The 57577-nt window shown below is 56.8% G+C and overlaps 1 protein-coding gene across 6 annotated transcripts; it reads left to right on the forward strand.

The window, feature by feature from the left end:
* The first annotated feature begins 1260 nt into the window (after positions 1-1260).
* NEDD4L (NEDD4 like E3 ubiquitin protein ligase) lies at positions 1261-41862 on the forward strand. Of its 6 annotated transcripts, none has more exons than XM_057405310.1 (32): positions 1261-1374; positions 8039-8112; positions 12476-12557; positions 13644-13682; positions 14135-14188; positions 19568-19618; positions 20064-20125; positions 20232-20334; positions 20515-20681; positions 21406-21538; positions 22143-22319; positions 23832-23906; positions 24913-24972; positions 26160-26291; positions 26423-26542; positions 27321-27518; positions 28052-28129; positions 29090-29144; positions 29234-29290; positions 31709-31767; positions 33612-33677; positions 34268-34497; positions 34924-35045; positions 35163-35233; positions 35706-35801; positions 36169-36242; positions 39150-39210; positions 39327-39386; positions 39794-39901; positions 39993-40089; positions 40340-40412; positions 41520-41862. In XM_057405310.1, the coding sequence occupies exons 1-32, from the start codon at positions 1327-1329 to the stop codon at positions 41620-41622; spliced, it is 2985 nt and encodes a 994-aa protein (XP_057261293.1). In that variant the 5' UTR covers positions 1261-1326; the 3' UTR covers positions 41623-41862. The 6 variants fall into 6 exon arrangements, with proteins under 6 accessions (XP_057261293.1, XP_057261294.1, XP_057261295.1 ...); XM_057405315.1 differs by having other exon boundaries at positions 1284-1379; XM_057405311.1 differs by lacking the exon at positions 29234-29290.
* The last annotated feature ends 15715 nt before the right edge of the window (positions 41863-57577 follow it).

A 57577-nucleotide genomic window follows, 5' to 3' on the forward strand; every position in this document is an offset into this window, starting at 1 on the left:
TTTGCCTCTGTGGGGCAGGCGCCAGGCCCAAAGATACCCGCACGGAGCTTGGAACCGGAGGAGCTTTAAGGTCCCCTCCAACCCACAGCACCGCATGGGTCCGTGTGTGACTGGCGGAGCTTGCTGAGCAGGAGGTGTGGGGGCCAGGGGAGGCCACAGCTCAGCCCCCCCATAGCAGGGCCGCTCTCTGGGCGCGCCAAGGGCTTTGTGTCGGGGGGCGCTGGCACCGGCTCCGTCCCGTGCCGCTGCCTCCACGTGGCTTCGCCGACGCAAGCGCCGCAGGGATCAATGGGGGCCCTGGAGAGGCGTAAACGGGGCTGAGAGCAGCGGCAGCGCGGGCTGGCGGCGGGGGGAGCACCGTGCGCTGCGACCGGGGCACGGGCACCGGGACCCCTCGGCCGCGGCCGCACCACGGCTGCCGGGCCGAGCCGGGTAGAACCGAGCCCAGCCGATCGGAGGCGATCGGATCCGAACCGAGCCCAGCCGATCGGAGCCGAGCCGAACCGAGCCGGGCTGGGCCAATCGGATCCGAGCCGGGCCGAACCGAGCCGGGCTGGGCCAATCGGATTCGAACCGAGCCCAGCCGATCGGAGCCGGGCCGATCGGAGCCGAACCGAGCAGGGCTGGGCTGGGCCAATCGGATCCGAACCGATCGGAGCCGAGCCGGGCTGGGCCAATCGGATCCGAACCGAGCCCAGCCGATCGGAGCCGGGCCGATCGGAGCCGAACAGAGCAGGGCTGGGCTGGGCCAATCGGATCCGAACCGATCGGAGCCGAGCCGGGCTGGGCCAATCGGATCCGAACCGAGCCCAGCCGATCGGAGCCGAGCCGAGCTGGGCCAATCGGATCCGAGCCGAGCCCAGCCGATCGCGGCCGATAAGAGCCGATCTCCCCCCGCCTCCCCTCCCCTCCCCACAGCGCCCCCAGGCCCGGCGGTGCCCGCGCGGGGCGGGGCGGGCCCTGAGGCGGCGCCGCCCCCCCGCTTTGTGCCGTGCTCGCGCTGCCGGTGCCTCCCGCGCCCCAGCCCGCTCCGGCCGCCGCCGCCGCCGCCTCAGGGCCCGCCGGGAGCGCGCGTTCCCGTGGCCGCGCTGCGCCTCGGCCGCTGCCGGCGGGAGCGCGGGCGGGCCCCAGCGCCGCCCCTGAGCGGCGGCCCCGGGCAGCGCCGCCCCCGGCCGCAGCCTTCTTCCCCCCCCCCCCCCCCCCCCCCCCCGCGGGCCAGCAGGCAGCGGCGGCGGCAGGAGGAGGAGGAGAAGAAGGAGGAGGCGGTGGCGGGCGGCGCACCTGGGCCGGGCCGGCCCCGCGGAGCCCCCGGTGGGGAGCGGCTCCATGGCGACCGCGGCGGTGGAACCGGTCTACGGGCTCTCGGAGGACGAGGTGAGGCGCGGCGGGGGCGCGCTCGTGTCCCTTCGTGTTTGTTTGTGTGCGGTTTTGTGCGTTCGTGTGCGCTCGTGTGCGCTCGTGTGCGCTCGTGTGTGTTCGTGTGTGTTCGTGTGCGCTCGTGTGTGTTCGTGTGCGCTCGTGTGCGTTCGTGTGCGCTCGTGTGCGTTCGTGTGCCCTCGTGTGTGTTCGTGTGCGTTCGTGTGCCCTCGTGTGTGTTCGTGTGTGTTCGTGCACGCACGTGACGCGCCCGGGAGCAGCGCCGGGCCGGGCCCGCCCGCGCTCGCCGCCGCCGCCATGGCGGGGTTGGGGTCCGCGGTTCTCCCCCCCCCCCCCCCCCTTCCCTCCCGGTGCGGGCGAAGGTCGAGGGTCGGTCCGGGCCCTGCTCGCCCCGCCCCGGCCCGTGCCCGGCCGCAGCCGCGGGCGGGGGGAGCCGCTGGCCCCGCAGGTGCGGGGCGCGGTGCCCGGGGCCTGCGCCGGTCTCCGTTCAGGTCCGTTGGATGCCGTTGCCCGGCGGGGGCATGGCCGTGCGGGGCAGAGCCCCGCGGGAGGCCCGGGCTTTGTTTCGGGCTGCGCTTTGCGTGTGTTCGCTGTTAGCATCAGGTTGTGGTCACGAATCCCAGTGGGAGATGGCGGGGGTAAGGACGCAGGCTTCCTGTGGGATCCGCGGTCAGGATGGGGAGCAGCAGATCCTAGCCCAGAGGACGGTGGAAGCTGCCAGACGATCTGATTGCCTGTTGTGTTTGAGCAGCGCCGAATGTGGCTGTGCCATCGAATTCCTATTGGGAAGGAGGTTCTCTGCTTGGAGTGGGTGTTTTCCTGCGGGGGGGGGGGGGGGGGCGGTGTTCGTTCTGCTTCTGTTGGTTTCTGAGAGCTGCTTTAAGGGAGGGGAGAGGAGAGGAGAATCCGTGAAGCCTTCCCTCCCTGCTTGTTCCCTGCCTGGCGGCTCGCTCTGGCCAGCTTCCATGGGCAGGAATGCTGCAGGTAGCCTGGGAATGCTGCCCGGGGCTGAAGGAGCAGCAGGTCCTGTGCTATGGCCCAGCGCTGGGGCACCCACCCTGGGAGCTGTGGCTGTCCCTCGGGGGGGGGGGGGGGGGGGGGGGGGGGGGTGCTGCTGGCTCTGAGTGTGCTCCCGGGTATCTTTTGTCCCTGCCTCCTTCCTCAGCATCTGCTGCTGCCCGCACGGAATGTTAAGGAGCCGGCAGGGCTGCAGAGCAGGGAGCTGGTGTCTCCACCGTGGTTCCATGGCGTGAATGCAGCCATGAGCACCCTTCCCCTGAGGAGCAATGGGGGGGGGGTGTCCTTGTTCTCCCTGTAGCTCCCCGGGGGTGCTGGAAGCATCCCGGAGCGGAGCAGAGCCAGCTACAGACGCAGCAGGAAGAGGGTGGAAGGGAGGGGAAAGAGGAGGGCAGGGTGTGGGGAAGCGCAGGGGTGGCACCGGCGCTGTTGTTTCAGTACAGCAACACCCTGAAACCGCTGTTGAAAGGTGCAGCGAAGGAGGGGAGTCCCTGGGGAAGGTGTTCAAGGGGGACACGAAGAGCAAGGCAGGTCCACTGCACCCCAGTGGAGCTCGGTATTCCCAAGGGACACCTTCAGTGGGGACGTGTGCCCTGCTGTGGGGTGATGGGCGCCGTGGGCCTTCCTGACCCAGCCGTGCGTTGACTGCTGCCAGTTACAGCAGGCAGGTCCTCCAGAGCCTTCACGTGGTGCCGGGGTCCCCATCCTTGAGGATGGGTAGCGTTGGACGCGTGGGATGTGGTGGGAGCAGATCCTGAGGTCATTTTTAGCCTGGGATGCAGCTCTCCTTGACATCAGTGGGGGATTCTTGGGAATGCAAGGTGGAAGATTCCCTTCCTGTGCCTTTGGAAGATGCTTTCCAGCCTGGAAGCTGGAGCACAGCTCTGGCTGCGGAAGAGCTCTCTCCAGTTCCAGTTCTCTTTCTGAGCTCCATTCACCTGCCAGGCCTTGCACTTGGATCCCCTGGAATTCCCAGCTTCCTCCCGAGTCGTGCTTCCATTCAGTCGAGCTATCCCGAAGGAGCAGGAGGGAGGGTTGCACCTGCCTTCAAAGAGGGAGCTCTGCAGGCCCTCCCTGCAGCTTAACCTCCATTGGCAGCCTCGCTCCTGCGTGCGTTGGAGATGGGAGGTGAATCCTGGAGGATCCCATCCCTCAGCCTCCGGCTTTGGGGCACCAGCAGGGCAAGGGGGAGCGGCTTTCACGTGCCACAGGGGATACAAGGACCTGGGGCTTCCCATCCCGGGCAGGGCTTGGAGCAGCGGGCTCCAGTGGAAGCAGTTCCCCAGGGATTCCTCGCTCCTGGACGTTGTCTCCTCCTCAGGACCCGGCGCTCACGTTCCCGAGCTCTCCCGCGTGCCTTTGGGTGCGTCCAGGCCCAGTTATCCCTGTGCTTCCTGGTTAACTGGGACTGGGGCTCCGGGAGCTCCTCCTGCCCGGCCGGCGCAGCCATAGCGCCGGCTCTGCGTGCTTGGGAAGCAGGGAGAGGGGAAGTGATGGGTGGCATCGCCTCGCGGGGCAGAGCCAGGCGCTTCTGCTGCGGTGCTGCGATGGCAAGCCATGGGAGTTCCGCGTTTGGAGTGCGCTGGCTTCCAGGGGTAGCACGGGAGCCTGGGAATGGGGCTCAGAAGGTGGAACCGGGGGAGCTTTAAGGTTCCTTCAACCCAGGGCCGTGATCCGACAGCGTTTCGGCCGCTCAGCGTTCCCAGGATCCGTATTACGGGCTGGCCGTTGGAGGGCACTGTGTGCTGGTGAATGCAAGCTCCGGGTTAGCCTGCTTCTGCGGGGATGCCGTTTTCCTGGGAAGGAGGCGTGGAACGAGCCCCGCATCCGCTGAGCAGAGCCCTTGTGCGGCTGCAGTCGCCTCCGTGCCGGCTTCCCCGGGGAATTGCGTGCCCGGGCTTTGTTTTGCAAACAGGAGCGGGCGGGAGGGGAACGCCGAATGAGCTCAGCTGGGAAGGCCGGAGGAGGGCTGCTCGCAAGGGACGCGGCGCCGGGCCGGGGGGGATGGCTTTAAGCTGCTAGAGTGGAGGCTGAGGTGCAGAGCCCCGATCCCAGAGGAGTAGCTGGGGTTGGGACCGCTTGTTTGATTCAGCCCCGAGCTGGAATCCTCTGGGCTGTGAACAGCAGGAGGCATGGAGCAGCCGTCCCCTTCAGAGGCGTTGGCCTGCTCACGCCTGCGGAGTTCCGACCTCCTGGGATCCCCTCGGTTGAAGGATCCCATAGGGCCCCCATGCACGAGCCCAGGTCGCTCCAGGCCACATCCCAGCTGGTGGCTGCGCGTCCAGGGCTATTTGTGCTTACCCACAGCTTCCGCCGTGCCATCCCTGGCCCTTCAGCCCTGCGTGCGGGCAGGACGCTGCGGGTTTGTCTCCCCTTTCTAGGACCTGGGCACCTTGCGTTACCGGGGGAAGTCTCCGGAGCTCCCAGCAGGACGGGAGGAGCTGCTCCGGGCCTCGGTGTGGGGCAGGGCTTGGTGTTCGAAGGCAGGCGGCTCTAGGGGAGGTGTTCCCACTGGAACTGGCTGAGTCCCTGCGGGAAGGTCCAGGGCCTTCCCACCCATCAGTGAGCAGCTCGGAGGCTGGAGGGTTGTCCTGGGCTTGCTGAGCCTGGAGCGGGGCTGGAGCTGCTGCTTGTGACTGATCCTAAAGGGGTTCTTCTTCCTGAGCAGTCTTCCAGTCGTCTGGAATGATGTGGATTCAGTGAAGGGAAGCAGGGAAGAGTTTTCTGCCCGCACTGAATGGGTTTTAGGAGGGAAGGCCAGGATGGCCGCATCCCACCTTGATGCTGGGAGGAGATTGCATCCATCAGCACTGAGGTATCGAAGCCTTCCCGTCGGTGGGAATGCCGCAGGAGGCCCGCGTGCCAGGGAAGCTGGGATGGAGGCACCATTAAGTACAATTGCCTCTTGGCATTCGAGGAATGACTCGGGAATACTGCTCGGGAGAGGTTTCCTTGTGCTTCAGCTCAGCCTTTAGCGCCGCTGGGCAGTAGAGCGGCTTCCTTGGGGGTGAGCAGAGTGGAAGAAGGCAAAGTCATTCCCAAAGGTGGGAAGCTTCAGTGGTTAACGTTCATTGGGCCCCCTTTACTCCACCTTTGAGCCTACCCGTCGCACTGGGAGGGGATCCCTCCCCATCGCTTGGCTGGGAATGGTTCATCCCCGAGGCTGGAATCCTTTGGGATGGGAGCTTAGGGTCAGGGCTGCCTCCGGAGGTGCTGCTGAGGAGCTCATCCGGAGCCGCACCTGCTGGAGACAGGAGGCTGCGGCAGTGCCCGAGCAGTGTGGTGGCCCTGGAGGGCTGGAACTGCGGCAGGACCATGGATTCTTAACGGTCCCTGGGAGGTCTGGCGTCGCTTCTGGCTGGGTAACGGGGTGATTCACGCACCAGAGCGCGGGGAACGTGGAGCCGCGCATCCAGCTTCACGGTGGCCTGGTTTTGCTGGTGCGTCTGCACAGGGACGGTCCGTGGACAGCAGGGGAAAGCCCCGACGGTACGTCAGGTCAGGAATGCTGCTCCCGCCGCAAGGCTCCGGGGGTGCTCGTGGTCCACAGGCACTGCAGCTCCGACGAGGGATGGATTGCGGTTACATAAAGATGCTCCCGGCAGCAGCTGACACGCCGTTGGCAGCCGGGGGAAGAGGAGGCTCCGTAAAGGGAGCCCTTTAGAGCAGCTCCGGTGCCGAAAGGGGCTGCGGGAGACCTGGAGAGGGGCTTTGGCCAAGGGCCCGTGGGGTTTGGGCTTTGGCTTTGGCCACGTAAGAGTCCCTTTATGGTCCCAGCCCTGGGCACGTGCGCCAGGATCTCCTCGACAAAGCTTTGTTCCTGTGCTCAGCAGCCACACAGAAGATGCTTTCCCTGCTGCCAGGCAGGATTAAACCCTTCCCTCGGCTTCTCCGGAGGGAGGCAGGTGGAGTTTGCCTTCAGGAAGAGCATCTCCTATAGGATCCCAGCCTGCTGGGCCTTGGAGGAGGCGGCTTCCCGTGGTGCTGGGGCTGCGGTGAGAGCTCCGGATGAAGGCGGTTGGGCCCCGCTGTCCTTCCCTCGTGCTTTGCCTGCCTGTGGGCAGTGTCCCAGAGGGAGATGTGGGCTGGTCCCTCGGAGCAGGTTAAAGCCATTGCCCTTGGCCTGGCCCTGCATCCCTTGCCCACGTTTCCCATCGCTCCTTCGGGCGCTGGAGCTGCTCTAAGCTCTCCCCTTGAGCTTCTCCTCACCCAGCACCCCAGGTCCTGCTCCTCGGGCTGCTCCATCCCATCCCATGTCCGGCGCACCGGGAGCTCTGTGTGCCTGCAGTCCATGGGTATCCGTGACCCGGGGCAGAGCCCTGTTGTCCCTCCCCTTCCAGGCTCTTTGCACCCAAAGCACTGCCTCCGAGCTCCCTGCTCCCTGCGGCATTCCCACCACCCTGGCAGTGGAAAGTTACCTGTGGGGCCTATCTGGGGCTGCCATCGGAGCGGCAGGGCAAGGCCATGGGGCTGCCCTCCCACCCCAGCCTTGGGCTTCCGCGTCCCGGGCTCCGTGTGCGGTGCTGTGCCCCCCGCAGCGTGGGTGCTGAACCCCTTCGTGCGGCTCTAAACCGGCCGGGGGGGTCCTGTCCTGGCGCCTGCGGAATTCCCGGTGGGAATGTGGAGTTAGAAGGCGGAGGTGTGAGTTGCAGGCCTGGGGTTGGAGCACAGCTCTTGTGGGTTGGGGGGTGTGGAGTGAGTGAGCTGCTGCTGCCGGGTTTAGGGGGGCCTTTGGGCGAGGCATGGAGCAAGGGGGAATGGCTTTAATCTCCAGAGGGGAGGTTGAGGTGGGATACCGGGAAGCTGGTCCCTGGGAGGGTGCTGGGGCACTGCAATGGGAGATGCCCCATCCCCGACAGTGTTCAAGGGGCTCGGAGCAAGCTGCTCGAGTGGAAGGTGTCCCTGTTGGAACCGGATGAGCTTCCAGGTCCCTTCATCCCAGAGCATCCCCTGGCTCTACGGTGCTCGTGCTTTGTCACCTCTCAGCCCCACTGCTGGCTCTCTGGGGAAGGAATCCCACGTTCCCCCATGAGAAACCCCTTTGGACCACGTGAAGGAATAGCAGCTCTTCCAGGGCGGATTTCTGTGTCGTTTCTGACCCTCCCCATCTCAACCCCCTCGGATGCAGGCACCAAACCCGTGGCCCCATTCCTGCTACCTGGAGCGCAGGGCTGCAGGAGAAAGCTGGGGGGGAAAGGGAGTTGTTCCCTGACACGGCTCCAAGGAGCAGGCTCAGGTTACTGGAACTCAACCTCACCTCTTGCACTTATCGGGGTGGAACCGGCGCCGGTGACTGCAGAACCTGTTCCTGGGCTTGGGGGCTGCTTTGTGGAGCAGAAAGAAACGGGCTGGAGGGGGGGAAAAAGGGGGTGAAAGCAGCGTTTATGGTGTTAGAACGTGGGGGTCCGGTTGGTGTCCCTTACCGGGGTGTTGGTACCCTTAGCTCTGGTGTCCTTCACCCTGAGGGGAGCTGGATGCTCTTCACGGTCGGGTTCAGGCTGTACTTCAGCAGGTGAAGTGAGCGTCTCCTTCCAGGAGGTTTTCCTTCCAGCAGGAATGCTGTCTGAAGGCTGCGACTCGTCCTTCTGGTGCCCGCAATGAAGGAGAGAATGGATCTCAACCCCCTTTTCCTTCTCGTTGGCAGGAGGAGTCTCGTATCCTGAGGGTGAAGGTGGTGTCCGGCATTGACCTGGCCAAAAAGGACATCTTTGGGGCCAGGTAGGTGTTACCCATGGGCTCCTTCATGTACACAACCAGAGCAAGGATGCTCTGGAATGGCTCGGTCACAAAGGTGATGAGAGGCCCTGGACTTGCTTACGGGGACATTGTCTATGGGCAGCGGGTGGGCTCCAGGCCTGCCCTGTCCCTGCACCGCGAGCCCTTCTCCATCTGCCTTGGCTCCACAGGGCACTGAGGAGCAGCTCAAGCTTTGGCAGTGCCCAAAACGCCCCCCCCACCTCCCCCATGCAGGACCAGGCTGGGAGCCCTCTTGCTCCCGGGCGCATCCCAGGGCTGCATCCATAGTGAAAGCCCTCATTCCGCGTGCTGGAGCGGGCTCCCTGTGGGTCTTCCCTTGGTGCTGCTTCCCAACCCGTCATTAGCTCAATTAAAACCTTAATTGGGGGGGGGGGGGAATTGGCACCAGAGCAGTGAATTTGGCAGCAAACCCACGTGCAGAGCATGGGAACACAAAGGCTTTGGGTTTCGCTCCCCACGTTTGCTGCTGACCCTAAGCAGGGGAGGAAGCAGCTTGGATGGAGGTGGCAGCGTCCCAGGGCAGGCTGGAGGGGGGCTCGGAGCAAGCTGCCCTGGTGGGAGGTGTCCCTGTTGGACCTGGATGGGTTTTAAGGTCCCTCCAAGCCAGCTGGTTCCGTGATTCCATGACTTGGGTTGCTTTGTTCCCACTTGGGACCCAGGAAAGCTGCTGCTCTGCTGCCCTCGCCTTCCAGCCCAGGGAGTGAGTGCTCGTTGTGGCTGGAGGGTGAACAAAGCTGGAGTCGCGTTAGCAGGAAGCTGCACTTGTCATGACATCAAAGCATATTATGGGTTGCCTCCGGGGTTGTGGCTTTCACCTGCTCTTTCCCTGGAGCCTGCAAGGCGCAAATCCTCTCTGCTCCCATTGCCTGGCTCCCGCGGGCACCAGGGGCTGTTCTCAGTCCCAGCTGCGCTGCCTGGGGAGCAGGGCTGCTGGAAACGGGGCTCCCTGCTGGAATCCACGTGGATTCTGAGCCTGGCCATTGGCAGGGGCAGGAGGAGCGCAGGGGCCGGCGTCCCCGGCAGCAGTGTCCGTGTGTCCCCGGAGGTGGAGACCCCTCCAAGTGCCTGCATCCCGCGGAGCCTCGGGACGGGATGGCCGTGGCTCAAGTAGGAGAGAGGTCGGGTCCCTGCTGGGCTGCTTTGTGGCGTTGGGAACGGGAAGGTCGGGGCAGCGCCGCGCCTGCTCCGGCCCTCCTCCGTGTAGCTGCTCCCTTCACCCGGATCCCGTGTGCTTGGGATGCTTTGGGTGAGCGTCCCTGCAAACCCGGGATGTGTGAGGGGAAACCGGGCTTTTATTGCTGTGAGCCTGGCCGGGCGATCCCATAGGCTTTGGGGTGACCCCCCCCACCCCGTGGGTTCCTGTGGCCCCAGGTAGCTGGTGATGGATGGGGAATGTCAGCCCCGTTTGCGGGGAAGAGGGGAGGGGGTTGTGGCAGCAGAGCTGGGGGAAGGGAAGGAGCCCCCCTGGGAGCTGCCTCAGCTCCAGGCCGAGCTGTTCCCTGCTGCCCCGAAGGAGGGCTCTCTTTGGGGTGGCATCCGCAGCACTTTGCGCTTCAATGCGAGCTCCAGGGCAGTGGGAGCAGCCTCGGGCAGGTGTTGGGATGAGCAGGTATCCAGCCTGCGGGTAACAGCTTGGCTGGGGTGGATACGAGCCTGGGGAGCAGCGGTCGGGGCGGGCAGCAGAGGGCCCCAGAGGAGGGATGGCCGCACCTCCCACCCCGGCCTCCTTCGGCAGGGAAGCGCTGGGCTCCGGGCCGGGGCTCCCCCGGTCCCGAGGGATTCGTTGGGCTTTGCAATGGAGTCGCCACGGGGGGAGCTGGGGACGGGGCTGCGCCCGCAGGTACCCGGGTGCAGGGGCTCCCTAAGGGGGGGTGAGGAAGGAGGAAAAGCCGCGGCTTCCTGCCTGCTTTGCCCTGCCCTGGCTCCCGTGAAGCTGACCCAGGTGGGACGGGGGTGATGTGGGGGATGTGGGTGGTGCTGTGGGTGAAGATGTGGGGGATGCTGTGGGGCGTGATGTGGGTGATGCTGTGGGTGGTGTGGGTGACGCTGTGGGTGACGCTGTGGGTGATGTGGGTGACGCTGTGGGTGATGTGGGTGATGCTGTGGGTGGTGTGGGTGATGTGGGTGACGCTGTGGGTGGTTATGTGGGTGATGCTGTGGGTGATGTGGGTGATGCTGTGGGTGACTTGGGTGATGTGGGTGACGCTGTGGGTGATGTGGGTGACGCTGTGGGTGATGCTGTGGGTGACGCTGTGGGTGACGCTGTGGGTGACGCTGTGGGTGATGTGGGTGACGCTGTGGGTGATGTGGGTGATGCTGTGGGTGACTTGGGTGATGTGGGTGACGCTGTGGGTGATGTGGGTGACGCTGTGGGTGATGTGGGTGACGCTGTGGGTGATGTGGGTGATGCTGTGGGTGGTGTGGGTGATGCTGTGGGTGACTTGGGTGATGTGGGTGACGCTGTGGGTGATGCTGTGGGTGATGTGGGTGATGCTGTGGGTGACTTGGGTGATGTGGGTGACGCTGTGGGTGATGTGGGTGACGCTGTGGGTGATGCTGTGGGTGACTTGGGTGATGTGGGTGACGCTGTGGGTGATGTGGGTGATGCTGTGGGTGCCATCGCAGTGCAGCTCCCTGGGGTGCTGTGTCCCAGGCCCTAGACCGCCAGGGTGCTGCTGCTGTTGATGGGAAGAGGAGCAGCAAGGAGCAGGAGCCCTTCCGTGGGTGAACCCGGTTTATGTGGGGCAGGACAAAGGGCCCGGCTCCGAGGCGGTGCAGTACCGGGGCTGGGGTGGGTGTCTGGGTAAGCAAAGGGCAGGAATGGGGCGGAAAGGGACAACATGGGGTGTGTTCAAAGGAGCAGGCAAGGAGGAAGGGGCTGAGCCGCAGTGACCCCCGTGGCGTCCGGCCTGGGGCAGCCAGGCCTGTTCGGTGCCGGGAGCAGCGCAGGCCCCGGGGTGCTGAGGGCAGGGTGCGAGCCCTCCATGGGGGTTCTTTCCCCCCTCCAGCCCTGCGGGAGCCCAGCACCTCAGGCTTGAGGGCAGAGTGCAGGATTGCAGCCCTGGGATGCTCCCGTTGGCACCCTGACACCAGGTTTCCTTTGCTGCCTGCCCTATTGTCTGATCCTGTGGTGGGAGCCGTGGGGAATTCCTGCTCCGTTCCCAAACTGGGGCTGTGGACCAGCTGCGTTGGGTTGGCTTCGGGCTGGCTTTTAGGGCTTCGGGCACTGGGGGGAGTGGGAAACAGCGGGATGGAGGGAGCGATGCCCAGAGAGCCTCTGTCAGGGCGTTCCCTACACAGCAGCCTCCGGGAAGAGCGTTTGGAAGGAGCGAGCGGGACAATGGACTGCAAGGGAAGGGGTTTGGGGCTCCTGGGGTACAGCCGGAGCGAGGAGCTGCAGCGTTCCCTGCGGCTGATTCCTGCCTCTTTTCCCTCTTGCAGCAGCAGGAATCGGGAATTCCGCCAGGGAAAGCGGCTGTAGGGCTTGTTACTTGCAGCAGCGTGTTACTGCTCTTCACGCAGCTGTTTTCAAGCGTCCCATCCTAACCTTATTCAGTGGGACTGGGGGCTTTGTTTCCATCGTCGCTTTGGATCCGTACATCACTGGGATTCCTTAGTGCCGGGGGCTGGAGCTGGAGGAGCTCGAAGTCCCTTCCCACCCAAACCAGGCTGGGATTCCATGAGTCAGCTCCCTATAGCTCGGGAATAGAGGGAGGCACGTGCCTTAGGGGAGGGGGGCTGGCTTCAGCTTGGAGCAGCACTGGAATGAAGTGGGTTGAAGGGTGTTTTCTGTTTCAGTCCCCGTTCTGTTTCATTCCCAGGGGTTAAGGCAGGGCTTTTCTGGTGTCCTCCACCAGATCCCAGAGGGAAAGGGGGTTTCACGGCCGCCCCTCGTTGCGTTCACTGGTGGTTTATGACGTTGGTGCCTTGTAGGAGGCCAGTTCAAGGGGGTCACTCCTAGCAGTGGGCGTTGTACAATGACTCCTCGTGCCACTACAGGGAGGCTGAGTCCGTGCATCCCTTTCAGTGGACGCCCTCTTGGCCCCGGTGACCTTGCTCACACTGGGTGCCTTCTCCGTCCCCCATGCAGGAAGCCTTTGGAGCTTGCTTCCTCCTGGCTGTAAGCCCTTGGGCTCCTCGTGGCGTAACCGGGCTGTCCCGGGAGGTGGCTGGGGGTTAAGGGCCAGGCATAGCAGAGGCCGCCCAGCTTGGTCCTCTTGAGTCCCATTGGAAGTGCTTCCCCGGGACAGTAGCCTTGGGAACGCCGCAGGGCTGGCTCCTGTTCCCTGGCGTTGCACCTTAACCGCCGCCGTGTCTCTTGCAGCGACCCGTACGTGAAGCTCTCCCTGTACGTAGCAGATGAGAACAGGGAGCTCGCTCTCGTGCAGACTAAAACCATCAAGAAGGTAGGTGTGGAACTCCTTTTTATGTCCCCTCCCTTTGGGAACGGGAGGGGTCAGCAGCATCCTATAACCTAACACCGCCCTCGCTGTCAGTATCGGGGCTCCAAGGGGTTTATAGAGGGGTTACCTTGTTCTGCTTCAGTTGAATGTACTGGCAGGGAGGAAGGGGTTGAGGCCTCACGGAAGTGCCTTCCAGAAGGCCGAAGGAGCTGCACTTTCCCCTTTTCCTCTCCTTTTGCATCGCTGGCACAGCTCTCCGATGGCTGTCCTGCTGTCCATCCGCATGGAGTGCTTCCTTGCAGCCAAAGGCATTGAACGGCAGTATCGGGGAACTGAGTCGCTTTAAAGCAGCATCCTGGGCACGAGGAGGAGTCCCCTGTGGCCACGTCGGGGTGCTCAGCTGACAGCCAAGGCTCTCCCTTGCTGCTCGAGCACCCCGGAGCCAGCGTGTGCTGTCAGCTCTGCCAGAGGATGAGGGAAGGATCTGGCACGCAGCCAGGGAGGACGTAGCAGAGTTGGGTTTAAACTGGCCCACGGCTGAATTGCCCCATTGCTCATCGGGGCTGTAATCTCTGTGCTTTATCAAGGTACCATTTCATGCCTCAGCTCCCTGCAGATTGCAGTCTGGCTGCAGGTTTAGGGCCGGTTGTTAATACCTTCCGCAGGAGAGAAGGAACAGGAAATCACCTTTCCTTTCCTTCTCTTTCCCGGTCCATTTACACTATAGGTACGTCCTCCTCGTCCTCCCCTTGCCCGGGGGTTTTCCCCCTTCACGTGGCTCCAGATGAGCCTTGAGAATGCAAAGTCTTCAGGTTTGCTTTGTGTCACTTCTCAGGGATGTGCCTTTTGCTCACAGAATCCTATTTATACTGAGCAGCTATTTTGGGCTCCGCTGACTCAAGTGGCCTCCTACATTTGGTTTACTCAGTAGAGAGTTTCTCCCTAACTTAATGGCAGTTCCCCCCCCCCCCCCCCCCCCCCCCAGGTCTTCATGCCACGCTCCTCTCTCCCTTTTCTCCCTAAGGAGTCAGCACTTGGAGCAGATCTAACGGCATCAGGGTATATAAACGTGTTGATTTCCCTTTGCAGACCCTGAATCCAAAATGGAATGAAGAATTTTACTTCCGAGTGAGTTGCCTTTTCCTTTACCATCATTAACCCGAGTCCTCGCTACTTAACCTGAAAGGTGCTCGTCCTGATGCCATTGCTCTGCTGGAAGCAGAAATCAGCATCAGGCTGAGCAGGAACGGGCCGTTCCTCTTACTTAGGGTTAACTCATCTGCCAAATGCCACATTCCCTTCACTGGGCAATGTGGTTTTAGCAGAGCATGGTTTGCTGGGCCTTGGAAATGTTAATGCCACGGCAAATAACGAGGGGTCGTTCCAGAGCTCTGTGGAATTAGCATGGCAGGAACTAATAAAACCCAAATGGAGAGAGGGGGGGGACGGGAAAAGCCGTTCCTCTTGGCCTTTTACGTGCTCAAAAGGTCAAAATGGGCCCTTTTGGAGCTTCTCTCTACTCTTGCTTCAAGTGAAACCCCTGTTTAGAACATCCTGACCCTGTTTCTGTGTCCCCCCAGGTGAACCCAACCAACCATCGGCTCCTGTTCGAGGTGTTTGATGAGAACAGGCTGGTGAGTGCTTGTCCTGCATGGATCTGGTGAGAGCAGCACATCGAAAAGTGGCTTTGGGGCAGTGAGGGAAGAAGTGCAGGTGGAGGCATGAAAAGGCTCTGCTTGGGGCCTGGCAGGCATGAACCAACGTTAACCCATCCGTTCTGAGGTGGAAACCTCATCATGTTGGTCCTGGGGCTTCACTCCAAGCAAGTCCCAACCTTTGGTCCCTTAGGAAGCAGCTCCCTCAGTGTCTCCTGGTCCCTTCTGCATCCCTTTTTCGGGGTGTGCTGGCCAGAGCTGCTCCTTGGACTCACGGGGGGAGGTTTAAGGTGATGACAGCGCTCTCTGTTAGCGGTTTCGGCTCTCTGCCATGCACACCGGTGGTGGTTTCAGCCTGGAACTTCATTGGGTGGTGCAGGAGCTCTTGTAGGGAGCTCTACCAACATCTTCCTGCTTCTTGCTTGTGCTGTGCTTCACTACGTAAGGTTTGCACACAGGCACACGCGGAGTGAGTAGCGCTGGCAGGTTATGTATGCCCCGTGCTGGTGGCTGGCTCTGCAGTACTTGGTGTGGGTTTCAGCACAAGAGCTTTGGTTCTTCTTCCCGTTCCCAAAGAAGCAAGGCACTCGCAGCCTTTGCCATCCGTCTGCATGGTCAGATAGGGAATACGTGATGCCAGAGGGTCTGTGTCCTTGGATTTGTCTGGGAAATAAGGAGAAACTAACTCGCAGCGCCTGTGCTTCTGGAAGGGAGCGCCCCAGCGCTGGTGCTGTGGGGCAGCCAGTCGTGCTTCTCCTCTTGCTGGCCCATAATCCACCTCACACAATAGGGAATTGTGCTGGCTCTTGGCAGCTCCGCGGAGCTTTGGGCTCCCAGTCCTCTGCTGGCGTTGGAAAAGCACCTGCTTCCAAAGGGAGCCTGCAACGAGCCTCCACCTTAAAGCCTCGGAGCCGCTGGGGAGCGTGACTGCCGTGAAGCCCCCTCGGAGCACCGAGTCTGCTCATGCCGGCCGTCGCAGCCCTGCTTCCAGCCCTCAATTCCCCCCTGGAGCCAGGCCAGGAGCGGGCAGGGCTTCCTGCGCGGTGTTAAAGAGCAACGAGGGCAGCAGCCGTCCCTGCCTTGCCTGGAGGAACCTGGAGCAGCCCCTTCTTCCCCCGGCCTCTTCCGCCCTGCTGCTGGGGTGAGGAAGCTTTGCCGGGCATCCCAGCGCGCTCCGTGCTGGAATTCTGCAGGATTCGAGGCTGCTGGAGCCCGCGGGGGAGCTGTGGCTGAGTCGCGTCGGGAGCGCAGCGCACGCTGGAAGCGGAGCCCTGCTCTCCTCATCCCAAAGCACGGAGCTCGGAGGGACTTCTCCTCGTCCGCATGGAAAGGCTCAAGTTCAGCATGGAACCCAAGGGCTTTGGGTGTCGCTGAGCCCCAGGGAAGGAGGGGCGGGGGCTTGGGTTTGCCAGCAGCTGCTTCCCTGATGGAAAAGCAGCAGCTGGGAAGGGGCCGGCCTCATCCCGAGCGAAGCAGGGAAAACAAACCCCCCCCAGCAGCTTAGCTGGGCGCGGGGCACGCAGCCCCACGTGACAGCCCCCGTCCTACCCCGTGGGCCGCGCCGCACGGGCGCTCTGCCCCCCGGTCGTGCCTGGAATGCCGCCGGGGCTATGCGTGCTATCCGGCGCTCGCGGGGCCGCAGTGCTCCGGGGGCAAGCGGCCGGGCAGATGGGCCCCTCGCTTCTCGCCTTGCCGTGTAGCCGGGGCCCCCGCCCGCGAGGGCACCGAGCATGGCCCAGCGCCTCCGCTTGCACTTCGCCTCGGCCCGCAGCAGCACGGCCCCCGAGGCGGAGGCGCTGGCCCCGGAGACGGGAGCGGATCCCTTCATGGCATCGCGGAGGAGCATCCCGCGGCTCCCGGGCACCGCCACGCCGCCCACCCGCAGCTCCTCCGTGCGCATCTCCCTGCAGCGCGCGGCTGCCAGCGGCCCCGGGGAGTCTGCTCCGGGGTGTCCCGAGGAGGCGCTTCCCTGCAAAGCCCCTGCGAGAAGCCGCCCTTCTTCTCCGGAGGATTCCCCTCCCCGGCTGCTGGAGGCCGTGGGGCGAGGGATTAACGGAAGCCTTTGCTGTCCTCGCCGGGGGTTCCAGCCTCTTCCTCGCGAGCAGCAGGGCGAGGATGCTTCGGCTCTAGCCGTCGGCGGTGTGAGGATCCGGCATCGGGCTTCCGGCGCGGATGTGCCTCGGGTCACCCTGCTCCCCTTCGCTCCTGAGCCTGGAAGCGCCGTTCCCGAACGCCGGCGCTGGTCCCTGCAGCATGTGCCCGACGCGGGAGCGACGGCAGGGAAGCAGCTCTTTGTGCTCCAGCTGCAGCAGCCCCCCACGAGCGGGCCGGGAGGGGAGCACAGCTTTGGCTTTACCGGCACGAAAGGGGACAGGCTGGTGCGGTACCCGCGGATCCGGCTGGAGGGGAGCCCTGCCCACCCCATCCTGCCCGCGGAAGGGAAGCCTGGCGATGACGGCTCCGCTTCGGAAGCGCACGGGGACGGCCCTGCCGCCTCTCCCGGCCCGAAGGAGCGGCTTCCTCGGGGATGCCTCTTCAGGATCCGGCCGGAGCAGAAGCACTTCCGCATCCTTGTCAGCCGGGCTCCTGAGGAGCAGGAGCCTCCCGCCCCGGCCACCACCGCAGTAAGTACAAGGCGGAGTAGCGCGTGAGTAGAGAGGGGCGGCGGGCGCTCCGTGCTCAGTGCTGGAATGTTCTCCATTGCCCGGGAGCAAGGCAGGAATCCTCTCCGCTTCCAGCGTCCCGTAACGTCGCTCCCGTTCCTGCTTACGTCCAGTGGAGTATTTCGAGATCCTCATGTCACCCCCCCGGGGCTGGATTCAGGCTTACATCAGCTGGAAAGACTCTGGCAACTCGGATGGCAACTGGAGCGGTGGGCATGGAGCTGGTGGGAACGGGCATGGAATTGCCTGCGGGATGTGTGCGTGTGCTCCTCGTGGCGCTGCAGCACGGAGGCCCTGCCGTGACTCTGCAGCTTTCCCAGGGAAAAGCTGCTTGGCGCCCTGTTACCCCGGCGTATCCGCGTGCTTAGCGCGCAGTGGATGCATGCCGGGAGGAGGGAGGCACAACGGATCCCTAAGGATTCGGGTTTCGGGGGTCAAAGGAGCAGTCAGTCCCTCCCCAGGCCTCCCGTTAGGCTCTGTGGCGGAAGGAGTGGGTAGCGCCATTCCTGCCAGCAGGAAAAGCTGGAATGTGGGAATTCCGTGGCTGCAGCCTCCCGCCGCTCCCAGGTGTTCGTGAGCTTTCCCATGGCTCCTCTCTGCCACTGGAGCAGGATGTATTCCATTACAGAGCCGGAGAAAATCCGCCGGGAAGCCCGAGCTCCCCCCCAAGAGGGAAGGATTTTACGTGGGAGCCCTCGTTGCAAGCGCTTTTGGCTGCGATCGGCCGCGGAGCGTGTGCGTGCTGTGGCCCCGAACAAGCGCTCCCGTTGTTTGGAAGCTGGGAGCTGGAGCCTTGGGAGCCACTTCCAAACTCTCGTGTGTCACCCCAGCGCGGGAGGGAGCCGACAACGGCCTCTTTGTGCTCAGGGGATTACAAAGGGCCCTAAGAAAGTGGTGGGGCCGCGTTCAGGGAGCGGGCAGCTCTCAGCCTGGGGCTCGCCCTGCTCAGTCCCTCCCTTAGGAATGCTGTGCTGGAAGAGATCGGCTCCAAGCGATCCGCTGGGAGGGAAAGCACTGGGATAAGTGGGGTTCGGGTGGAACTCGCCGTGTCCCAGAGTAGTTTGAGTTGGAAAGGACCCTAAAGCTCATGCAGATCCGTAGGGATACCTTCCACTAGAGCAGGTTGCTCTAACGTGGCCTTGAAGCAGGGATGGGGCAGCCCCAGCGTCTCCATTCGCCCCATCCCGGTGTCCCAGGAATGGCTTCATCCGCTTCCGTGTTGCTTGGCGTCGATGCTCGTGCCTTTCTGAAGCCAGGGCAGGGCAGGGTTGGAGCTTCCAGAAACGCGGGGAGCGCAGGCTGGGATTCTTTGGGATACAGGGTGCTGCTGTTCCGTGTCTGACCCGGGGAAGGCAGTGCGGGTTGCTGCGGTTCAGAAGGGAAGGAGCAGGAGCATCTGTGGTGGCTCGCTGATACTTGAGGTTAGGCAGGAGCAGGTCGAGGTGGATGGGATGCAGGTAGCTGTGGAGTCCCTGAGGTGCTGGGAGCGCTGAAGGCATTCCTGCTCGGCTGCGAGCTTCCTGGCTGCATAGGGTACTCACAGCATCTCTCCTCGCGGGATACATCGGGTCCCTCAGGCTCGGGGCTCCTCGGTGCAGCTGCACTCTGTTTGTCCGTGGGGATACACGTGGCTGTGCCCTGGGCATCCCTTGATGGTTTTTTGCACGGGAAGCAGGGTTGTTGGGGTGCTGTAATCCCAGGAAGGCTGGGGTTTGATGTTACACTTCGTGCCGTGCCGTGAGGAACGCGTAGGCTTGGCCTGGGAGCCGCAGGATGCACGTCCTGGCATTCCCGGCGTGGCAGGGCTGCAAACAGGCAGCAGGTTCTTTGGGAATCGCTGGAGTCATCCCTGACCTCTTCTCCCTGGCGCGCACTCGGCTTTGGGCTGCTTTAGGACATGGCTCGTCAGGTACACGCTGAGCAAAGCCATCGCTGCTGTTGAGTCCTTCCTACCTCATCTGCTGCCAAAATGGCATTCCCTTGGCTTTCCAATGCATTCCCAGTCCAGGTGAGTCACAGACTCCATCGTGTTTGGGTGAGATGAGCGCAGGATAGGTACTATGGCATCATGTGGGGTGAGTAACCATCCCATACATCTTGATCCCGTGGATTAGCAAGCAGGGTGGTGGTTCCTCCCCTGGTGTGGGGCTGGTGCCATGGATGAGGACAGGGACCGTGGCCTGCGTCCGTGTGTGCTACGGGGCTAACTCCGTAGTGGCAGTGAGCAGATGGATGGGACCTGTTTCTTTGGAGGCTTTGTTGAGCTCCTGTTCCTGGCAGGCTTCGTCTCTGCTCATCTCTCCTGTTCCTTCTGTTCCGTGGTGGCCAGGAGGTATCACGTGTAGGTCCCTGTGCTCCTCAAGGTGGCAGGCACGCATGGGTGACGAGGCCACCGCACCCACCTTCAAGCTCCCATAGATCTTCGAGACCTGAAGGGCTCTCTTTATGCTGCCACCTCCGTGGCTGTGCAGTGGGCATGGGCTGTAGTTAGGGGTGGAGCTCGTCCCTTGCTTGCCCCCGTGGGAGGCGGATCCCTCCCTCCAAGGGAAGGGGATGGGGAAGAACCCGCAGGCGAGTGGCGGACGTGGGCTCGGGTGGTGCTGAGCCAGCGGGGCCCTCCCAGCCCCTGCTGCCCGGGGGCTGGGGCAGCGTTCAGCTCTGCTGGCTCACGGCTCCTTTCTGCCTTCTTTGACAGACCAGAGACGACTTCCTGGGTCAGGTGGATGTGCCCCTCAGTCACCTCCCGGTAAGGCGCTGCCCTGGCCTCATCTCCCTCCTCCTCTTAGGTCCCGTTTTCCCATAGGAAGTCCACTTGCGTATTCCTGAAGCATTCCCGGCGTTGCCTTAGAGCTGAAGGCGAAACACCGGGGGTTGGGAGGGGTGGGATTCCTTTAGCAGGAGGGCTGGTCGGTTGGTTTGAGGAGGGGGAGATGTTTCCTCTCTTTGCTTTTGTGTCCGGAGCAATGGAGGGATTCCAGGCGTGAAGCTTGTCCTGGAGCTCCGCTTGTCCGGTTTTCCTGGCAGCTGGAAGCACGGTGGCAGCCTGGATTCATGGGGATGGGGCTCCCTGCTTCCATAGCTGCGTGGTGGCACTGGTGGGCACGGCTCCCAGCGTTGCCACCCCATCTGTGGTGTGAACGTTCCTCAGGTGTCTCCATCCTTTAATGTCCCGTTCCCTTCTGTGCTTCCAGACGGAAGACCCCACCATGGAAAGGCCCTACACCTTCAAGGACTTCCTGCTCAGGCCGAGAAGGTGAGGAAGGGGAGAACTGTGTGGTGTAAACTGGGTCTTACTTAAGGTTTGCTCTCTGCTGCTGCGGAAGGGCCGCTGCCCGAGCTGGGTCCCCTTTGTCTCCTAGCCACAAGTCCCGCGTAAAGGGCTTCTTGAGGCTGAAGATGGCCTACATGCCCAAAAACGGTGGCCAGGAGGATGACAGCAGCGAGCCAAGGGATGACTCTGAGGTAAGGCTTAATCCTGGGGTAGCGTCCCCCTTACGAGAGGTTGAAGGAGGGTTGTAGCAGAGGAGCTTGTCCTGTTTGGGGGGGGGTTATGCTGCAGTACCTGTGAGCTTCAGAACCAGCAGCTCCCCGCTGAGGGAAGCAGCAGAGACCTCCTTTAACTGCTTTTCCTCGTCTCCCAAGCACGGATGGGATGTGGTGGATTCCAGTGAGTCGGCCTCTCAGCGCCAGGAGGAGTTACCGCCGCCGCCGCTGCCTCCGGGCTGGGAGGAGAAGGTGGACAACCTGGGCAGGACTTACTACGTCAACCACAACAACAGGACTACTCAGTGGCATCGCCCGAGCTTGATGTAAGTGGGAAAAGCCTGCCTTGGAGTTCCGTGGAGCGCTGTTAAAGGCACGCCGCTCACTCGGGAAGGCGTGGAGCCCGGGTTTGGTGCCGTGCCATGGATCCGAAGGTAGACTTCCGTCATGGAAGAGCTTCCTCAGACGTGCCCAAGTCCGGATAGCTTCAGGGAAGAGCGACCGGGGCTCCCCCGGCCCCGTGTACGCGTGGATGCTCTGGGAAATTCCGGGAAGTCTGAGGGGGTGGGAGGGAGTTCAGTGCAAGAGAGGACTTCTTCCCCAGGAGAGCAGCCGGCCATTGGAGTCATCTCCCCAGGGAAGTGGTGGCTGCCCAGTAGTGGGGCATCTAGTCTAAGTAATGCCTTGCCTTAGAAAGGCTGGAGCAGGTGATCCTTGAGGTCTTCCCAACCTGGGATTCCGTGACATTTGCGAGGGGTTTCCAGTTCTGTTGGCTTTGGATCGAGGGATTAAGCTACGTCCTGTAGGAAGCCGGGCAGGGGTGGATGGGAAGGCCGGGTTAGATGGGGCTTGGAGCAACCGGCTCTAGTGGAAGGTGGCCCGGGTTGGAACTTAGATGACCTTAAGGTCCCTTCCAACCCAAACCGTTCCATGATTCCCTGGTTTTTATCATCACCGGGGTTTGGAAAGCAGCAAAGTAGATGGTTGGGTTGAACCTTCATGGTCTCCTTCTCCTTTCCTCCTTCCCATGCTTCCGTGGCCCCCATGCAGTGATGTGGGCTCCGAGTCAGACAACAACATCCGGCAGATCAACCAGGAAGCCGCCCATCGGCGGTTCCGCTCTCGGAGGCACATCAGTGAGGACCTGGAACCGGAGCCCATGGAGAGCGGAGACATTCCTGAGGTACGGAATGGTCTTGGGTTGAAGAGCTAAACTCCGAGCTGCCGTTTCATACTGGAAGTGAATGACTGTAGTAGTAACGCGTGTAAGAGTTACACACAGTAATGCGTGTAGGAGTTACCTGTAGTAACGCTTCCCGTGTTCCGCTTGGGGCAAGAGCGGAGTCAGTCATACAAAGAAGGGGACCACGCTGCCTGGAGCCCGTTCCCTTCAGTGCCTTGGTCTAGAGGAGGGAGAAGCAGAAGCTGTTGGGTTTATCCCAGCTGAAGAGGAGCACTTGTGTCCCCCAAGCTTTTAGTCAGACTCGGAGAGCCGTTGAGCAGCATCCCCCTGGGACCGGCGTAGGGAGAGCCCCGTTCCCTGCCTCCCTCCGTCCCCCTCGTTCTCTGTTTGGAATCGTACCGCGTTGTGTCCTCCCCGTGAAGGCTCTTTGCAGTCAGCCCGACCCGCGGTGCTCCCTGTGGCCGCTCCTCGGCGGGCAGTGTGTGTTTGTGTGTTGTACAGGGCCCGGCTTTAGCGCCTCGCTGCCGAGCCTCCCCGCCAGGAGGGGAGGGAAGGAGCCTGGTGTCGTGCTGAAGCCTTAACGGAGTTTCTTCTCTTTTGGTAGCCTTGGGAAACCATTTCAGAGGAGGCAAGTGCAAGTGGAGATTCCCTAAGCTTGTCATTGCCACCTCCTCCTGCATCTCCAGTGGCTCGGCCCAGTCCTCAGGAGCTATCTGAGGAACTGAGCAGAAGACTGCAGGTCACTCCTGATTCCAATGGGGAACAGCTCAGTTCTTTGCTTGTACGTGCCACGCTGCTCTTTCTACCTCACCCTCTCGTCTGCTGCTAGTGGGAAGCACGGGAAGCGCACCCACGGGGCTGGGAATTCCTGCGAGCAGGAAAACCGGAGCGTGCGCTTACGATGCTCTGGCACCACGGCCCAACAGAAGGGGCTGGGGTTAACGTGTTCTGGGGGAGTTTAAGCTCAGGCGCTGCTGCCGTTCCACCTCTAGTAAAAGAGAGCGTTCACGCGAGGCTTGATGCTCTCTGTTCCCAAAGGAAAGAGGAAAATCCGCTGCTGCCCTTTCCCGTCTCACCCCTGGCCAGTGTTTAACTGTACGTGGCTGTATGGAAGCATGTACTTAGAGCAGGATCTTCACCTCCTCGTATATAGCAAGGGGTTAGAGCTGGGAGCGAGCCCTAGCTGGGAGAAGCCATTAAAGTGACAGCATCCCAAAGGCTTGTGAGGCCAGCTCCACGGCTAAGCATGGAGGAAACATGGGTGCAGGCTTCTTCCCAAGCCCCCCAGCTCTAAACTGGCTTTACACAGGCAGCTGATGCTAGAAGCCCCTCCGGTGGCTCTCCATCCGTCCATTGTAAACCAACCCCCCCCCCCCCCCAGGTTGCCAGCAGGTAGCAGAGGGGTGATTGTATGTGTGTTGAAGTGTTTTGTCACTCTCCTCATGTATCTCTGTAACACCAGACAACACTTCAGGCTTGCTGGTGGGTCTGTTTGTCAGCCAGCCCCTTTCCCATCAGGGCAGAAGCAGGGGGTAGTTGCCTCTCTTTTGTATCTATCATCTCCTCCTTGTGTGAAGCACTGATCTGGAGCAGAGTGTGCTCCTGGCTCTGATGTCCTCACCTAGGAGGTGGAGTTTGACTCTCCCGCTGGTGTTGCTTTGTTACCTTGCAGCAGATGAGAGCACCCACAGGAGGGGTGTAAACAGGCTGGGTCGTTTCCCTGCTTGAGGCTCTGATTCAAGACATCACTTATGCAACATAAGACACTTCAGAACAAGCTCAGAGGCAGATTTAGGACTGTGTATGTTTGAGGACATGGGTATATTTTCATGCCCTGTTTCCCCCTTTTTGTATTATTTGTAGTCTATTCATAGGTGCCCTCTTGATCATTACACCATGGAGCTCCACCTCTAGCAGTCAAACCTCCGTGGCATTGTAACATCCCGTTATGTCTTCAGTTAATCCTCCCCTTTCCCACTCGTTCCACAGCTGAATTTCCCTGTTTCCCCCACATGGGCTGGCCTCTAACGCATAGAACAGGTTGTAGCTTGGGTACTGAAGATGAGTGCAAGATGTGTGTCCCAGTCCCAGTGCTTTTCCCTGTTTACCTGAACCGCTCCAGGAGGGAATGCTTGAGTTTTACCTTGCTGGTGAAGGACTAAAGCTAAAGACACTGCAACACCCACATGAGTTTTTAAGGGGGTTGGATTGAATGACAGTGAAATCAGTGAGTAAGCCCCATGGGTTAAGGCACCTGAACTTAAATCCGTCTTTTCCTCTCCTTTCCTTCCAGCAAAGGGATCCCACTTCGAGGTTAAGATCCTGCAGCGTCACGGATGCAGTCGCTGAACAGTCTCAGCTCTCCTTGGTAAAGCAAAGCTAACTTCTTCCTTCCTTGTGGTTGAGTAATCTCTGCTGCTGAATAACACCTTTTCCTAGGGCAGTTCTGTAGGCTTAGGAAGGACCTATAGATCCAGGCAAGATCTGTAGGTCCCTCTCACGTCGTAACCATGCGCATCCTTGGTGTCAGTGGCAGAAGGTTCCACGTGTTTTGGCCTACAGCCCAATAGTGCCTGGTTACAGCAACCACACACTGGTTGCCTCTTGGTCGAGTTTAATAGCTGGTGCTCAGAGAACTGCTCCTGAAGTGGGGTCTGTCTCTCCCTGCTCTCTGCTGGGCTTTCCAGCACAAACACTCCCTTGCTGTCTTCCTGCTCTTCTACACCAGGCTGACTGCCGGTGCAGCCTGCTCTAGGGGTGTTCTCCTTCTTTCGCTGTCGCTTGGTGGATGTGGGGTGCTGTCGCTGGGATGTCTTTCTCTTCGTTCTCGGCACTGCTTTCCCTGGCAGAGCTGCTCTAAACCAAGGATGTTCCCAGGTCTGCAGCACATTTCACCCTTACTAAGCTAACGATAAGTTCCCTTCCGGCGCTAAGGGCGTACTCGTGTTCCACACGCGGTGCTGCTCTTGACTCTTAATCCTTCCTGAAAATCCCCTCTGTCCATTCAGCCTTTTCCATCTGACTTCACTGATGACCAGAACGTACCGTTTTGGTGCAAAATACCACCTTTCTGGGCAGAACATGTAAATTCTGAGTATTTGGTGGGGGGGAGAATCATGTTCCGTTTAGACTAAATTCTCTTATGATCAGCATTAGGGTAAAGCACTTGGAGAGCTGAGTGCAAGCCCTCTGGAAGCCCGATCTCTGGGTGGGTTTTGTGTGAGCTCCTGGCTTCCTTCTCGGGGGCTGATGACTCCAGGGGCTTTGCTAGGGTCTTAAAGGTGCTTTCCATCCGCGTGCCTGCTTCCTCGCTGCCGGCGCGTGGCTCTCCGTCGCTCCGTGTGCTTACTGTGCCCTGCCTTCTCGTTTCCCAGGAGAGTGGGCCAGCGAGGAGAGCTCGGTCCTCCACTGTCACAGGGGGTGAGGAGCCAACGGTAACCAGCCTCTTTATCAAGCCCTTGGAATCCCATGGCGGGGTGCAGGGGGGGGGGGGGGACGGGATTCACCCAAATCCTGGCGCGTTTTGTGGATGTGGGAGTGCTTTTCTGCAAGGGAAGGGGTTGAATTTATACAGAAGCATCCCGTTTCAGTGCAGCAGCCTGCGCCTTTCAGGTTAAAAACCGCTCCTCTTCCCCAAGCAGGGAGCTCAGGGATCTTCTTGGAAGCAGCAGAGAGGTGGGGGTGGAGGGAGCAGCTCCGTTCCCCGTGTCACCATTTAACCCTGGGACTCTTCAAGGAGCGGCAGATTCCCGTGTTGCATCCGTAAGGAAAGCGCCCTGGGCCTTCCTACAGCCTCTTCAGGGCAGGCAGGCAGATGGAGGCGGTTTGGTTCATGTTCTGAGCACTGCAGATTCCTTCTGCTCTTCCTAAAGGATTCCTAAAGGGATTCACGCTCTCGTGCAGTGCTTTAATTCACCACATCCCGAGTCTTTGATGCCATCGGTAATACACGGGCAGAGTTTAGCCCTTTGCTTCCAGCTGCTGGGAAGGAGAAATCCCTGGAGCTCTTTGTGCTTCCATCACTTCCTAGTGCAGAACCCTGAGCACTCCCATTGCTTCCCTGGCAGCCAGGACACCTCTTAGCAAAGCAGGTGGGGTCTCCAGACCAGAAAGGGACTTAAACTCATCTACGTGTGGCTTGGTGTGGAGTGTAACTCCCTGAGCATCCTCCCCTCTGAAGCAGTAGGAGCAGAGTCTTTCCGTGCTGGAGCTGGGGCTCCGGTTTGTGTCTTCAGGACACCAAACCCTTGTGACTATGACAGAATGGCTCAGCTCCAGGTTTTACACCCACTTGCAACCGCTTCAAGGACACGCTGCGGAGAGCCTGGGAGATCTTGACTTCGTGCGGTGTTATCCGTACTAAGGATAGGGAAAAGCATCCTCCTTTTCGTGGGAGAGTCAAGGAAACACAAGGCTCTATGTTTAATCTACAGAGGGAAAGGCTGGGGGGATGTGAAGGTGGCAACCTGGATCACAAGTTCCGTGGGCAAAAAAGACCCCCGAAGAGCTGATGCTAAAACCAGGCACCGTGCGTCGGGCTGTGAGCTCCTAAACAGCAGGCATCTGAAGGGTGCTTTTGGCTGTTCGAAGGCACCAATGCAGTCACTCCTTGCTTCCACAGCCCTCCGTGGCCTACATCCACACCACCCCCGGCCTCCCCTCGGGCTGGGAAGAGCGGAAGGATGCCAAGGGCAGGACCTACTACGTCAACCACAACAACCGCACCACCACGTGGACACGGCCCATCATGCAGGTAGGGAGCGTGGAATGGGTTGGGTTGAGGGGATCCTAAAGCCCCTGTGTATAACAGGGAACGATCCCATCGTTCTGGGTGGCCTAACTGTGGTCCTCCCGCTTGGCTAACGGGTTTTGCTTCTGGTGCAGCTGGCAGAAGATGGGATGGTGGGGTCAGGAGCCAACAGCAGCAACCACCTCAGTGAGCCCCAGATCAGGCGGCCTCGCAGCCTCAGCTCGCCCACCGTGACCCTCTCTGCTCCCCTGGAGGTGAGGAACACCCAGGCCAAGTTAGGATCACCTCTGTCTGGGCTCATCCTCCTCTGGCCTTGCAGCTTAGGCTCGTGGAATGGGATGGGATGGCTTGGCTTGGGTTGGGAAGCCCGTGAAGGTCATGGAGTTGGGATCTCCCCAGGAGTAACTTGTGCCCATCAGCCCCTGTCTTTCCCATGGCATTCCTTGTAATGGAAGTGCAGCTTCCACCCAAATGAGGTTCAAACCAATCCGTAGATAAGGCTTGGATTAAGTCCTAAGTATCTAGATAGTTAGATACTATTACCTGTTCTCTAATGGAATACTCAAGCCCTAGCAACTAAACGTGGGCTCAGTTAGGGAAGCGCCGCGACAGGAGCAGAATTGAGCTAGGGAAGTCCTAGGAAACCAGGCCCAGCCCTTACTCCTGGTGTCAACTCCTTACTCCTAGTGTCAACTCCTTACTCCTCGTGTCAACTCCTTACTCCTACTGTCAACTCCTTACTCCTCGTGTCAACTCCTTACTCCTCGTGTCAACTCCTTACTCCTCGTGTCAACTCCTTACTCCTCGTGTCAACTCCTTACTCCTACTGTCAACTCCTTACTCCTAGTGTCAACTCCTTACTCCTCGTGTCAACTCCTTACTCCTAGTGTCAACTCCTTACTCCTCGTGTCAACTCCTTACTCCTAGTGTCAACTCCTTACTCCTAGTGTTAATTCCTCAGTTCCGGTATCCCCCAGGTGGGACTGCTGTGGCAGTGCCGCGTGCCACCCGCGGCTCCCTCTTTCCCTGCAGGGCATGAAGGAGTCCCCGGTGCGCCGGGCGGTGAAGGACACCCTCTCGAACCCCCAGTCTCCTCAGCCCTCCCCTTACAACTCCCCGAAGCCCCAGCATAAAGTGGCTCAGAGCTTCCTCCCTCCCGGCTGGGAGATGCGCATCGCGCCCAACGGCCGGCCCTTCTTCATCGACCACAACACCAAAACCACCACGTGGGTAAGGGCAGCTCGGCGCCGTCACTTGGCGTCCCTTCACCTCCTTTGCCTCCGGGGTTTGCCTTTAAAGGGGATGTGGCAGCCCAGCTTGGCCTAGATGTGGTGTAGGGATGGCTCCCAGTCTGCTCCGTGGTTCCGTGCGGTAGCAGCAAGCTGGAGCAGCTCGTTTCCTGGCTGGTGCTGCCGTTGCTGCTCATGGGGAAGGGAGATTTGTTTGGGTTTGGGTTAAGGGAACCTTCGAAGCCCCTCCTGTTCCAATAGGGAGCAGCTTGCTCCAGCCTGGCCTTGAGCGCTGCCAGGGATGGGGCAGCCCCAGCTTCTCCATTCAACCCATTCCGGTGTCCCACCGCCCTCATGGTAAAGAACTTCTGCCTAAGCCCCAAATCCCACGCGTTCCATCTATTGTGTGTGGTTTCCTTCATTCCCAGCAAATAATAACTGCGGTGTAGGAAGGCTTCCAGCTAATTCTCATCAACCCGGTGTGTTAGATCCAGGCTGAGCTGTTGGATTTACTCTTCCCTGTTTCTATTGCAGGAGGACCCGAGGCTGAAATTCCCAGTGCATTTGAGATCAAAAACCTCTTTGAACCCAAATGATTTGGGCCCTCTTCCTGTAAGTGCTGTTGTCTGTGTCTTTTCTGTACGTGCTCGACAGCATGTGATCCAGGGCCGCAGCCCCACGTTGTATGTGGGCTCACACGCTGCTCTCATCCCCTGTCTGACAGCGCCAAAGCACCAAAAGCTTGACGGTGATGCAGGCATCGGGCTCATTCCTGCAGGGACTGCATGTGTCTGTGCTCATCTGAGGCTTTGAGCTTGGAGGAAACTCACCTTGGGTGTATTTCTGTGGGCTGTTGCCTCAGGACAGAGCCGAGCCTTTGGAATGGGGTGGGAGCCTCCTCCAAAGCATCCTGAAGTGCCCCCGGTGGAATCAGGAGAGCCTGGCACGTGTCTGTGGGCATCCTGTCACAGGTCTCAGCTCAGTTACACACTCCATTTGTGAGTGAGGGAAGAAGGACCGCGAGTTCCTCACAACAGATTGAAAGGAAATCGTTCCTCATCTATGTTTTATAGAGGTCTGAAGCTCCTGGACACCGTAGAGGTGGAATGAGGCCAGACCCAGGAGGCTGGAGAGCACGGCGTTTACTAACAGCGTGCCGTGTAGCCTCCTTTCTCTGCTACAGGCATGTGGAAGATGAGGAAAGGGAATGGATAAAAGGAAGGAATTGAGGGCTGGGACTGTTGTCCCACTGTGCTGGGGTCCTGGTGCCCCTACTCACTGCATCCACGTATGCTTCACAAGTAGAAACCCTCAGTCCTAAGCAGTGATGGACAGGATTTCCTTGTAGCAGGCAAGGAGTATAAACCCCGAAGGAAGCAGTTTCCGAGCTTTAAAGGGCACTGCGTTGGATTTGACCCTTCCAAGGTGTTTGGCCCCAGCACAAAGCCTCTGGGAGCATTTGTGGTTTCTGTCTGACAAGCAGCACCCGTGAGCTGCTTTCTGTCCGTGGGGGTAATGCTTCGAGCTGCGGCAGTGGTTCACTTGGTTTCTCCCTTTGTTTCCCACTTCCAGCCTGGTTGGGAGGAAAGAATCCACCTGGACGGAAGGACCTTCTATATAGACCATAGTAAGTAAGCCCTCGGGTCCTAGAGCGAGTAGACCAAGGGAGCTACTAAAGCTTGAAGTGAAAGCTTTGTAATTTTACTCTTCATTTAGGAAGCCAGGTGTTGATTTGTGGAGACATTGATACCAGAGACTTAGTGCCCTCGTACGGTACTGTATCCTACCTGGAAGCTTGCTTTTAATCGGCTCATCAAGCTTTGTCCCTCTCTGACTTGTGAAGCATTAACATCCCTTCTCTGTGGTTTCTTTTGTTCTCGTTGATATTTTGGGTTCGTTGTTGGTGTTGTTGATGATCCCATGGCTTATTTTGCGCTGAATCGGCGACACTTTACTCTAGGAATAGAAAATAAGATGAGAAGAGCTCACAGAGCCACGTCTCCACGTGCGGGCACTGGAGGGGTGAGCACTCGGGAGTACTCGGACCTCCCCTTGAGGAAGGTCTTGTGGCAGTGCTGGTTCTGATCTTATTTCCTATTTCCAGCATGTCAAACTGCACCCAGCCCGTTGGCGTTCCTCAGTCCTGTTAGTGGAGTTCTAGTGTTAAGTGATGTTTCATTGTAGCCCTGTCTTACTCCAGCATCTCACAACTCCTGCGTGAGTTTTCGTCGCTGTTTGGAGGCAGAGCCAGCCCCGAGAGGCTGGCTTGGTCCTGTTGCTTTACTCGGCTTTCAGTCAGGCTTCAGCTGGCTTTGGTAGCAAGAGATCAATGCTGGTGGCCTCATCTGCACGGCCTGTAGTGTCTTTGGGCTTTAACCAGAGGCAGGTCTAACTTCTGCAGGCCCCATAGCCCCTCCGTCGTCCTCGGCCTGTCGGTAGCCCCAGTCCCCATCCCTGACTGAAGCCGTGTTCCCTGTTCCTTGCAGGATGCGTGTACTCCTGCTCTTCCCAGGAGCCTGATAGGAAAACATGACCTGCCTGTTGGAAGGCGTCGTGAAGGGAAACGGCGTTTCCCAAGCAGATCCGCAACAGTTCTCAGTGACTGGCAGAGGGCTGGATGCGTTACGTGGGTTCCCCTCAACGCCCTTCGTGGCTCCACCATGCCTCAGTGTACTCACTAGCGCTCTAAGGGGGGTTTACTCATCAGTGCAGAGAGCAGGAGGAGCCCGGCAGGCGGCTGCTGGAGTGGGAAGCAAGGGGCTCTTGGAGCAGTTGGAGTTGCAAAGAGTTGCTCAGAAGGGGAAGCATAAGCAGCGTTTTGCTTGACGAGGGCATGGCTGTGAGTTAACTCAGCCCGTGGTGTAGTAAGAGCTGTAGTAACCTCAGTGTCCTCGGCCCCCGTGAGGGTCCCACGCTGCAAGAACGGGTGGCAGGGGACCAGAGGAGAAGGAAGCTGGACAAAGATGGGTCCATGGCACCATAGACACACCTGTAAGGCAAGGAAGAGCTGAGCTGCAGGTTGCAGACTACATAGGCAGCACCTCTCGGATTGAAGCAGGGGTGAGGAGTGAGTTGCTATAGAGCAGAGCACTCTGTTGAAGGAAGGTGAAGTGGGAAGAGGCAGGAGGAGGGATCTCCCTTTGCTCTCGGGGGGGGGTTTGGAGCTGCCATTCCAGTGGCCTTCCTCCAGGATTTCCATCAGCACTAAGCTGGAAAGGGAAATAAAGCAGGGGGTTGACAGTGGCTTAACCGCTAGCTCCAGTTCCTTGTGATCCTGATGGATTTCCTTCGGTTAGCACTTGGGAATCCCACCTCACATCCCAGCCCATTCTAAAAGCACCTTGGGATCCTCCAAACGTAGGGGTCTCTTCCAGCTGTCGTAACGCGGTGGTTAAAGACAAAGGGCTTTGCTCTGTGCTCGCACCTACGATACCCAGGAACGCACCAGCCGAGGGTGGTTAATCCCAACCCCGGCAGCGACAGGACTTAGCAGGTGAAGCAGAGCAGCGTGTCCCGGAGCAGGCGTAGCCTTACCTCTCCTATCCCCCTCGCAGAGCAGGAGCTGGATGAGCTGAACTTGCCCTTGCAGGTGGCCCCTCCTTTGGTTTTCTGGAGCTTTGTCTTCTTGTTGCAACCCCATCGTGTCGTTGTGGTCCTGTGGTGTACCAGAATCTGGTGAGGAGCACTCGGCCCACGTCCCGCCACGGCTCCGCACAACCTCTCGCCTCCCTCAGGGCGCTCGAGCAGGCTCGAGGGCTTCGTGTTCCTAAAAGAGCTGCTCTCCCCTCCAAATTCGACCACAGATTGTCTTCTCCAAGCATGACATTTGGCTCTCTTCATGCAAAGAGTAACCTTGAACCCCATCCTTTACCCACGCGTTTGGGTCCCTTCACCTTGCAGGAGTTGACTCCGAGGCCTTGTCCACGTAGCACGTGGTTCCTCTCCAGATGTTGAGCTCAAAGCAGTGGGAAGCCACTGGATCCAGTTGTAGTTCGGTGCTTTCCAAGGAGGGTTTCCAACCCGAAAGAGTGCGCTGGGGCTTTGGAGGTGGGGAATGCACCTTCTCCAGCCCGGGAGTACTGAGTGCTCCAGAGTGGGAATGGCAGGGAGGCAGCTGTAGGGGGCAAGAGCAGCATCGGTTCCCGGTGTGGCCGCAGAGGAGTAATGATGCTATTGCTTTTCTTGCTACAGATAATAAGATCACCCAGTGGGAAGACCCCAGGCTGCAGAACCCAGCCATTACTGGTCCAGTAAGTACTGCGGTGCGACGGCCTGTTACACACTGGGACTCCTGGGGTTGTGCCTCTCGGGTCGGGAGCAGGCCAGGAAGCAGGGATTTGGGATGGCTACGGGAGGAGCCGTCCTGTTTACCCATCCCCTTGGTCGTGACTGCCAGCAGAGCTGGGACATGGAGCTCGCTCGCCTCGGGATGGCTGCAGCACAGAGAGCTCTTTCCGCTGCGGGGGAGCTGGGAGTGGGGATCCGGAGTGGAGCAGAGGCACAACGGGCTCTGGGGTTTGGGAGCCACGCTGCTTAGTGCAGGTGAACCCCGAGGCTGCAGAGCAGCAGCCTCAGGGAATGCGAGTGCTGGCATACCCACGTTCAGGCGTCGAGGACACGGGGCGAGCGACCTTCTTAGGCTGCTTCAGGGCATTCTCTGCTGGTCCCTTTCTGTTAGGGGTGGATCCTCAGGGATTTGAAGGGCAAGGGTGTCGTTCCGGTGGCTCTGGGATGGAAACCAGTGGCTTGCTGGAGCAGAACTGCTCTGGAGGGAGGTACCGTGCACTTAATGCTCGAGGCGCTGCTCTACCCAGGGTACAGATCCTTTGGATTCCCAGAAATGTTGAGCTGAAATGAGTAAGTCCAGCTGGGAAATGAGAAATAACCCTCCGTTGTGGGTGGTTTAGGGGGGTTTTAAAGCCAAAACGAGATCCAGACCCATTTTGCAGCCACTTAAACGTTCAGGACCTGTCTTAATGCTTTTAATAGTACTTTTGGTGCAGTGGCAGCGCTCGAATGGCCTTTCACATTGCACTTAAACAGTGCAGACATGCTGCGAGGTGACTTAATGGCTGTTGTAAAGTGGTGCTGTCATCAGAGGGGGATGACCGAGAGCGATGGTGTATAGATGCGCTTCATTCCTCCTGGTTCAGCATCCTGTAGCAGCTGCACTTGGAGCTTTGTGGCTTTGGGGGGACGGGATGGAGCCTGCTGTTTGCGACCCCAAATCGGTCTCATCCTCCCCACAATCACGTCCAAGTTGTTGAGTGAGTGGATTCCTAAGTCTGCTCCTCGTCTTGGACGGGGGGTAAGGATGTAGTTGGAGCCAGGGTCAAGGCCAGGAAGCCTTCTCTTGAGGCCTGTTTCCAGGGCTCCTGTTTCAGGTGACGCTGGCTGTGAACGAGGTGGTTTAGATCCGGATTAAAGACGTAACAAGGTGGATGTTGACTCCAAGCCGTTTAAAGCACACTTTGCACCTGGTTTGAGAGCTGTGCAGTGTTAGATCCGCTCACACTGGGCTGCAAAGGCGATGTCTGCCCGTGGCCGTGCCTCAGTGAGCAGCTGCAGAGCCTGCGCTGCTCGGAGGCCAACCCGTGTTTGCTGCTGCTGTGGCTTTACTGGAGCCTTGTCGCTCCCAAAGCAAGGGCCTGAAGCTCCTCTTGAGGTCCTCCTGGTACATACCTACCTCGTGAGCTTGTAACTTGTTCTTAGGTTCAAACTGCTGTGGACTTTGTGGAGTAGCACCCACCCGAGCTTGGCGCTTCCTGCCGTGCACATCCATATTCCATGGATGTTGGGTTCAGATCCACTGTCACAGCCACCCCCGTGTTCCTCTCCTAGTGAGACACATGGAGGGCAGCAGTACCCACCAAATCCTTACTGTCTCTGGTGGAGGTTGGGTTTGCTCTTCCCTGTTGAGGGTAAGTAGGCGATGAGCGCATGTGAGCAGTGGGCACGTTTTGGCTGGCGGGGTTTGGATGAAGCCAGCTGTAGGCAGCAGCTCTTTAGCTCCGTGGTGCTCAGGTATGGATGTATCCATGTGTGCGGGTGCTGGAGCGCTGGAATGATGGGGGGTTGTGGTTCTCTCCAACAGGCCGTTCCCTACTCCAGGGAGTTCAAGCAGAAGTATGACTATTTCCGGAAGAAGCTGAAGAAACCAGTGAGTAGAACCGGGCTCTGGGCTGGGATCAGTGGCCCTGAGGCTGGCAGCAAGCAGAGCGGAGCCAGGCAGCGCTGGTGGAACTCCCTGGAGCACCCTTGCCCTTCCTCCTGCTCCCCAAGGGGTTGAGCAGGGTATGGGAAGGCAAGGCCAAGCCGGAGTGCAGCAGGGATGAGGCAGCAGTGACTGACATCCCCGTTGCACCTGGGACCAGTGGCTGTGTTACTTACAAGGCCTCGGGTTTCAGCAAGGGTTGAGGGGTTCCCCCTCACCCCAGGGGACTGTGAAGGGCAGAGCAGAGCCCGCAGGGATGGGGTCACCGTCCTTGGTGCTGTTCTCAAGCCATATGGACCAGGCCCTTGGGGCCGTGGGTTAGTGGTGGCCTTGAGCTGGGTCATCTTGAAGGCCTTGTCCAGCCTGCTCTGGTTCCCCGCTTGCCATCGGCCTGTAGCCTCAGAGGGCACTGGAGAACAGCAGGAAAGGGGGAAGCTCCACACATCAGAGGCTCACCCACCACTGAGTGGGTCAGCAGCTCGCCTAAGGGCTTGTGTGTCACCGCTAACAGCGGGACCCCGTGCTCTGTCCCGCAGGCCGACATCCCGAACCGCTTCGAGATGAAGCTGCACAGAAACAACATCTTTGAGGAGTCCTACCGCAGAATCATGTCTGTGAAGAGACCTGACGTGCTCAAAGCCAGGCTCTGGATTGAGTTTGAGTCCGAGAAAGGACTCGACTATGGCGGGGTGGCCAGAGAGTGGTTTTTCCTCTTGTCCAAGGAGATGTTTAACCCTTATTACGGTCTCTTTGAGTATTCCGCAACGTAAGTGGCCATTAAGAAGCCTTCCGTTTACGAGGGATGTGGTGCACAGGAGGCAGAGTTGCTCCCCCCAGGGCAGGGGCTCCTCCCTTGCTCTTCAGAGAGCCTTTCAGATGGGCCCCGAGAGCTCCTAAAGCATCTCTTGGTTCCTGGGGCGCTGCTCGGCGTTGCCTTGCTCGCAGCCAGGCTGGGATTGCAGAGCTCCAGGGAGGAGCTGCGGTGGTTGGTGCCCGCGTCGGGCACACACAGCTGAAGCTGTTAGCAAGGGGATGCTCTTTAGCGTGGGTTGGGTGAGCTGGCCTTCCCAGCGTGTCCACGGTGGCTCTGCCGGGTCGGTACCGGCCCGCAGGTGCAGGCGGTTACTGGGATGCGCGTGGCCCCGGCGGCGGCGGCGGTTGCTGAGCTCTTTCTTTTCTCTCCCCAACCAAGGGACAACTACACACTTCAGATTAATCCTAATTCAGGTCTCTGTAACGAAGACCACTTGTCCTACTTCACCTTCATCGGCCGCGTGGCCGGGCTGGCCGTGTACCACGGCAAGCTCCTGGATGGTGAGTGAAGGAGGGGGCTGGCTTTGGCTGGGGGGAGCCCCGTGAGCAGTCACTTGGAGGGGGGGTATTGCAGGTGCTCGGGGCCAGGCCGAGCTCAACTGCACCTCTCTCTTGCAGGCTTCTTCATCAGACCTTTCTACAAGATGATGCTGGGGAAGCCCATCACCCTGAAGGACATGGAGTCAGTGGTAAGGCCATGGCCTGGAGCCCATCCCCGTGGACACGGTCTGTTGCTCTGCGCAGGGGCAGGAGAGCTCCGGGTTCCCTGGGCTGCTGCAGCAGCCGCAGGAAGGTCTGGATGGACTTGGTTCATCACCCGTGTCCCCGGCTGGGCGTGCATCGAGTGGGGAGGACGACACTGGGGCTTCTCCTTTAACCTTTCAGGGCCTGTCCACGGGGTCCATGACCAGAAAGACCCTTAAAGGACGTTCAGGCCCTTGTATTCCTACAAGTAGCTGGGAAACCTTTTCCCCTTCCTCTCAGCTCTGCCGTAGCTGCCTTTGGTCCTATTAAAAGTAGACTCTGAGTAGACAGTGTAAGCATAAACCCCTCCTCGTAGTACCCGTGTGTGAAGGCAGGAGTCCTCCTCCTCCTCCCAGCCCCCTGTGGTTTTACTGCTTCAGGTTTCCTGCGCACTGACTACTCGTGTTCAATCCGCAGGACAGCGAATACTACAACTCCCTGAAGTGGATCCTGGAGAACGACCCCACGGAGCTGGATCTCATGTTCTGCATCGACGAGGAGAACTTCGGCCAGGTACGGCAGGGGCGCCCCAGAGCTGCAGTTCAGGGCTGAGGGGGAGCACGGCTCCGACCCTCCCCAGGATCCCTTCCGGGGGGGGGGGGGAACCCAGAGGAGGTCCCAGCTTTGGGAAGAGCGGCGCTGGACGCTGCGGACGGCAGTAACGGGGTCACGCAGGGAACGCGCTCAGCCTGCTCCTGGCCGGCCTTGAACCTTGGCCCTGTTCGCTCTGCCCTGCCCTTTGTGGGATCCCCTTTTCCCCACGGGAATGCCCGGCTGGCGTTCGCCGCCTGCCCTGCTGCTGCTGGAGGGGCTGCGCGGGGAGGGCGCGCTCCCGGCTAACGCGGCGTTCCGCTCGCCTTCCTTTCCGTGCCCATTCCAGACCTACCAGGTGGACCTGAAGCCCAACGGCTCCGAGATCACGGTGACGAACGACAACAAGCGGGAGTACATCGAGTACGTGCGGGCGGGGGGGTGCATGCAGGGGAAGCACCGGGGGGGGTGAGGTGAAACCCTGCGGGAGGAACTGGAGCCAGGAGGATGGGTAAGACCCACACTAATGAGGACCCCTGTCCCCTTGTCCCTCTGTCCCCTTATCCCTCTGTCTGTCCCCTTGTCCCTCTGTCTGTCCCCGTGTCCCTCTGTCCCCTTTGTCCCTCTGCCTGTCCCTTTCTATGTCCCTCTCTCTGTCCCCTTGTCCCTCTGTCTGTCCCCATGTCTCTCTGCCCCCTTTGTCCCTCTGTTTGTCCCTCTGTCCCCTTGTCCCTCTGTCCCCTTGTCCCTCCCTCTGTCCCCTTGTCCCTATGTCTGTCCCCTTGTCCTTCTGTCCCCTTGTCCCTCTGTCCCCTTGTCCCTCCCTCTGTCCCCTTTGTCCCTCTGTCCCCTTTGTCCCTCTGTCCCCTTTGTCCCTCTGTCCCCTTGTCCCTCTGTCTGTCCCCTTTGTCCCTCTGTCCCCTTGTCCCTCCCTCTGTCCCCTTTGTCCCTCTGTCCCCTTTGTCCCTCTGTCCCCTTGTCCTTCTGTCCCCTCTGTCCCTCTGTCCCCATGTCCCTCTGTCCTCTTTGTCCCTCTGTCCCCTTGTCCCTCTGTCTCCTTGTCCCTCTGTTTGTCCCTCTGTCCCTTTGTCCCTCTCTCTGTCCCCTTTGTCCCTCTGTCCCCGTGTCCCCCTGTCTGTCCCCGTGTCCCTTTGTCTATCCCCTTTGTCCCTCTGTCCCCTTGTCCTTCTGTCTGTCCCCTTGTCCCTCTCTCTGTCCCCTTGTCCTTCTGTCCCCTTGTCCTTCTGTCTGTCCCCTTGTCCCTCTCTCTGTCCCCTTGTCCTTCTGTCTGTCCCCTTGTCCCTCTCTCTGTCCCCTTGTCCTTCTGTCCCCTTGTCCCTCTGTCCCCTTGTCCCTCCCTCTGTCCCCTTTGTCCCTCTGTCCCCTTGTCCTTCTGTCTGTCCCCTTGTCCCTGTCTCTGTCCCCTTGTCCCTCTGTCCCCTTGTCCCTCTGTCCCCTTGTCCCTCTCTCTGTCCCCTTGTCCTTCTGTCCCCTTTGTCCCTCTGTCCCCTTGTCCTTCTGTCTGTCCCCTTGTCCCTCTCTCTGTCCCCTTGTCCCTCTGTCCCCTTTGTCCCTCTGTCCCCTTTGTCCCTCTGTCCCCTTGTCCTTCTGTCTGTCCCCTTGTCCCTCTGTCCCCTTGTCCCTCTGTCCCCTTGTCCCTCTGTCCCCTTGTCCCTCTCTCTGTCCCCTTGTCCCTCTGTCCCCTTGTCCCTCTCTCTGTCCCCTTTGTCCCTCTGTCCCCTTGTCCCTCTGTCCCCTTGTCCCTCTGTCCCCTTGTCCCTCTGTCTGTCCCTCTGTCCCCTTGTCCCTCCCTCTGTCCCCTTGTCCCTCCCTCTGTCCCCATGTCCCTCTGTCCCCTTTGTCCCTCTCTCTGTCCCCTTGTCCCTCTGTCCCCTTGTCCTTCTCTCTGTCCCCTTGTCCCTCTGTCCCCTTGTCCCTCTCTCTGTCCCCTTGTCCCTCTGTCCCCTTGTCCCTCTCTCTGTCCCCTTTGTCCCTCTGTCCCCATGTCCCTCTGTCCCCTTGTCCCTCCCTCTGTCCCCTTTGTCCCTCTGTCCCCATGTCCCTCTGTCCCCTTTGTCCCTCTCTCTGTCCCCTTGTCCCTCTCTCTGTCCCCTTGTCCCTCTCTCTGTCCCCTTGTCCCTCTCTCTGTCCCCTTGTCCCTCTGTCCCCTTTGTCCCTCTCTCTGTCCCCTTTGTCCCTCTCTCCCCTTTGTCCTCTCCCCTTGTCCCTCTTGTCCCTCTGTCCCCTTTGTCCCTCTCTCTGTCCCCTCTGTCCCTCTGTGTCCTTCTCTCTGTCCCCTTGTCCCTCTGTCCCCTTGTCCCTCTCTCTGTCCCCTTTGTCCCTCTGTCCCCATGTCCCTCTGTCCCCTTTGTCCCTCTGTCCCCTTGTCCTGCTCTCTGTCCCCTTGTCCCTCTCTCTGTCCCCTTGTCCTTCTCTCTGTCCCCTTGTCCCTCTCTCTGTCCCCTTTGTCCCTCTGTCCCCATGTCCCTCTGTCCCCTTGTCCCTCTCTCTGTCCCTCTCTCTGTCCCCTTGTCCCTCTGTCCCCTTGTCCCTCTCTCTGTCCCCTTTGTCCCTCTGTCCCCGTGTCCCTCTGTCCCCTTGTCTCTCTGTCCCCTTTGTCCCTCTGTCCCCGTGTCCCCCTGTCTGTCCCCGTGTCCCTCTGTCCCCTTGTCCCTTTGTCTGTCCTCTTTGTCCCTCTGTCCCCTTGTCCCTCTGTCTGTCCCCTTGTCCCTCTGTCCCCTTGTCCCTCTCTATGTCCCTCTCTCTGTCCCCGTGTCCCTCTGTCCCCTTTGTCCCTCTGTCTGTCCCCTTGTCCCTCTGTCTGTCCCTTTCTGTGTCCCTCTCTGTCCCCTTTGTCCCGGTGTCTGTCCCCTTGTCCCTCTGTCTGTTCCCATGTCCCTCTGTCCCCTTTGTCCCTCTGTCCCCTTGTCCCTCCCTCTGTCCCCTTTGTCCCTCTGTCTGTCCCCTTGTCCCTCTGTGTCCCCATGTTCCTCTGTCCCCTTTTCCCTTTGTCTGTCCCCCTTGTCCCTCTCTCTGTCCCCGTGTCCCTCTCTCTGTCCCTGTGTCCTTCTATCCCCGTCTGTCCCCTTGTCCCTCTGTCCCCATTTCCCTCTGTCTGTCCCCTTTGTCCCTCTGTCCCCGTGTCCCTCTGTCCCCTTGTCCTTCTGTCTGTCCCCTTTGTCCCTCTGTCCCCGTGTCCCTCTGTCCCCTTGTCCTTATGTCTGTCCCCTTGTCCCTCTGTCCCCATGTCCCTCTGTCTGTCCCCCTGTCCCTCTGTCTGTCCCCCTGTCTGTGCCCGTGTTTGTGTATGTGTTTACCTGTCTCCTGCAGCCTGGTGATCCAGTGGAGGTTTGTGAACAGGGTTCAGAAGCAGATGAACGCCTTCCTCGAGGTAAGGGCATCCCCCCCCCGCTGCATCCCCTCTGCCCCCCTGAGGCCGAGGATCCTCAGCTACCGCCGGGCTCTGCCCTGGAATGACACGGGCTTTGCCCTGGCCTCTGCTCGCAGGGATTCACCGAGCTGCTGCCCATTGATCTGATCAAGATTTTTGATGAAAACGAGCTCGAGGTGAGTTCAAGGCCCAGGGCCGGGCTCCTGCCCGCGCCTCATCCCTGCCTGCCTCTTTGTGAGGGGGTTTGCACACAAGGTCCTTCGCTTGCAGAGGGGTTTGTCTCCCCAGTGATGTACTGCCACCCGAAAGCACAGCGATGTGTAATCGGTGAGGGCTGAGCACGTGCGTACAAGGGCCTGCGAGTCTCCCGTAGCTTCCCAGGTTGATGCCATCGTGCCCCTCCCTGTCCCTTTTGAGCAGAACACTGGCCCACAGCACAGTGTCGCTCCAGGAGCCTGGAATTCTCCTCCACACTCTCCTAAGGGAAAGCTCCACCTCCCCTTTGCGTGTACATTCGCGCTGGTCGAAGACAGCGGAGGTTACACGGGTAACACCGTAACCGTGTCATTCCCTCCCTGTGCAGCTGCTGATGTGCGGCCTCGGCGACGTGGACGTCAACGACTGGAGGCAGCACACCATCTACAAGAACGGCTACTGCCCCAACCACCCCGTCATCCAGTGGTTCTGGAAGGTAAAGGCAGGAGGCCACAGCCCCGACACCCCCCCGCTGAGGCCGAGTACCAGCAGGGTGCAGAGCTGTGCCCCTTGTGCGTTTCCAACAGGCCGTTCTGCTGATGGATGCTGAGAAACGGATCCGGCTGCTGCAGTTCGTCACGGGGACCTCACGTGTGCCTATGAATGGATTTGCTGAACTCTATGGTGAGCAGAGCTGGTAACGGGGGCTTTCATGGGTAAAGGGCAGTACTGCTGCGTTACACATCCTCTGCACAAAGAGCCAACCACACTCCTGTTTGCTTTAATGGAATTGTGACTGAGAGCTCGATACAACCAACACAAAATAGCTGTACAGCTCGTGGCAACATAAACCTTCAGTGGTACAGACAGCCGTGAGGAGATCCCTGTGGTGCCCAGCTACTCACGCTCCGTGTGATGTTTCGTTTTCACCCAGGTTCAAATGGTCCTCAGCTGTTTACAATAGAGCAATGGGGAAGTCCTGATAAGCTGCCCAGAGCTCACACATGGTAAGTCATAAAACAGGAACATGAAATACCTTTGCTGTGCTGTTTTGCTGCCAGGGAAGGGGTGAGGTTTACCTCTGGATCGTACAGCATTTAGCAAGTGGGATACTCCGAAACTGTGACTGCGTGTGGCCGTGGCTGGCTTTAAAAGGCAAAGACGTGGACACGTGAAAGGCCAAGTCAATAAAGCAAGTGTAGGAGTAGGCTCTTCTGCTAAGGACTTTCTACTGCTATTAAAAAGTCACAACTCGGAGTCCTCACACCTCAGGACTCCTGTGTGTTAAAATGGGTGTCCGATAGAACAGGCTTTATTTTACAGCTGTTCTGGGATTGGCAAAACCAGCAGGAGGAACTGCAGTTTATGGTGTACTTGGTGTAATACGAGTGTGAAGACATCAGCTCTGTTCTGGGCTCTGTAAAGAAGCTGTGCTACGTAAAGGCCCTGAATCCTGGGGCAGCTCACTAAAAATGAGAGGTTACGAACTGTCCTCATTTAATCCTAATGTAGAGAGCTTGTAAGCGGTTAAGGCGTTCAATACCAGCCTTGTCTTACCTTAAATCCATGTTGTTGGTGTGCAGCAGAGTAACTTGACTAGTGCTGTGGAGGGAAACCAGCTTTCAGCCCATGGTCCTGCCATGAGCATCATCAGGGCCCAGAGAATAACAAGTTTTATTTAACACAAACACAGCCCCACACATTCCAAAGCCAACTCCTCCATTCACTCCTCAGTTACCTGTTCGATCGAACAGGACCATTTCAAGACCTCCTTTCGGGTGGTTCTTTTCTCCTGAGGTTAGAGAACGTGGCCTGGGAATTCAGAGCATCTTTCCGAGCGTTACTGCCTTTTAGCAAAGAGGGAATGTTTCCCATCAGGTGCTTCCTTTGCTCAGGAATCGCCATGTCCGGCTCTGGACAGCAGCAGGCACGAGGCAGGCCCGGCCTCGGGGGCACCTGCGAGAACACAAGTGTTAGGTGGGTGAAGGACACGGCGGCGGTGGCACCGTTAGGACGACGAGATGTTCTCCGTGACCTTTCCTAGCTCTTTAGGAGGATGTGTCGTTTTCCATGGATTACCGAGTGATTCTTTCCCTTCTCCCCCCCCTCCCCAGCTTTAATCGCCTCGATTTACCTCTCTACGAGTCCTTCGAAGACCTGCGGGAGAAGCTCCTGATGGCGGTGGAGAACGCGCAAGGCTTTGAAGGAGTGGATTAGCTGCCCCACCTCTCCCTGCGCACACTCTGCTTGGCCCCAGGGCCCGTGGTGACTCTGGCACAGCCGTGCCCGGCGCTGCCTCACGGAGCAAACCCCACTGGCTCCCACTGCAGGAGTTGAACTGTGCCCTAGGGGTGCCGGCCCCGTGCCACGGACTGAGGCTGGTCCAGCAGGACTTGCTCTATTTATGTTGTGCCTCTGTAGGCAAAGCCCTTAATAAACATTTTACCTAATTTCTAATGGCAATGAATGGGATTAATCCTTTTCCAGGTATAGTATTCCAGCTCATGTTTACTTTTCCATTGATTTAGCCAGTTTCAGATTTTATTTCCTTACAATTAAATATCATCTACTTGGACAACTGAGCATTTTTCTTAATTTCGTACCAGACTGGAGGCCAGTGGCATTCTCTCAAAGCACACTTTGAGCCTCGTGTTCCCCAACCATGAAGGAGGTAGGAAGAGGCTGGGAAGCTCCTCGACGTGGCTGCGTGGCGAGAACAACTCCTCACTGAGCACAGCAGTGTTTTCCTGGCTCCAGAAGCACGGACTGGACGTTGCGTTGTGTATAAATACGGGGCTGGTTCCAGGCAGGGGAGCACCACACACCCCATAGCATGCCAAATCTCATGTCCAGTAACCAAACTGCTGCACCACTGCTAATACCTACATGTACCATAACTACTACGTGGGCTAGGGTTGGCATCCAGCGTTTCACGTGCTGAACCCTGGCCCTACCTTTGTATCTCCCTTCCCTCTTTGGCGGCACTGGATGGATCCTGGCGCCGTGGGATTTGGCACTATGGAGAGCCAGCCCGTTTGGCTCAGCTCTGTACGTGTTCGCTCCCAACAGCTAACCGCCACCGGGGCTGGGTTGGTTTGGAACTGCACCGACTCTAAAGGCACTTTATGTAACCCATGGAAAGTCGTATCTGGTTTTATCAGCACATTAATGTGATTCTGTTCCTCCTCACTGCACATGTCTCTCTGGTGCAATATCTATCACTTGTGAACTTGGCTGCTGCTGCTGCTGCTGTATAAAGGAAACCCCCAGCTGTAGAGCTGAGCCTGCAGACATGGTTTTGTGATTTCTTTTTTACTTAATCACAAAGATTTATTTCCTGTCCTCTGCTCTCTCTCTCCATTTTGTTACCTCTGCCATGTTGCATGCCTGAACGATACTGTCTGAGTTGCATCTCTTTTGTGACGGATTAAAAGTGACAATTCCTACTTGATGCGCCCAAGTTCAGTGGTTGCCGCGCTGCCAGGGCGGGCCTGAGCTTTGCCCTCGCTTACCTGCACTCAGGGGTTTACCCCAGGAACCCAGAACTGCCTGTGAAGGACAAGACATGCCAGAGACGGTGTCACCACGCTGCCACCGGCCCTGAGCCCTGTCCTCACCATCCCCTGCACGGCTGCAGTACAGCCCCTCTGGCTGAGAACTGGAAAGAAAACTTCCTGCTGTGACAGTCAGCACACACACGTGTGCTCACAACACGTTCAAAGAGCCGACAGATCACGTTCTTTGAACGCAGGTTAACAGTAATTCCCTGTTAAACATTTGCTGCCATTCCTTTCTGACCTTTTACATGAAAAATGAGACGATCCAAACAGGTACACGGGATTTTGGGGGTGGCTGGAGGCTCCCTTCCTGTCCAGTGCCATCAGTTTGGAACCGTACGAACTCTTGGTTGTGAACTGAAATGTAATCTCACATATGGCTCAAGGTTGTGAGCCTTCGGAACGGGTTTACTAACACTTCCATACATCAGAGCCCTTCCAGCTGTCTGGAGTTACACAACAACATCAGACTGGAAGGGAAATCGTTACTGCTTGTATTTGAAAGAAAACAGAACATCTTTATGAGCCACTCCCCTCACTAACCGGCACCCCAAAAGCATTTCCCAGGTACCAAAACAGCGAGACAAAGTCCACCCCATGAACTGTGGATAGTGTGCAGTTGGACTGCTATGCTTTATTGGAGAGAAGGGGGTTAATTCTTAGGAAGCAGCTTGATACCAAGCTTAAAGTGAAGGAGCCCTTGACTTCTAAGGTGTGCCACTAAAGTGGCAGCTTTGGGCTCACCTGTACAGATGTGCTACAGCCCCCTTTGCTGTGGTGCCCAGCAGTAAACCAGATGTGGCATTCACAAGACCACTTATGGGATAAGGCGAGGGGAACTGCTCTGCCCAGCCCCATTCCTGTGTGAAGCTGGTTTTGTGGCTATCCAAACCCCAGCTGTCACTGTCCTTACAGGGACACAAGCCCCTGCTGGCACACAGTGTATCTCCCAACTTAGATTCCATTCCTGGTGCCTGCATCAGTGGCTAAACCCCTTTTCACCAGCCGGAGCTGGGGTCCTCTGTGCTGTGACACAGCCCAGGAAGTGCCCTTCAGTTTGCACTAAACCATACGAGACTACACGCAGAGCCTGGCTGTGCAAAGGGGCAGCTCAGAGGACCTTTGCTACTTAATTTAACGTATCTAACCTGACTTCCAGCCTTTCCACCCGAAATCTACCTTTGAAGGCATCTTTCTGGGAACAAGATGTCATTTACTTAAAACATGCACAACACAAAGCAGCGAGCACGCCGGTGGGATTCATACCTCAGCCCTGTGCCTGTGTTAACGTAACGGCCCTACAAGTGCCCATACGATACGGTCACCAGTATGTGAGGTAGAATACAGGTACAATACCAGATTGGACTTCTGAAGGTGCACATTCATCTCCTCACCTTTCCAATGAAAGCCTTCCCTTTTCTATGCAGCATTACAACAAGAAGAAACCCACCAACCTTCACCCATCTGCTGCGATCTTACACTAGGAATAACACATACATGAAACACATGGGAAGCTTCTAGACCTGGAATCCAGGCAGGTGACTGTCACATACCTGTCCCTATCACAGCGCACCTCACGCCCGCCAGGGACCATCAGTGCAAACCACGCTTGGGCACGCGTCCATCAGCACTCACTGCTACCACCTCGTCTGCCCACACTGCTCCACACTTCCATGCTGGGCTCCTGGCCTGCTTCCACAGGGACTTCGCTGGTTTCCCCCGTGTTGTTAACGTGAAGCTGTAAACCCCAGCCTGCACCCACCCACAACGGCATCCCTGCTGCAGTTTCAGACTTCAGCCCGCTGCTCAGACTTGATACACTCCGGGGAATGGATTTATGGACAAAATCCTCCATTTGTTTTCTGAGGAGCAGTGAAAGAAGCTGCAGTTTGGGTTCCTGACAGCAAAACCTCAGTGTAATAAAACCAACTTGTAATGAAATGATGCAACTTCATCAAATACTTAATAAAGAGCTATGGAAGCCGCAGCATCTTATGCTTAAACTCTATTTCTTTGGCTTTGTTAAAACAGCAAGTGCCTGGAGGCCGCAGCTGGATGGCGCTGGGGGGCCCCTGGTCTATCGCACATGCACCAGTCGCTGTTATGTAATTAAACACACCCTCCACACGCTCAGCTTCTGTCAAGTGGTTCCCAAATTGTTCCCCACGATCCCCATGGCACAATAACACCTCTGGCCTTCCCAGCCGTGCGAGATCTTGAGGTTCACAGGGGTCACTGTGCACAGCCTCCTTCATATTCAGGGAGGCTCTTCCCCACCAGAAGTGGCACAACTGAAGTGAGGTCAGTGGCTATGCAGTGCTCTCCAAAGAGCTATGGGCAGGTAGAACACAAACCCCCCCGTCTCTCCCAGCTTCCCACTGGCATCACCTCTGTTCCAGTGCAACACTCCACCAGGCTCCCATGAGAAGCTCTCTCAAGTTCCCCAACCCCGCAGAGACCACACAGCAGCACCTTCTCCCGTTTAAGCCATTCCCAAAATCCATGTGAATTGTCCATCCTTTTTCTTGTGTGTTTTGTGTCACGGCAGAGTTCTCTGCAGCCCACAGTAACAAGCATGCCACAAACTAGACACCCCTCCTGCTGCTCCAGACCCAAGTTTCTGTTTAACCATACAAGTCAATGCATTGTAGTAAAGCCGTTTTCATCCTCAGTGGTACAATCCTAATGCTGTTGCACTGTGAACAACTTCTTAGTAACAGCAACGGAACTAAGGTTGCTTTTTCTAACTTAAAACCACACACAAACCAAAACCAGTGACAAAACCCCCACAAAACTCCCCAAACCTAACCAAAACCAGACAAACCACACTGTAAGTCACTTCTGATTTAACAGCTCACTTCACGAATACAGTAGGCTCCTCTTCAGCTAATACCAGGGCTTAAGAGAGTTGCAGATGGAATACATAATCTGTCAGCCTTAACCACAGGATACGTAATAAATCATATCCTGGCTTCTAAGCTTCAAACCGAGCACAGCCTACACACAGCACTGATGTGATTTGCATGAATACACAGCAAGTTACCTGTCAAAGGAGTGCTTTAGGATCAAGGACTCACCGAAAGTAGTAGCAAAAGTAGTTTTAATGTGAATGTATAAAAGTGTGACTTTCAAGTTCAATGGTTCACTCTGGTACCGAGTGCATGGGTGAAGCATACCAAGGAAAAGAGGTAGAATTGATTTAGAATGAGACTGAAGAAACAAAAGGGAAAGGGAGACCCTCCCTTTGAGTCAAGCTTCAGACTAGACCCCTCCCTAGCCCAGGTGAGGCTGGACCTAGTCCTAGTCTCAGACCTGGTCAATGATTTCTGTCTAAAGGGTTACATATGCAAGATACCAGTAGAAGGTGATTTTAACATGATGTTGCAGAAGCACCAGGTCACCAGGGGTGGGATTTTGCACAGCTTTTGGCCTAGCAGCACTCTGCAGTTCAATGTGGATCACAAGGTGTAGCAGCACTTTGTAAATGCTAAATTAATCATCTGGATTTACTGCAGTCACAACAGTGACTTAGTTACAGATGCGAGGTGACAACACCCATGCTGCCCTTGCTGCACAGTACCTAAATCACGCACACAGACACTAGGACACATGCATGAAGACATACCCGGTAAAATCCCCTCAATTCGGTGGAATGCTCCCTTCAGACACCTCAGCACGTCCCAGCAGATGAGGGCTGAGGAGTGTTCAGCCAGGCCCCAGCAGCAGCTTTCACTTTGGTCTTCCAAAGCTCCCAAACTTGGCTGGGAGAGGCTTGGTTTAAGCTGAGTACTGCACGGGCACTTCCTCCCTGCCCTCTTCCCAGTGGGACGGCGAGGAGAATCAGAAAAAAAAGGGGAAAAAAGTGGGTTAAGAGCAGTTTAATAATTAAAATATAATAATAATAATGCAACAATAATAATGAGCGAGGAAGGAATAAATCCCACCCCCCCAAAAATAAAGCCAGTACAACTGCTCAGCACCCACTGACCAATGCCCAGCCTGTGTGCCTCCAGCAGCAATCAGCCTCTCCTGACACTACCTTTTCCAGTCTGGAATATCCCTTAGTCTGCTTCAGGTGGCTCCTCCTGGCTCCTGGTGCCCCTCCTCACTGGAAGAGGATGGGAAACTGGGAAGTCCTCGATTAGGGTTAGTACTGCTCAGCAACAACTAACATCAGCCTGTTCTCAGACTAAAGCCAGCACACAACTGTCTACCAGCTACTAGGAAGAAAACCAACTGTATCCCAGCAAAAACCAGGACAGGGGCATCCCACTCAGAGGGAGATGCTGGTGGCAGCCTGCTGCAAAATCCAGAGGGCTCGAAGTACCCCTGGAATTTTCCAAGTTCCAGTAACAATTCCACTCGGGCCATGACCAAGGTGAGGAACGTTCCCAGGCAGCCAGGGGATGACTGATTATTCCCACCATCACTTCCCCCCTTAGCCATCAAGTGTCAAGGGATGCTTCACCACCCAACTCATTACAGCAAGGCCAAGGCCTGATGGGAATTCCAAAGATCCCAGAGCGGCCCCAAGGGAGGGAATGACCCACCACAATACTTTCAGCTGCAATCTGAGAGGAAGAAAGGAAGAAGACAGCACAACATCACACATACCCCACCACCATCTGCTTCAGCAAGTGTCCAGGAGCCCAGGGGAGAAGAGGAACAAGGGCTGCCAAGGCGACTGAGAATAAAGGAATCTCTTGCTATGACCCAGAAACACCATCCAAAATCCTGTTCAGCTTCCCAATAGATGGGAATACCTGCTATTAATCAAGTTACTAGAGCTCACTAATGCTGCCACAGGGCTTCTTAGAGACACCAGCCCCCTAAATGACTCTGATTACTTGACTCTAGCAGCTACTATTGTGCTGGAGTAACTCAGCTGTGTTGCCGATTGACATGAGCAAACATCTTCGGGCTATAAGGGAGCAAGCTCCAGGTGATGCTGAAACATCAGATTAACCAGCTCTCTTTACAACAAAAGACTGCAATCAAAACCCACCTTGACATACACATCCTTACTGTGTGCCATTTGCATGTGGCTAGTAAGGGTTTGTTGCCCTTGAGAAACAAGCAACCAACCCCCATACCAGCACGTTCAAATCCCAGATCAATACCTACACAGCCACACTACTCCATAGCCACCCACAGGAGACGCTGCAGGAAGTAATGAATAGAGATTTCGTTTCTAATTCCAGCCCTGGAACCTGGTTGCTTCATATCCCGACAAGGGAAAAGTCCTACACTATCCCAGTGGATTCCTTTTCCGGCTGTCATTAATCACAGCAACCATCCCAGCTGAAGGTCCAGCTGGACAAGTACCAAAGCAGCTTAAGGAGAAGCAAATAGTAGTGCTTACAGCAAATGCACTTGAAAACCCAAGTGATGTGCAGCTCAGGGACCTGTACAGAGGTGATGCCTTCTGGTTTGTTGCACATGAATAGCCACACAATTTATATCTAGTTAAAAGTAAATAGCATCCGGTGCCATGGGAAATTGTGGTCGGAATTCCGGTGCAAAAGGGATTCCAGGCTGTAGCTAGGGAAAAAAAAATAGACTAGAGAGAACACGGGAGTGCCCAAGCCAGGATCAGGCACCCGCTGACACCGGAACATTCCCTCTTTGTGCCCTGCTTTTGACTATGCTTCATCCACTTCACACAACGCCAGCACAGACAGACCTTCCAGCTAGTAGATGTTAATGACGCCAAATCCATGACGTATATTAGGACATGATTTAGGGACAGCACAGCAGAGCACTTGCGCACATGAGAATGACAGTTCTAGCTATACTTAATGAGTATTTGGGCACCAAAAACCTACTGGCCATCACAAAAGGCTGAAATGCCTTCAAAAACCCGCCCAACCCCTTTGCTTCAGCAATCTTGAGGACTTTAAATCCAGCTGAATGGGAAGCTGAATTTCCTGCTTTCCTTTCATTCCAGGGTTGACTCCACATAAACCCCAGTCACTGACATTTCTACATAATACCATCAGGAGAAAGGCACCGGGGGTTTGCTATGGCAACCCAACAGGAACTGCTCCTGTTTCCAGCATCTCCAACACAAGGATCTCAAAGATAAATCATCTCTTCATGATTCCATTGGTTATTTGCCCAGCTTTTGATTGAGAGCCCTGTTCAAATTCAATTTCTTCTTGCTCAAATGCATCTGCCTTTTTTCCCCCTCAATTTCCTTTCTGCCATTTGCTGCGGGTGTTTCATTACCTTGACAGACTGAAGTGCAATACAACATAAACCCAAGACACATCATGACAAACACACTGCTCTGGATCTGGTTTCTGTCATATCTCAACCTTACCAACGCAAGGTTTTGGCTTTAACCTTCGGTGCCCTTCCCTCTCTGATAATGCTCTCTCAGTGATATACAACTAGCTCTTACTAAGACCTTCACTTCAGCAGGAGCTGGACATGTGGTGGGTTTGCAGGTCTGACCATCTGGGAAACTGAAGCCTTGGATGATGGGTGCTGGTGGTTCAGTCAGTTGTTGAAGCCAAGGGAGCCTGGTTTCTGAGGCAGGTGTCAGAAACAGGACTCTGGGAATATAAAGCATGGAATTATATATATTAACAGGGAGAGCAATCAGGTTAACCCTGCAATGTAGTCTTTGCCTAGCTTTTAGATGCTCAAACTGCAATTACCCTTTGGTCAAAGGAGGGGACCTCCTGCTATGCTCTGCTCTGGCGAGACTCCCCCCTGCAATCCTGCACCCAACTCTGGGGTCCTCAGTACAAGAGGGACATGGAGCTGCTGGAGCATGTCAAGAGAAGGCCACAGAGCTGCTGCAAGGGCTGGAGCAGCTCTGCTCTGGAGCCAGGCTGAGAGAGCTGGGCTGGGGCAGCCTGGAGAAGAGAAGGCTCCAGAGAGACCTTAAAGGAAGCTTATGGGAAAGAAGGTGAGAGACTTTTTCCGAGGGCCTGTAATATCAGGACAAGCACAGCATCGGTTTTGCCGCATACCTGCGGGAACAGTGGCACAAAGGTAAGGCCTCTGCTCGCTCTGCTAATTCTGACTCATTACTTGCTGCATGCTTTCACCTTTTCAGGCTCAGTGCACACTGTGTGTTTGTGGGTGCACCTCTGTGCTGGAAAACTGGCCACCCCAGTTCCCATTTCATAGAGCTGCCAATCCTGGAGTGGACAGAGGACACAACCGCTGCGAAATCAGTTCTTAAACAAAAGCAAACTTTGCCCCTCGGCCTGAAGTTAAAGGGTAACAGAGATGGACACGAGGTCCATGCTTGGCAAACACGGGTCGCATGCAGCGGGCAGACTCTGCTGTGCCTCTGAGGATTCTGGTTTGCTGCTGCACAGCTTCAGCTTTAAGGGCTTCTTTACACAGAACAAAACCAAAAGCACCCTTGGAAGCAACCAGAGGTAAATATTTTGTGCTAGTACAGGAATTCCCTCCCTCTGGAATTCAGGGAACTGCGGAGGTTCTTGTCCCCACAGCTGACAACATTTTCCCTACCAGCCAGTCATTTCCTTTGCTCCAGGGCTCCAGAACAACAGCTTGTAAGAAAAGTGTCAAGTTTTAACCAGTTCTGTGTCCTCATCCAGCACCCAGGTGGCTCAGTCTCTAATAGCAATGTCAATAGGAATGTGATTCCACGTTATCTCAATGCCTGTTACAACATGCAGCTCTTGGACTCACTGTTTCCCAATTGTGCCCCAGGCTTTTAAAGATAAAAAGGAGCATCCAGTCCAGATTATGAATTCTCTTTCCTCCCCTTGTATAAAGGGCTTTGTTATTTGAGAGCGAGGCAGGAAACACCTCCCTGGTGCTCCTTTCTTCTACTTGTCACAACAGTGCTGACCCCAACACCCCCAAGGCAGACATCCCATTAATCCCATGACAAGAAGCAGCCCAAGCCAAACCAAAGTGCTCCTCAGCAACAAGCCACGCTGACGACTGCTCTCCTGGCCTAAATGGGGGCAGTGACACTGTGCCAGAAGAATATGGACCAGAACAAGGGCAAAAGCTCTGTGTTGATGTGCTGTTAACAAGTACAAGCTTGGCGGCACACCAGCATAGGGAAGAAGTGGTAACAGCTCCAAATGCAACCAAAATGCAGATGTCTTTAATGGTTTTGGACTCTGAATTCTCACAGTAATGGAGATGCTGAGGTACTGTTTGCTAAGAAAACCTCTTACAGCTTTTAGAACACAAATTAATCAGGCCTGAAGCATAGGCACAAACACTAAGGAGAGTCAGTATCAGCTCTTCTAAACCAGAGGTTTGGACCAGAACTTGCATCTTCCCCACTGTGGACTCCAGGAAACAAGATCTTGCTTCATCTCTAACTTCATCTCTCCAAATGACAAGGGCCTCCAGCTTCCGAGGACACCCCTTCTCCTCTGAATGTTTAACAGCTGCCTTTGTGTCTGCTTTCTTCAGCCTTGAATGCAGGATCCAGGAAACTCAGATCAGAGCCAGTTCCCAAATCTCTGCTGCCTTCACGAGCACATCAAACCCCTGGATTACATCTGGTGCTACACACCCAGTACATAAGGATAGTTTTACCATAAACAACTCTAGCATCACCTTGCACTGCTTTCCTGTGCCTCTACAAGAAAAAGAAGGGAAGAAAAGGGATGAAGCCTCTGTGCTACATCCACTCCCAGGCTCCTTCAGCTCTTGCTCACAAAGCCTGAACCACCACATTCCCTTACTCCCGCTCCTTTTGCCAGAGGACAAGTAGCTATCAAACCCAAGCCTACCACCAGTATCTGAAGTCACAGTAAGAAGAATGGATGGAAGCAACTGAAGGCACTCTGAGGACATTACCGACTATTCACCACAGTTCAGGAAGTGACAGTTTCTTGCATTTCATATGGAACAACATGGAAACAAACACGACCTTCAGGGAAGTCAGAGGCTTTTCAATGCTTATGGCATGCACAAGTAAGGGTTTCCTAGGAAGTCCAGAGCACAAACTCAACAATATCCAACAACAGAACATGAATGGCATCTGACAGAGAGAGGTGAGGCTCATTTGACTGCCTCAACTTGAGGTCAATCTGCAGAAAGGATTGCCACTGGGTTTGCTTGTTGTACTCATGAAAAACGCCTTTTTCTTCCCCGCTTCCCTTTTTGCTCCAAGACTGATGTATATATACACATACATATCCTCCCCACACTGTACCTGTGCCCTGGCATGTGTTTAAATGGCTTTGTTTGAGCACACCTGCCCACATGCTGAAGGCCAGGAGTCCAGTGACCCAGCAGTCACTTCTGGGGGTCACCTACAGGCATCCTGTTTGTTCATGGCTGCTGGCTCCTGCTGGCAGAGCAGGAGGGGGCAGGAGGTGACACCCCCCACCCCCCCCAAGAACTCAAAACAGGGGCTCAGCAAAACCTTTCACAGTGCAAATGGGAATGACAGCCTAAACACATTGGAAATGCAGCTATAGATCCTTGAGAAACTCCTGGGGACAGACTGACTCCATTCGATTGCCTCTCCTATAGCTTCATACTTGGTTATATGGGATGTGTGTATATATATATATATCCCCTTCTACCCCATCAGCTTCAGTGCTTTAAGAGCCCATTGGATGTCTTGCAAATGCAAAAGCTCATATCAAGCAGATTCCCTTCTCTGAATGCCACAGCATCCTTCGGATTTGGAATGCCTGCTATTCTCCATACAGAAGCATTCCAACTCATTCCCAGTATCACACTTACTCCAATACCCATCACTTGAATAGGTGCTGGAGCAGAGAACCCCAATAAGCACTTTGCAACGGCCTGTGCTCAGTTCCCTCCTGCTCTCATGCTCCCAAGCACAGTATCTGAAAGCTGGGCTCACACTCCATGTGCTCTGTGGTTACACGGCCAGATCCCATCTCAGCTGCATTAGGGCAGAAAGCTGGGATCACACTCCATGTGCTCTGGTTACAGGGCCAGATCCCATCTCAGCTGCATTAGGACAGAAAGCTGGGATCACACTCCATGTGCTCTGGTTACATGGCCAGATCCCATCTCAGCTGCATTAGGACAGTCTCTGGTTGACCCCCCAGAGCCCCTGGCACTTCCCTGTTCCAATTTATGAACCCTCCTGCACTACCTGTTACCCTCAAAGAACCACTGTAAACTAAAGCAGTGCAGAGGGGCTTTCAGAAAAAGCCTTGGACAGGCCAAGACGTTCCCCCCCACCTTGGAACTGTACAAGTCTGGAAGCCCTGGGAAGGACAGGGATCGCCTGCTCCTAGAGCTGCTTTAAAAAGCTGGTTCTTAAAGCCCAAGCAACACTCATGGACCTCAGAGCCTTCACAAGCAGTTTCTCAGGGACACTGCCCCCCAGCTCCCGGGTGTTTGCTCTCCTGCTACCAGGGCAGCAGCTCTGCCGACCTTTAATCTCATGGCACCAACACATTTAAACTCCACCGCTTCAGGCCCACTGTGGCCAAGACAGCCACCAACCATCACACCTCCCACTGCCAAGTCCACATCCCTATGTGCTGCATCCATGTCTTTTAGATACACCCCGGGATGGTGACTCCAGCTGGGCAGCCTGTTCCAGAGCTTGACAACCTTTCTGGTGCACAAGTTGTTCCTAATATCCAGCCTAAACCTCCCCTGGTGCAACCTGAGGCCATCTCCTCCTGTCCTATTGCTTGTTTCTTGGGAGAAGAGACCAACAAATCACCCCAGAGGGTTTGTTCATTCACCTGAAGTTAAAGCAGAGCTCAATGCTTACAGAGGGCTGATAAGAAGGGTTAATATTTAATATGCTCAAGTTCATGTATGTGAAATAGCTGTGAGCAGCAGGAAGCCCCGAGAATACACCACCTCACTCCACCACGGGGAACGCATGTGCTTTTCCCCACCAGAAGGCTATTTCACAACATTCAAACCTAGGTTCCTCTCTGCCTATCTCGGGGGCTTGTAAAGCCCCACAGCCCCCAACAGGAGAACAGGCTCCCAGTGCCCAAACCTGGGCACGGGGGTTGAAGCCACAATGAATGGCATCCTGAGAAACGAAGCCCTCTCTCTCCCGGGGCAAACAGAGCCCAGGCTAAGTGCTAGAGAAGCAGCACTGCTCAGACCCAAGAGCAGGCTGGTGCTCGAGTAATCTTTAACACAGCCAGCCCTGTGGCTGGGACACAGAGGCACAAGTGCCACCTTTGCACAGTGCCAGTCCCACCACACACCGCTCGGGTGGAAGCCATCAGCTCACACCTGGAGGAAATAGCCCTCTTTCCACGGGGGAGAAAGGCCTGTGTATGTGGTGCTTTGAGTCCTCCAGTCACAATAAACTGCCTCAGAAGAAACCCAAGGTTTCAGGAGTGCTGTAGGAAGAGCAGGTGAGTTCCATGTTTCCTTTCATACAGCATTTATCCTGTAAGCATAGCTCTGATTTGTAACTTGCTAAGCAGAGAAAGATCTGAGTGAACCTTGAAAGCAAACCCTGCTGAAATGACTGCACATTACAGAAAGAGGTGTTACTTGGACAAGAAAACAACTGATTTTTACTTGATCTTTAAATGAAGAGATCACTGAACCAAGAATTGAATTGACTGCCAATACAAGAGGTTGGAAAGTGTCATTTCTCTTTAGTGCCAGTACCAAGTTTTAGCCTTTAAAATTAAACCTCCATAAAATCCAGACTCCTTCAGCTGAAGCTGACTCCTCTGAGGCTAAACACATGCTCTAAAGGTGCAGAGATTAGATACACGCTTTGTGTTCTGAGATGCTATCAGTGATTCAGCAATACAGGGTGCCCTGATGCATTATGGGGTTATACAGTGGCTATAAACCCCCCATAGGGACCATTAGAGACTGATACAGCAGATACCTTGCTCCGAAAGCACTGAAATATCTTAGTGTCTCCAAATAAACCTGTTTTCAGGCAATAGATATTAGAGCAAGCATTTGTCACAAAGCAAACAGCATTTCCCTCCCCCACCTTGGGGCTGTTTTCTCCTTTAAAAAGCTCATGCGGGTTTTCATTTCTCCATTAAAAAATACAGAAAGAAAAAGGGTTTGACCAGCAACTACTTCCTTTTGCAGACACTAATACCAATGCAATATTAAGAATCGAAGCACAGAAAAAAGAAAGCCTCAAATTCATTCTTTTAACTGAATTCTGCAACATAGTCTAACCTGGAAACCCAGTGGCAATAGGGGAGCTGAACTGGTATATGGTTACGCAGGCAGCTAATTCCCATCACTGGCATCCAGCTCCCAAGAGTTTAGAAAGAGTTCAGGGATTCCTTAAGGAGCTCCTGCATGCAGTCACTTCCCCATCCAGCAGGAGGATGAGCAGCTCCTCCCTCTTACACTGAGCTCAAGCTCCTTTTGCAAACGCAACCACATGTCAGTGTTATTATGGATTGCACGAACACACACAAGGAACAACCCCATTATTGAACGTTTTTGCTTTCACAGCAGCTGTTTCATGGTGAGGTAGAGGATGGGATGTTCTTTGATCTCAAACAGCAGCACAAGCATGTCTGAAGCTTTGCTGAGAGTACTCACGTCAAATAGCAATGTAAAGAACCTCAGAGCTGTAGGGCACTGCACCAATAGAGAATTCCACACACAGCATCCACCATTGCCTGCTGGACAAGGCAACCAGTCCTGGGGACCACAGGGGAGCACCATGGACCTCAGGACCTCAATGTGCCTCACCACGTGTGACAAACCAGCTCTGCCTCAGCCAGAGCAATGCTCAGCCACGTGCTGCACCTCCAAACACAGCAGCTCCTCAGCAACACCCACCCAGATCCAGACTCTCACCCAGCTCCACAACACGACAGAGCGTGTTCTGCCTGACAGTCCCTCAATGCCTGCATGAGGTCTGGCACTCCGTAGCTGCCTTCTAACCCCTCCATGAAAGGGAAGCCTCCAGTCAAGAAGGCCACAAGTGAGGAGATCATCACCTTTTATCTCGGCTGCTGGGACTCCAGTGCCAACATTCCTGTTCCACACACAGTTAAGTTCTATCAACGCATACGCTGCAGCTGCCCACGCAAACATCAAACAGATATTTAGCAAAGCCCAGACCTTCTAAACTGCTGGGACATGAATGCCTTAGCCCAGTCCATCAGCACTGGCTTTGGGAGTTCTGTGCCACACAGCTTAGTCAGTGCAAAACCCCAATTCCAAGAGCTGACTTTGAAAAGCACATTTCATTCCGTCCTTTTCCTCCAGAAAGCTCCCTCCACCCAGAGCACAAACCCCACAGCAGCAGCATGGACCCAGGCACCATCACACGTGCCCAGGCCACCCAGAGCCCCAGGCACAAGGCCACCTCCGGTTCCATTAACAATACCTTCAAGACAACACAAAGATTGGAGGGACACAAGTTGCCTGGCAATTTACTGCTGATGCAGCTCATTTCCCACCAATGCCCCCTCTGTAAAGGGCATCAAGCTTAATCCATACCAAAGGAACACCACCTCCTGTTTTAAGTGCTGAGCCCTCAGAGCCATCCCATTACAACCAAGGATTAGAAGTCTACTTACTTGTCAGTGGCAGCTCACTCCCTCCAGCTGAGTCAGTCCTGAAGAGCAGCTTCCAGAAGCCCAGAGCTGTTGCTGTGCAGTACATCCAGGCCCCTGCGCCTCCCCAGGTTAACAGAGGCTATTCTGAGGGTCCAGCCACATGGCTATCACTTTGCCGACTGAACACCCTAGAAAGATCCCCTCACACCTGATCTTGATGAAGCCTTAATTGATTGCCTGCTTGCCCAATCACCTGGGGCACTCCCTTCTCTGCCTCTGCAGCCTCAATGAGCAATTCCTCTTTCGATGTTAATGCTGCAGTCCCCAGTGCTAGGCCAGGACCTGCTGCTGCTCCAGTGTATGCTGAGCTCAGGATCCATGTTTCACTCGCCGCCCGTTCCTATGTGCCACTTGCCTGCAACGCGTGAGCTGCTCATAGCTGACAGATGCTATGGCCATTGAGGTGTCCAGCTGAGAGCCAGCTCCTGCTCACTGAATCCTCTCCACAGCATTCTTCAGCCTTAGAACAAAGAGGAACACTTGAGAGCTCCCCAGTGCTTTAGCAGGAGCTGTTTCCTCCCTTTTCTCCCTGCTTCAATCCTTTCTTTTTACACTGCAGAAATCCTTCTGACACACAGAGACCCGAGGGTGCCTCACGCTCAGCACCTGCATTAATCTCAGCAAATGCAGACCAGCTGTGCTGCCCATACCCTGCCCCAGGACACGTTCTGCCCGTGGGATCACCCACCACCCATAGAGACAGGCAAGGAAGAGAAACAAACAGCAGATTCGCTATCATTGAGGTCTTGAAATGGGGATTTTGGGAGAGCTGTGGCATCCAGGGCGGGAAAAGCCACATGAAATCCAATGTCATGCTGCATAGGGTGGTAGGTGTTAACTGTTAGGTTAAGTAACAGTTATTTAGCCTAATAGTACACACTTTATCTGTGCAAAGTTGATGTTTAGCAAGGAAACCATCTGCAATGTCACCTAAAACACTGAGGCCTTTTTGTCCCCACGCCGTCGCTATCATCCTTACACTGCCCTGTTTGAGAGGGAAGAGGTGCAGAGGAGCACAGGCAAGAAAAACCCAGCACAAACCCTACCAAGGCACATCGAACCGCCCTTTCCCTGGCTGTTCCTTGG

The sequence above is a fragment of the Pezoporus wallicus genome, unplaced genomic scaffold (assembly GCF_028554395.1).
Source record: "Pezoporus wallicus isolate ANWC-B61680 ecotype Strahan unplaced genomic scaffold, APGP_CSIRO_Pwel_v1 contig_9101, whole genome shotgun sequence".
Taxonomy (NCBI): Eukaryota; Metazoa; Chordata; class Aves; order Psittaciformes; family Psittacidae; genus Pezoporus; species Pezoporus wallicus.

Excerpts from the sequence above, each read along its gene's own strand:
- NEDD4L (XM_057405310.1), top strand. The coding sequence starts at position 1,327 with ATGGCGACCGCGGCGGTGGAACCGGTCTACGGGCTCTCGGAGGACGAG. Across the intron at positions 29,145-29,233 it reads GACCTTCTATATAGACCATA|GAAGCCAGGTGTTGATTTGT; the intron begins GTAAGTAAGCCC and ends CTCTTCATTTAG. Across the intron at positions 33,678-34,267 it reads GGAAGAAGCTGAAGAAACCA|GCCGACATCCCGAACCGCTT; the intron begins GTGAGTAGAACC and ends TCTGTCCCGCAG.